This window comes from Malus sylvestris, chromosome 11, assembly GCF_916048215.2.
Source record: "Malus sylvestris chromosome 11, drMalSylv7.2, whole genome shotgun sequence".
Taxonomy (NCBI): domain Eukaryota; kingdom Viridiplantae; phylum Streptophyta; class Magnoliopsida; order Rosales; family Rosaceae; genus Malus; species Malus sylvestris.
In genome coordinates, this window is record NC_062270.1 from 9,133,953 (window position 1) to 9,199,337 (window position 65,385).

At 38.2% G+C, this 65,385-nt stretch overlaps 4 protein-coding genes across 5 annotated transcripts; 2 read left to right on the top strand and 2 right to left on the bottom strand.

Moving 5' to 3' along the window:
* Window positions 1-19,437: 19,437 nt before the first annotated feature.
* LOC126588542 (uncharacterized) lies at window positions 19,438-20,548 on the top strand. Its single transcript, XM_050253643.1, has one exon. The coding sequence runs from the start codon at window positions 19,629-19,631 to the stop codon at window positions 20,262-20,264; it is 636 nt and encodes a 211-aa protein (XP_050109600.1). The 5' UTR covers window positions 19,438-19,628; the 3' UTR covers window positions 20,265-20,548.
* Window positions 20,549-25,879: 5,331 nt separating this feature from the next.
* Window positions 25,880-28,645, top strand: LOC126588565 (uncharacterized protein At3g17950-like). Of its 2 annotated transcripts, XM_050253667.1 has the most exons (3): window positions 25,880-26,085; window positions 26,371-26,520; window positions 27,783-28,368. In XM_050253667.1, exons 1-3 carry the CDS (start codon window positions 26,065-26,067, stop codon window positions 28,251-28,253), a joined length of 642 nt encoding a protein of 213 aa, XP_050109624.1. In that variant the 5' UTR covers window positions 25,880-26,064; the 3' UTR covers window positions 28,254-28,368. The 2 variants fall into 2 exon arrangements, with proteins under 2 accessions (XP_050109624.1, XP_050109622.1); XM_050253665.1 differs by lacking the exons at window positions 25,880-26,085; window positions 26,371-26,520 and adding an exon at window positions 27,098-27,509 and having other exon boundaries at window positions 27,783-28,645.
* Window positions 28,646-30,681: 2,036 nt separating this feature from the next.
* Window positions 30,682-34,181, bottom strand: LOC126590615 (putative E3 ubiquitin-protein ligase XBAT31). Its single transcript, XM_050256085.1, has 8 exons — window positions 33,861-34,181; window positions 33,596-33,655; window positions 33,406-33,477; window positions 33,183-33,304; window positions 32,948-33,088; window positions 32,757-32,864; window positions 32,265-32,523; window positions 30,682-31,555 (listed from the first exon to the last, which is right to left on the bottom strand). The coding sequence occupies exons 1-8, from the start codon at window positions 34,038-34,040 to the stop codon at window positions 31,160-31,162; spliced, it is 1,338 nt and encodes a 445-aa protein (XP_050112042.1). The 5' UTR covers window positions 34,041-34,181; the 3' UTR covers window positions 30,682-31,159.
* A 13,928-nt stretch (window positions 34,182-48,109) lies between these two features.
* Window positions 48,110-50,747, bottom strand: LOC126590199 (uncharacterized). Its single transcript, XM_050255721.1, has 9 exons — window positions 50,698-50,747; window positions 50,205-50,325; window positions 50,005-50,049; window positions 49,663-49,759; window positions 49,110-49,193; window positions 48,936-48,976; window positions 48,733-48,798; window positions 48,568-48,627; window positions 48,110-48,214 (listed from the first exon to the last, which is right to left on the bottom strand). Exons 1-9 carry the CDS (start codon window positions 50,745-50,747, stop codon window positions 48,110-48,112), a joined length of 669 nt encoding a protein of 222 aa, XP_050111678.1.
* Window positions 50,748-65,385: the final 14,638 nt, after the last annotated feature.

A 65,385-nucleotide genomic window follows, 5' to 3' on the forward strand; every position in this document is an offset into this window, starting at 1 on the left:
TTTCAGGTCACAACTGATTGCAGAAGAAGTTACCATTGGTCAGTACTTTGACTCCTCATCCTCTTTGCCATTTAGGACTGCAATGGTTGCTGGTACACAGTCAACCAAAGGGAAAGCATTAGTTCTTGATCATGAGTCATCACATTCTCATGAAGTTGGTTCTACTTCTGCAGTCTCTAGCCAATAGTTTTCTAATCATGGTGGCATGGCAAATGCTCCAGGATTTACTAATTCCTATCAGGGTTCTCATCACTATGGGGGTTACAAAGGGAATAATTTTTGTGGCAAGGGACGTGGCAGAGTTTTTAACTATGGTCCTCGATCTTACACTCCTTCCCTAAATGGTAATCCTGGAATTCTTGGTGCCCCAAGACCTTATCAATCCACATATGCAGAGCATCCTTTCGAGGTTCCTATCTGTCAAATTTGTAACAAGAAGGGGCATGTTGCTGCTGACTATTTTCAAAGACACACATCACCCTCTAGTGTCCCAACTTAATGTCAAATTTGCTGGAAATTTGGTCATTTAGCTCTGCAATGCTATCATCGAGACAATTTTGCATATCAAGGCAAACCTCCTCCACTAAATCTCACTACCATGCATGCTCATCCTCAACCTTCTGCACCTGAGCATCAGTTCTGGCTTGCAGATACTGGAGCCACTACTCATATGACCTCTGAGTTAGCCAATCTGGAACTTGCTACTCCATATCAGGGCACAGATACTATAACCACAACAAGTGGTACATGTTTGACTATTTCTCATATTAGCACATCACGGTTACCTGTTTCCAATACCATACTTGCATTGAAGAATGTTCTCCATGTTCCACAAATTTCACAACACTTATTATCCATTTATCAGTTGTGCAAGGATAATAGGTGTAGATTTATTTGTGATGATACTTGTTTTTGGGTTCAGGACAAATCCACAGGAACAATAATACTCAAGGGGCTGTGTAGAGAGGGCTATTATCCCATTCCTTTCAACATCCCAGAGAAGCTGTCATCTGCATTACCTTATAAGCATACATCCTGTCTAGCTAAACCTGTCAACACACATTTATGGCATAAGAGACTAGGCATCCATCAAATGTCATTACCTCTGCAATTCTCCATCAGAATAAGATCCCTACATCACTTTATCCATGTCACTCCATTTGTACACCTTGCTTAGAAGGAAAATTTACAAAGCTACAATTCAATTTCCCTGTTGCTAAATCTGTACAACCTCTAGAAGTTTTACACAGTAATGTATGGGGACCTGCCCCCTTGTTATCTCATGAAGGATTTAGGTATTATGTAACCTTCATAGATGAATGTACAAGATACACATGGATTTTCCCTTTAAATAATAAATCAGAGGTTTTTACAACATTTGTGCAATTTTATGCTCATCTATGTACTCAATTCTCTGCAAAACCAAAAGTTTTACAAAGTGATGGTGGGGGTGAGTATGTTAGCACAAAGTTTCAACATTTTTTATCACATTAAGGCATGTTACATCAAAGATCTTGTCCCTACACCCCAGAACAAAACGGCTTGGCCGAAAGAAAACATAGGCATGTTGTAGAAACTGCCATTACCTTACTTCAAACTGCACATTTACCATCTAATTTATGGTTTCATACATGTGCTACAGCAACATACCTTGTTGATGCACAAAATCAGCGAAGACTTTGGTACAACAAAAAGTGTCAGGTTTGTGACCTTCGCTTGGTTGCTTCGATCACTAGTGAAGATAAGTACGTAAATGAATAGGGACAGGGAAGCAAACACAAGATGTACGTGGTTCACCTAGATCGGCTATGTCTACGGAGTAGAGGAGTTCTCATTAATTTTGAAGGGTTTACACAAATACATAGGTTCAAGCTCTCATTTTGTGAGTTTTAGTGAATAGTTTAGTACAAAATGACATTAGAGATTATTGTGGGAGAATGATCCTTATTTATAGAAGAGAGTTTCTAGTTTTGTTCTAACATTGACACGTGTCGTGTTGTGATTGGCTTCTGATGTTGACACGTGTCGAGCTGTGATTGGCTTTTGATGTCGACACGTGTCGCATTGTGATTGGCCTCCTGGTTGAAGGGAAGCTCTTCTGGGTCCTTGACGGTATAACGTTGATCGGTGCTCAGTAGTTTCGGGATTGGTCAAGTATGGTACAAACAGTGCTCCCCTAAGTTCCCGAGTGAGGGAAGCTCCTCGGTTGGGGACTTGCAAGATCCAAGCCATTGAGTAATCACGAAACTTCTAAGTACTGAAGTGTGGTATCATTTTCACGTGCCTTATCTGTCTCATATGTAGATGTGGCATCTTCTCTAGAAGTACTTTTCCTCCATCCATGGGTGGTATCTTTAACCAATGAAGATGCACAAGGTAATGTATCAATTTCACTTGAAGCTTACTTGTAGTTTCAGGCTTGGTCAAGTGCAATACAAACCCTATAGTAGGAGTCCCCCAAGTCGCCGAGCTAGGAGATCTGCCGAAAGAGGTGACAGACAAGGTAAGCAGTCAAACTTCCAAGCAAGCAACCCAGGATCGGAGGTTCGACTTCGGCTTTCGGTTGATTGTTCTCCTTCTCATTGTCTCTCATTCAGCTGCCAGGATAAGGAGAAACAAATGGAGAAGAGATGATATCATATACTTTTGCTTTTGAAGAAGTAACTTTCCACAGGCTTATTCTTGAACTGTGCTGGAGGGTTTTATGGTTCCCTTCACAGTATAAGGCCGACTCAAGAATTTGAGGGTCAAAACAAGTCCATCAAATCTAGAGTACGTTCGACCTTGATGATATGGGATACTTTTGTTGTTGACGGAATAATGAATGTGGTATGGAAATGTGTCGTGCTGTAGTGATCTGTTTCAGCTCACCGTTGAACCTTATGCTTCAATCTTTTGCATGGCAGAAGTGGTGTGCAACCTTTGCATTTAAATGGTCATTCAGAACATTCATTCATAGTGACTCATCCACGCTTGGCAGCTTCAGTGTAAAGAGCCAATATCTGATCAACTGTCATGAGGTATGTGCCGGTGGAATTCATGACCTTGACAGAAGTTGAGGATGAGTTCTCGAGAGCAATGCTAAGTAAGCAACCAGGCAAAGGTCTCAGGCAGTCAGTTCCAGATTTGAGGTTTGATTTCAGGTTCCGACTGACTGCTCTCTTTCTCTTTGTCCTGCAGGTGTGGACAAGGACGAAGACAAGGACAGGGAGAAAGCATGATATGGGATACTCTTGCTTTCGACCCTGATGATATGAGATACTCTTGTTCTTGGTGTGGCTTATTTGCTGAGGTATTATCGGGGGGAAATAAAGCTGAGTATTTCGAGAGGTTATGTTGAGGGTGCATTCTCGAATGCGAGAAAGGGTTGAGCATTTTTGCAGGTTTGCCTGTCCGTTGAGGAGGAAGGTCGATGTATATAGGGATTTCCCAATAACAAGTAGTAATGCTATTCCTTTACCCTTCTTGGTCACAGCAATGTAGTGGGAGCTGCCAGCTTCACGTGTTTTAACTTTGTCAGAGCACTTTGAAAAAGTGGTATGTGGTATCTAGAAAACTGATGTTGCGTGTGAAGATTACAGACAAGCTTTATCTAAGGAAATCTGGCTCTCGAAGTTCTGAGAGTTGTGCCTCTTCGGTTTTCGAACAAGCAATCCCGTCGGGGATCTGGTTCTCGAGATTCGGAAAGCGGTGCCGCTTCGGTTTTTGAGAAAGTAATTATGTTGAGAGTCTTTTCTTGAATGTGAGTAAAGGTTGGACGTTCTTGCTAGCCTGTCTTGCCACGGAACACGGAGGTCGACAACATATGGACTTTCCAGTTGTCAAGCAGTGGTGCTATTCCTTTACCCTTGTGGGTAATAGTAGGGTAGCTGGAACTTCGAAATTCTCGTGCCTAAACTTTGTCAGAGATCTTTGGCAAAGTTATATGTGGTACCCGATGAGTTGATGGTGCGTGTGGAGAGTGGTGATTGAACAGTAAGATTCACGTGCTTTCTACTTCACCAGAAATCTTCAACAGATTGCCCGTAATTTCCGCAAAGCTGAGTGTGCATGTGACAGGTGCTGACGAGGCTGAAAAAGCAGGTGCTTCTTCGATTTCTGAGATCGACCCTCGTGGTCTCTGAGCAGCTCAGCTTTCGAGAAAGCAAACGCCTCTTCGATTCCTGAAGTTCCGTCAAGTGCAGATTTTTATAGAGGTTGGCATTAAGTTCCACAGCACACTTGAATCTCCATCAGTAGAAGCTCCATTTTTGCACTTCTAAGATCTTGATTTGTCTGACCTCTTCCCTCTTCAACACCTTTGAAAATGTCTGGCCCCTCCGACCGTCGTTTTGACCTGAACCTTGGAGAAGAGACAACCACGCCTTCTCCAGACAACATATGGCGCCCATCCTTCATATCCCCTACTGGTCCTCTTACCGTTGGGGATTCTGTGGTGAAGAATGATATGACCGCTGCGGTGGTGGCCAGGAACCTTCTCACTCCCAACGATAATAGACTACTTTCCAAACGGTCTGATGAGTTGGCTGTTAAGGATTCTCTGGCTCTTAGTGTTCAGTGTGCAGGTTCTGTGTCTAATATGGCCCAACGCCTATTTGCTAGAACTCGCCAAGTTGAATCATTGGCTGCTGAAGTGATGAGTCTCAAACAGGAGATTAGAGGGCTCAAGCATGAGAATAAACAGTTGCACCGGCTCGCACATGACTATGCTACAAACATGAAGAGGAAGCTTGACCAGATGAAGGAATCTGATGGTCAGGTTTTACTTGATCATCAGCGGTTTGTGGGTTTGTTCCAAAGACATTTATTGCCGTCATCTTCTGGGGCTGTACCGCGTAATGAAGCTCCAAATGATCAACCTCTGATGCCTCCTCCTTCTGGGGTTCTGTCCAGTACTGAGGCTCCGAATAACCACCATCCGGTGCTTTCTCTTTCTGGGGCTCTACCGACTGCTGAGACTTCCCCTGAGCAACCTTTGTGAAGGCTCCCTCTTGTTTGTTTATTTTGATTCATGTATATGTACATATTTGTAACTTATCGGAAATATCAATAAACAAGATTTGCTTCATTTCAACGTATTGTGTTAAATACACCAAGGCCTTCTTCACTAAGTTCTTTGAATTTTTCCTTTTGTTGAAGCTTGTATGTTGAAACTTTGTGAGTGAAGCATGTAGGTTGAGGTAGTACTCCCTTAATTTCCCGAGTGAGGAAAACTTCTCGTTTGGAGACTTGAAAAATCCAAGTCACTAAGTGGTCGTGAGACTTCCGAATATCAAGGTGCAGTAGCATATGGTAGGAGTCCCCCAAGTCTCTGGTCGAGGGAGTTGACGAATGAGGCATTTCCTTTCTAATTGGTAGCCCAAAACTCCTTCTTCATATATATTTGTTATGAAAGTTGTTAGGCCCAAAGAAGAGGAGGCCTAGGCTTTTTTTTATTTTTTTTATTTTTTATTTTTTTGAATTTTCAAATTTCCGGATTTTTGAATTTTCGAATTTCCGAAAAAAAAAAAAAATATATATATATATATATATATATATATATATATATATATATTTAAAAGCTTTGTAGGTGAAGCTTTGGTGTTGAAGCTTTGTAGGTGAAGCTTTGGTGTTGAAGCTTTGTAGGTGAAGCTTTGAGGTTGAAGCTTTGTTGGGCATCATGAATTGATTTTGCTTCACACTATCTTGATGAAGAGTGTGTGAAGCTTTTATAAGTTTTGGTGTTGAAATTTTGTATTGTAGGTGAAGCTTTAGGGTTGAAGCTTGATAGGTGAAGCTTTGGTGTTGAAGCTTTATAGGTGAAGCTTTGGTGTTGAAGGGTTGAAGCTTTATAGGTGAAGCTTTTGGTGTTAAAGCTTTATAGGTGAAGCTTTGGGATTGAAGCTTTATAGGTGAAGCTTTTGTTGGCACCATAAATTAATTTTGTTTCACACTATCTTGATGAAGATAGTGCAAAGCTTTTAAGATTGATATTTGTCCTCCATTGATGAAGCTTTTGTTGGCACCATAAATTGATCTTGCTTCACACTATCTTGATGAAGATAGTGCGAAGCTTTTGAGATAGATATTTGTCCTCCATTGATGAAGCTTTTGTTGGCACCATAAATTGATTTTGCTTCACACTATCTTGATGAAGATAGTGCAAAGCTTTTGAGATTGATATTTGTCCTCCATTGTTGGCACCATAAATTGATTGTGCTTCACACTATCTTGATGAAGATAGTGCAAAGCTTTTGAGATTGATATTTGTCCTCCATTGATGAAGCTTTTGTTAGCACCATAAATTGATTTTGCTTCACACTATCTTGATGAAGATAGTGCAAAGCTTTTGAGGATTGTAGTTGTGTTCCATTGATGAAGCTTTGTTGAATTTCCCAATTTCCAATTTCCTTTTTTTTTTTTTTTTTTTTTTTGGGAAAACTAGAAATTTGAAAATGTGGGAGAGACAACGTATACAAATTTTTCTTCCATACTGTTAAGCGAGAGATTGTGATGCAAGCCACATCTTGTAGTAGTCGAAGGTTTGGATGAACCATATAAATTGAATTTGCTTCGAACAGTCTTGATCAAGAGCGTGTGAAGCTTTCTATGAGTTGTAGTGTTTGCATTGTTACAGAGGAGAAATGTCTGAAGCAGATGCAAGAGGGCTGAAGAGCTTGATCTTCGTATACCATGCACTGAAGCCATTGTTGGCTTGCAATAAGACTTTGTTGGTGACTATAGCTCTTGTTAGGCATAAGTGCTCCCCTAGTTGAGTTGTAAAGCTTGATGGTTTTTGATTATTTGTGAATGCTAGGAGTTTACATGTACAAGTTGTACCACTCATCTTCTGGTTAGTGGAATGAATGGTGGGTTGCTTTCATCACTTGGTTGGTGGTACGAATGTGAATTCTTTAATCACCTTTCATCACATTTCATCACCTGGTTGGTGACATGAAGGAGAGTACGCGTTGTACATTTCATCACCTGGTTGGTGGCATGAAGGAAAGTACGCGTTGTACATTTCATCACCTGGTTGGTAGCATGAAGATGAGTTCCTTCTTCACCTGATTGGTGATAAGGGTGACAAGTTTCCAAATAATATTAAAGTACGGGTTGTACATTTCATCACCTAGTTGGTGGTACGAAGGTGAGTTCCTTCATCACCTAGTTGGTGAGAATAAGGGCAAGGTGTCGAGGCACATTGTGGGAAATGTCGAATGACACAAAGTTTGTTGAACCCTTTCGAAGCACAGTTGGCTTATGTATGGATGTGTTGGAATGTATGATGTTTATGCATGAATGTGTTGGAATGTATGATGTTTATGTATGAATGTATTGGAATGTATGATGTTTATGTATGAATGTGTTGGAATGTATGATGTTTATGTATGAATGTGTTGGAATGTATGATGTAGATCCTTTGTATAGTCTTGTTGACACATACTTAGATTTTGTTTTGTATTGGAAACATTTGCGTTGAAGCTTCAACACTTGAGTGTTTCATTGCTCAGAATGTAAAAGAGTTTAGGGCTGAGTTGGCTAAATCACCTCTTTATTGAATTCATACCAAATGGTCTTTGTTACATAGGATGCCGAACGGCTGTAGCTTAACACTTGTACAATGTGAGTCTACTTGTAATAGTACTTCAAGTGGTCAGCATTCCATGGATGGCCAAGGGTCTTGCCGTCGGAGTTTCTGAGCTTGTAGGAGCCAGGGCGGCTGATGCCGACGACCTCAAACGGTCCGTCCTAGTTAGGACTGAGTGTTCCTTCACTCGGGACCCTATCACAGAGTAATCTTTTCTTCAGTACCCAGTCTCCCACTTTGAAAGAGCGAGGTTTGACCCTTGAGTCGTAGTAGTTGGAAATGCGCTGCTTGTAGGCGACATTCCTCAGGTGAGCCTGATTTCTGTGTTCCTTGACTAGATCCAGGTTGAGGGTGAGTTGTTTGTCGTTCTCACTCTGCATGTAATTCTGGATTCGATATGTTGCTTGCTCAAGCTCAACCGAGACAACTGCTTCTGTACCAAAAGCAAGTGAGAATGGAGTTTCTCTTGTGGAAGTCCGATATAAAGTGCGGTATGACCAAAGAACTTGGGGTACGAATTCTGGCCAACAACCTTTAGCTTTGTCCAAGCTAGTTTTCAAAGTGCGCTTGATTATTTTGTTAACGACCTTGACTTGTCCATTAGACTGGGGATGGGCTGGAGAGGCAAAACATAAGTTGATGTTGAACTTAGAGCAGAACATCTTGAACTTCTTGTTGTCGAACTGCCGCCCATTGTCCGTGACTATCGCATTGGGAATGCCGAATCTATAGAGGATGTTCTTCCATACAAAGTCTTCTATTTTTCCCTCAGTAATGGTTGCCAAGGGTTCTACTTCAGCCCACTTTATGAAGTAGTCAACTGCAACGATTGCATAGCGGACCTTGCCATTCCCTGCAGGCATTGGGCCGATCAAATCAAGTCCCCATTGGGTAAAGGGCCAAGGGCTGATTATAGGAGTGAGCGGCTCGGGAGGAGAGTGAGGGATAGTTGCGTAGCGTTGACACTTATCACATGAGCGAGATATTCTGATGGCATCTTGGTGGAGTGTTGGCCAATAGTATCCTTGGCGAAAAGTCTTGTGTGCTAGGGATCGAGACCAGCATGATCTCCGCAGACTCCTTCATGTATTTCCCGAAGGACAATTTCCGCCTCTGCAGGTGTAAGGCATCTTAGGTAGGGCAGGGTAAAACCGCGCTTGTAAAGTTGGTCATTAATGATCAGGTAGCGAGCAGACTTGTATCGAATCTGCTTAGCTTGGACTTTGTCATTTTGGAGGGTGCCATGGGCAAGGAATTTATAAATTGGGGTGATCCAACTATCTCCTTGTTGTAAATTGCACACTTCTGCGACCATGGTGCTTGGTGCTGCCAACAATTCGACATGAATTTTTCTCCCAATCTTGTCTTCCACTGCCGAGGCGAGGCGGGCCAAAGCGTCTGCATGACTGTTTGCCGCTCGAGGAACTTGGGTGATCTGGTAGTGGAAGTGCTTGAGCAAAAGTCGTGTTTGCGCAAGATATGCTGCCATGAAGCTATCCTTAGCATCAAAGTTGTTCGTGACTTGGTTGACCACTAATTGGGAGTCACTGAAGATATCAATTTGTTTAACTCCAAGATGCTTGGCCAAACGTAAGCCTGCTAGAAGGGCTTCGTATTCGGCCTCGTTGTTCGATGCCTTGAATTTGAAACGAAGAGCGTATTCTATCGCCACTTTGTCAGGGGTAGTGAGGACTAATCCTGCTCCGCAGCCCTGTTGGTTGGATGAGCCATCAACATACAGACTCCATGCTAGGGTTGTTGATTCTATCTTCTGAGCTTCCGATGGTAATGAAGCTATTGCTTCAGGTGTAGAAGCAATGTCAACAGGATATGTGAAGTCGGCGATGAAATCTGCTATTGCTTGACCCTTTTCGGCTGGTTTTGGTTGGTATGAGATGTCAAACTCACCCAATGCTATCGCCCATTTGATCATTCGCCCAGACGTGTCAGGACTCTGGAGTATCTGTCGAAGAGGGTGATTGGTAAGCACGATGATGGCGTGTGCTTGGAAATAAGGGCGAAGTTTTCGAGCAGACATGACCAATGCTAGAGCTAATTTCTCAATGTTGGAGTATCGTGTCTCCGCATCTTGTAGGGCCTTGCTAGCATAGTAGACGGGCCGTTTGACGCCACTGTCATTTCGAATAAGAACAGAACTGACTGCTGAAGCCGAAACCGATAGATAGATAATAAGAGTGTCACCAACTTCTGGTTTGGAGAGCAGAGGGGCTTTACTCATGTACTCTTTGAGGTTCCTGAATGCCTTGGCACATTCCTCCGTCCATGTAATGTACTTCTTATTTCCCTTGAGTGCTTTGAAGAAAGGAGCACATCTGTCTGTGGCCTTAGAGATGAATCTGGTTAAGGCTGCCACCTTGCCAGTAAGGCTTTGGATGTATTTTGAAGTTACTGGCTCTTTCATGTCGAGGATTGCTTTGATCTTTTCGGGGTTAGCTTCAATGCCTCGTTGGCTAATCATGAAGCCTAAGAATTTGCCAGAGCCCACGCCGAAGGCACATTTGTTGGGGTTCAACCTCATTCGATACCTCTTTAGAATGGTGAAAGTTTCAGATAGGTTGGTGACGTGTTGGTCAGCATGTTTGCTCTTGACTAACATATCATCAACGTAAACTTCCATGCTCTTCCCAATCTGTTCGGTGAACATTAAATTGACCAGTCTCTGATAAGTTGCTCCTGCATTCTTTAGACCGAAGGGCATGACTTTGTAGCAATATAGTCCCCTGTCAGTAGTGAAGGCTATGTGTTCTTGGTCTGAGGGGTTCATGAGGATTTGGTTGTATCCTAAATAAGAGTCCATGAAGTTCAAGAGCTTACACCCTGCCGTAGAGTTTATAAGTCTATCAATGAGAGGAAGGGGGAAACTATCCTTCGGGCATCCTTTGTTTAGGTCGGTGTAGTCGACACACATTCTCCACAAGACCTTTTGAAGCAGGAGACTTTCCTTGGTCGGATTTTTCTTAACAAGGACAACATTTGCTACCCATGTTGGGTAATTAACTTCACGGACGAAGCCTATGTCCTTGAGTTTTTCAACTTCTGCTTTCATCGCCTCGTATCGTTCAACATCATAAGATCTTCGCTTCTGTTTTACTGGTTTGGTCTTGGGATCAATACTCAAGTGGTGACAGACGATATCAGGAGAGATGCCCGGCATATCTTTATATGACCAAGCGAAGACCTCGGTGTTCTCTTGCAAAAAGGAGATCAGCGACAACCGAAGAGGTGGTGACAAAGTGGTGCCAATATTCACCATGCGATCTGGATGGTCTTTTGAGATAGAGACATTCTCTAACTCTTTAGCGGGTTGTGTTTGCTGGGTGAATGAGTCATCTCGAGGGTCGTCGGGTTGACTGTTACCATCATGAAGATCCGAGTTGGCTTCATCTGGACTGGTCTTTACTACCTGGTTATGTATAGAGAGGGTCTCCTTGGGGACAGGCAGGTGTTGTTGCTTAACTGAAGTGTTGTAACATGATCGAGCACTAAGTTGATCTCCCCTGATGTATCCATTGTCGAAAGGGGTTGGAAACTTCATCAACAACATATGTGTGGATACCATGGCCTTGAGATCATTGATGTCTGTGCGCCCAAAGATGACATTGTATGCCGTCGGGCAATTGACCACTAGGAAGTTAGTGGTAATAGTAGCTGTGTAGGGGCCTGTACCAATGGTGAAGGGTAAGTGTATACTCCCTAAAGGTTGCACGATATCGCCAGAGAAGCTTATCAGAGGAGAAATCGAGCTATCGAGCAAGTGTTCAGCTACATTAAGTGCCTTGAAAGCTTCAGCAAACATGATATTGACTGAAGCACCTGTGTCTATCAGGATTCGTTTCACATCAAAATTTGCTATGTGAGCCTCCATGATCAGCGGATCATTGTGAGGGTAGATGATACCTCTTTCTTCCTCAGGGTAGAAACATATTGGATCCCAGTTAGGTTTTTGATACTTGCCTCCCCTGATGTCTTCCACATGAAACACTTGATGGCCATGTCTCAAAGTTCGTTCACTGTTTTTCATGGCCCTATTGGAAGATTCAGACATGGGTGTGCCGCCGCTTATGAAGTATATCACATTCACCTGGCGTTGGTTACGGTTATCATTTGGAGGGTGAAGGAGGAACTGATCAATTTTTCCTTCACGTGCCAAAGCTTCGATATGATCACGGAAGATGATGCATTTCTCGCCGTCATGGCCATTATACTCGTGGTAGCAGCAAAACACGCATGTGTTCTTCGTGGACTTGTAATCTGGCTGCCTTGGCTTTGGCTTTGGTATCAGGTAAGCTATACTGGGGTAGATGGCCGCGCATGTAGCGTTCAAATGTGTGTATGTCTCATACCTCAGGGTAGGGCCTGTCTTGACACGCGATTGGCCCAATGCGTTGACTGCCTGGGGATGGGTGTTATTGTGACGATATACTGAGTTATCGCGATAGTGCCCCTTATTCTTTTTATTAAAATGAGATTGGTGAGGATGGAAATCTTTCCTTTTGCCTTGGGATTGATATGTCTGCTGACTTGGCGAAGCATTAAATGAGGCCGGGGGGTGTGCTGCTACCGTTTGGAAGGTTGAGGTCTTTTCATTCGGTTGGATCTGGCCTCCACTCCCTACTTGCTGATAAGGGGTGACTGTAGGGGGTTTCCCTTGATATGTCCTTGCCTCGGCAGATGCATGGTTGTAAGCTTGTGTCATCACCTCAGAGTAAGTCTTCCAAGTGTTGGCATTGATCATGTACTTGAAGAAACAGTCACGTAAGCCTGCCGTGAAGGCCTTGAGGGCGATCTTGTCATCTGCCTCAGCGCAGCGGGAATACTAATGGCTGAAGCGGCCAGCATACTTTCGTAATGACTCGTCCGGCTTTTGGCGAATAGTGTACAAGTCATCTGCGGAATGCAAGTGATCGGTCTGGAAGATGTGTTGAGAGACAAACAACTTCATCAACTCTTCAAATGAGTCTACCATCTCGGGTGAAAGACGGCAATACCAGTTTAAAGCTCCGCCAGAGAGGGTGGAGGGGAAGAAAGCACCGTTCTTCATCGGTGTGTCTCCGGTATACCATGGTGGACTCAAAGAGGTTAAGGTGTTCAATCGGGTCTTCCCTTCCAGTATAAAGTTGTAAGTCAAGCTTCTGCTTTGTCTTCGCTTGGAGGGGGTGTTGAGGATCCTTCTTGTGAGGGGGCTAGGCCTGGGTTGGTTCCAGTCAGGTATCTCGGCTTGACGTTCAACCTTCAACTTGTTTACTTCCTTTAGGAGCTGTAGGACGAGGGGGTCCTGAGTGGAGTCGTGCATCACTGAAGTTTTCTTCCGTAAGTCCCCATCGCCTCTTGGAAGTAGGAAAGTTTGATCAAGATAGCATGATTTTTCCTTGGACTCGTCACACTGACTCCTAGAGTGAGTATGTCGGAACATTTTCGAGTCCCCTGTACCTTCATGTTCTTCTGGGACTTGTTGCCCATTCCCTAGATTAACTGCTGGCCTGGGTCGTGGGAGAGGACCGAGTCTTTCAGAAACTCTTGGGTCATTGATCTTCGAGCTTATGTGGATGGGATTCTCTCGACGTTGCTTTAGGAAGTCTCGACAATCGCGATAGACGGCTTTTGATCCTTCCACTTCTTCTGTGAGGAGGTGTTTTCCTCTACTCCTTCTGCTTCGGGTTGAAGCAGCTGGGTTGAGAGAAGTCTCATGTTGATTATCACATTGATGTGTAGCTCGATCCCTATCAGGGATGTCCGTGTTGGATATCGGTGACCCTCCGTGTTGGGGGGCATTCAGATGATTGTTGACCTCAGCAGGGACGATGAGCTTGTGTGCTTGACCATGCCTAGCCTCGTGAAGCATCTCGAAAAGTTTTTCATACTGCTCCTGGAGGACCTCGTTCCTCATCACTATCTTGTTGTTCTGAGCTTCTAACTCATCGACTTTAGCTTGAAGAGTAACTCTATTTCCTTCCTGCTTTCGTTGCTTCATACTAGGTCCAATGGGGGTGTCATTCTGTGTGCTACGGCTTATTTCGCTCCCCATGTTGGAGAGAGATGTTTGGCCAAAAGAAAGTGTACGAGCGGTGGAAACCATCTTAACAAAGCTGAAGAGAGTGGGAGTAAGTGTCTTTCCCACAGACGGCACCAAATGTTGATGCACAAAATCAGCGAGGACTTTGGTACAACAGAAAGTGTCAGGTTTGTGACCTTCGCTTGGTTGCTTCGATCACTAGTGAAGATAAGTACGTAAATGAATAGGGACAGGGAAGCAAACACAAGATGTACGTGGTTCACCCAGATCGGCTACGTCTACGGAGTAGAGGAGTTCTCATTAATTGTGAAGGGTTTACACAAATACATAGGTTCAAGCTCTCATTTTGTGAGTTCTGGTGAATAGTTTAGTACAAAATGACATTAGAGATTATTGTGGGAGAATGATCCCTATTTATAGAAGAGAGTTTCTAGTTTTGTTCTAACATTGACACGTGTCGTGTTGTGATTGGCTTCTGATGTTGACACGTGTCGAGCTGTGATTGGCTTCTGATGTCGACACGTGTCGCATTGTGATTGGCCTCCTGGTTGAAGGGAAGCTCTTCTGGGTCCTTGACGGTATAATGTTGACCGGTGCTCAGTAGTTTCAGGATTGGTCAAGTATGGTACAAACATACCTGATTAACAGAATGCCCTCAGTTGTGTTACAAATGAAATCTCCGTATCAATTGTTATTTCATAAAACTCCAGATATTAGTCATTTAAAAGTTTTTGGGTGTGCCTGTTTTCCCTTACTTAAACCATACAATCATTCCAAACTGCAACCAAAAACTACAACCTGTGTCTTTCTGGGATATGCAAATCACTATAAAGGGTTCATTTGTCTAGACATGGTCACTCAAATAACATACGTCTCTAGGCATGTTCTATTTGATGAAACTTGTTTTCCATATCTTCATGCACCATCCTTACCATCTTCCCCAATGTCATCACTTACAAATTTAAATATGCATTCTCACAACATTTCACCAGCATCTATATCATTACACAATCAAGTTGTGTTCCCTGCATCTCATACTCCTTCATTCTCATATACAACCACAGATTCCTTGAACTTGCATTCATCTAATGCTTCGGAATCCTTGACTGCATCCAGAGCCTCAGAGTCCTTGGATACACTTGCATCTAGTACTTCCGATGTTATTTCTTCATCTCCACAGCCATTCAATGATAACCCTGCCTCTCTTACACAGTATCCCATTCCTGTGGATCCTGATTTAAACATGAAAATCTGCAAGTTGTGTTACATGTGCCTATGAATGTTCACCATATGCAAACACGACGTAAAAATGGTATCTTCAAGATGAACATTCTCTCTGCCTCTTTAAGCTCTTCTCAGGACTCCATCACAAAACCAAAAACCTTCAGGGCAGCTTCTCATGTTTTAGAATGGCAAGCAGCTATGAAAGAAGAAATTAGTGCTTTGCATACTCAGAAGACTTGGTCCCTGGTTCCTTTGCCACCTGATAAGAACCTAGTTGGTTGTAAATGGGTATATTAGATTAAAAGGGATGCAAATGGGTGTAGTGCTCGATATAAGGCACGGCTTGTTGCGAAAGGATACAGTCAGGAAGAAGGGATTGACTACGGTGAAACCTTTAGCCGTGTGGTGAAGCCTACTACTATAAAACTGATTCTTGCCTTAGTTGCACAGTTCAATTGGCCTCTCCGACAAATGGATGTAAAAAATGCCTTTTTACATGGCATTCTTCAAGATGAGGTGTATATGGAACAACCTTCAGGGTTTCAAAGTGCAAATCATCCTCCTCATTATGTGTGTAAGTTACAAAAATATCTATACGGGCTTAAACAAGCTCCTAGAGCTTGGAATGACAGGTTTACAAGCTTTTTACCTGGCTTAGGATTCAAAGCTTCTCAAGCTAATCCCTCATTGTTTGTTCAACATTCATCCAACGGTACTATAGTCTTGTTACTCTATGTTGATGATGTGATACTTACTGGCAGTAGCTCTGAACTTATTTCAACTGTGATTAAGGGTCTCACAGAGGAATTTGATATGAAGGACTTGGGCCAACTGAATTATTTCTTGGGGTTACAGATTAGTTATACCTCATGAGGGTTATTTGTTTCTCAAACAAAGTATATCAATGAGTTAGTTGCGAAGGTTGACTTGCAAGATTGTAAACCTTGTGCTACGCCTTGTTTACCGTATCATCGGTTACTTAAGGACGATGGCAAACCATACCATAATCCTGAGCAATACAGAAGCATAGTTGGTGCCCTTCAATATCTCACATTTACTAGACCCGATATCGCTTTCTTAGTGAATCAAGCCTGTCAGTTTATGCACAACCCTATGAAGTCTCATGTTATTACGGTTAAACGAATCATCCGATATCTCAAAGATTCATCAAGCTTTGGTATTCAGTTCACGCCAGGATCACTCCATTTATAATCCTATAGCGATGCAGATTGGGCTGGGGATCCCAATGACACCGATCTACTTCAGGATTTGTTATATTTCTTGGTTCAAATCTGATTTCTTAGTCATCCAAGAAGTAGCACACAGTTTCCAGATGTTCCACAGAGGCTGAGTATCGTGCCTTAGCCATTACAGCTGCAGAGTTGGCTTGGATTCGATAGTTGTTTTATGATTTACATGTTTCTCTTTCAAATCATCCACTGATCTATTGTGATAACATCTCAGCGATTGCACTTTCCATTAATCCAGTGTTTCATGCCAGGTCAAAACACATAGAGATCGATTATCATTTTGTATGGGAACGGGTCATTCGAGGAGATCTTCAGATACAACATGTCTCCTCTGCAGACCAATCAGCTGATATACTTACAAAAGGATTGTCAGCTCCTTTGTTTCACCAGCACTGTGGCAATCTCATGCTCAGTTCTCTTCGGCATTCAATTGAGGGGGGATATAAGTATCCAAGTGAAGATACAAGTGAAGAAAAGCTATCCAAGTGAAGAAAAGATCAAGGGTCAAGTCAAGTGACACTTGTCAATAGATTAAAGGGGTGAGCTGTTATAAGTTGTTAGAATATAGTTGGGATAAGGAGATGGAAGATTAGCAGCTAAGTAAAAGGAAGATTATATAACAACAATTGTAACCATAACTTGACAATCAAGAAATCAAAATATCTATCTTACTCTTTCTTTCTCTTTCTTTTTCTCTCTCTCTCTCTCTCTCTCTCTCTTTCTTTCTCTTCGTATACATTCTGTGTAAAGTTCTCAAGAACACATAGCATTGAAGCTTTCATAATCTTCATACCATATTCGAAAGGATTTGCTAGCCATTAGTGAGACTTGTTAGAACAAATGGTCCACATGCACCCACGCATGCATTACCAAACCTCTGTTGCAGTATATCTCCAAAGCTCTTAAATACGCGCATATATGGCACCAATTGTCACAATCTACTGAATCTTAGGATACTTCAAAAGGATTAGTCGATTACTATAAGATGACCTGTGCAATCTATGATTTAGCTGATAGCATGAGCAATCAAACTAATCTTCAAAAACTTCGAACTCATAGCATGAGCAATCAAACTAATCTTCAAAAAAATTGAAAGACCTGTTAAATTTAACAAAGAGAATGAAAAGAAGTGTATAATACAAGTAAGTGAGAGGTAGAGAGCAGGGTAACCACTAAAAAAATTGAAATTATAGGAAGAAAATACAAAGAAATCTGGTTTGAATCATTTGACAAAAAAAGTAGGGCAAAGAGGAGGGTTTCAAATAATAGTTGATTAGGTTGCTTTAGAAATAAAGTCAATTTTAAAACATCATCCCTGAGTTTCACTAATCCACAAAGACAAAACAAACAAAACTATTAGAAAATTATAAGATACGATGTCGTTCAACTCAACTTCTTCACGATGACAATTCATTTTCTTCCTCATGCCTCACGGTTCTACAACTGCAAGCTTAAGGCCGTTAGAAATTTCTTACACAATAGTCAGGATGGCACGGAACCACTTTGATCCCTTAATGACTCCGCCCATGCTCATAGGTAAAACCAAAATAAATAATTTTATAAGTTTTAAAATTTAACTTATATATATTAGAAAATTAGATTTTAATCCTTATATAGGATGAAGTATAGAAAAATGTCTTATACAAGATTAAAAATTAAATTTAGTCCCTAGACTTTTTTTTTTTGAACAAACGATATAATCTACACTAAGGGAGAGGGGGATGTGCTTAGCCTTACAATGGGCTAGCAATGGTTTAAATTCGCCTTTGACGAGGATCGAACCTAAGATCTCTCACTTACAAATCTATTAAATTAAATTTACCAGCATGTGTATTCAATGTCTCTTTTTGTTATTGATAATTTCATGGTGTTCATAAATTAAATTTTAAGAAAATATTATAAATTTTAATTCTCATTATGGTAAGTATCTTATATAAGAAAATATTTTCGTAGAGATTTTTCGGTACACTTATGTTTTTTGCATATTTTCTTATGTCTCATTAATTCATTACAATATATTTAGGAAGGAACATTTCGGTACACTAGGTTAGTATAATATTTTTAGGTACGGACATTTCGGTATACTAGTTTAGTTTAATATATTTAGGTACCGACATTTCAGTACACTAGTTTAGTATCATATATTTAGGTACGGAATTTTTGGTATACTTATGTTTTTGCATATTTTCTTATGTGCCACTAATTTACTACAATATACTTAGGTAAAAACATTTCGGTACACTAGTTTAGTAAAATATAAGTTAAATAAAATTAATGAATTAAAATGTGTATAATAGTAAATTTAAAATTTATGTAATGACATTAAATAAGATATCTATTAAATATTAAAACAAAAATATAATATGAATTTGAATTAAGTACACATTAAAGAACTAAAATCAATATCTAATCTAACATCAAATGTTTATTAAATTTTAATCTTCTTCAAGGATTAAAGTTCAAAAACATATTCCCAATGGAAAACTCAAATTGGTAGCAATACCTGTACAACGTGCATGGTGGAGCTAATTTAGCTATGCATGGTGCTGGTGTGGAGCTAATAAAACAATTGATACACACACACACATATATATATATATACACACACTGAGCCTCAAACGACATACATACAGAATACAGATAGTCAGACAGAGCCATATTAATGTAGTAATTCTTGCGGCCGGACATTTTAATATTAACCGGCTTTTCATAATAAGCATCCATCGAGAAAAAGAAATATTATCGGGAAAGTTAGGTTAGAAAAAGAAAACCCCAGAAAAAGTTCCTTTTGCATTCGAAACAAACAATCACAATCCGACAAAAAATTCTTCCAGATTACCGTGAGAAAACGAGAGAGGCCAAGAAAATTAGAACATGCACGTTAGGATGGATCATGGAACAGATCAGGGTTTGTTGGTAGTAAACCACATGCTCAGATGCATCAAAGCCCGTTGAAAAAATCAAATCAAAAGATTCTATATACCTGAAAAAGGTTATTATTTTACGTAAATTATAATACATAAATTATATTTCATTAATATACTTTAAAAGTAGATTATATCAATTATGTTATGAATTATTATAGCGTGAAATACATATAAATCGTGTTTTCCATACCTATAAACTTTTCTTGACTTATTGAGAGATAGTGACCCTACTCTCTCCCAACATAAGAGAGAGAGAGTAGAGAGGTGTATATTTGCTGCATTGGATCCTTCACCGAATTGTAGGTTTTAAAAGACTCCCAAATTTCTCTCTCTCGATATCCTTTCTCTCTCTCTCTCTCTCTCTCTCTCTCTCTCTCTTCCTCTCTTTCTGTGTGGTTGATATCTTGAGAGCTAAAATCCAAAGAAGCTGATAGAAAAGGTACATGGTTGTTTGGTGGTGATAATATTTTTGAGCAGCTATTTGATCTGTAAAATCAACTGTCTTTTAATTCAGCTTTCTAGCTCATTGATCTCTCTAGAAATCTTTGTTTTCCTGTACTTTCCCACCTTTGTTTTGTTTCATCTTTATTCCAAATCTCATTCATTACTGAAATTAAATCTTTATGTACGCCAAGAGCTACAGCTTCTCCAAGTCAATGCCATTAATAATATCCATGGGCGGTGAGACCAAAAGTAGTACTAATTCTCACTCTCAAATGTTGGTTTCTGAGAAAAATGGTACTAATAACGGTCTTAATTCCATGGAATTCAATTTCTTAGTGAGACCCGCGTTGAATTTTAATAACCATGCGTGCCAAATTGCGCGTTGTGAAGACGAAGACAAAGGAGAAGATGACGGCTTACATATCTCAGAAGAGAAGCAAGAAGATAATTTCGACATGTTTGTTTCGTCGTTGAAGGTCAAACTTCCGTCAGCAGGAGAATTTTGTAGAGTCCAGCAAGAAGGTATTGGTGGTGATGGTGATGTGGAAGATGGGTTGAAGACTCCAACATCTTTGGATCACAAAATCACAGGAAGCCTGCAATGTCCACCAGCACCAAGAAAACCCAAATCACTACCACTAAAGAAGAGAAAAGCAATAATTGGCCCCAGAATTTTACTTGATCTTTCGATTGATGAGATCGAATCGTTGTTTCCTCCTGTTGATGATGTTCTTGCAGATCTTGGTAGTAAGATTATTATGAAGAAGAAAGTTAGAGTACAAGCAAGTGATGATCATATAGCATCAGCTAACTGAGATCTCTATGCATGTGAAGTAATTTTTATATTTTATGTTTAAGCCAAATTTAATGGCATGTAATTCTTATCTATATCATTGTGATGATAGTGAATTTGTGATCATCAGTGCTAGCTCGGCACTTTTTCTTCTCCATTTTCATATATGCAGTTCAGGTTTATCGCTTGATCTCACATCATATTCTTTCCTTTTTTTGGACATTGGGAAATTTAACCCCAGATCTGAAAAATCATGCATGTGTAACTTCTGTAATTTATCAAGGATGAAGTTTTCATAGGATTCCATTATTAAGCCTCCAATAATGCTTACTTTGAATCAAGGCCTTGTATTATTTTTGTACTTTGTCATAGAGGTGATCATATGATATGTCTTTACAGTACTATAGCTTGCATCTCAGTGTTCATAGAATCTCGTTCTCTCTCTCTCTCTCTCTCTCATATTTCTGTAGAAGGATCTCTCTATCTCTATCATATTTCTGTAGAATGGATCTCTCTTTCTCTCTCATATTTCTGTAGAATAGATCTCTCTCTCTCTCTCTCTCTCTCTCTCTCTCTCTCTCATATTTCTGTAGAATGGATTGGAAGGCATTGACTATACTTTGTCTAGCAGATGCAGACATCCTTAGCCTGAGCCTGCATTGTTTTATTACCAGTTGAGGGGGGTGAGCAAACCCATGTGGTATATTCCTCCATAGATGACAGAGATGATCTTATAAAAGCTAAAAATAATAATCAAAGAGCTGGTAGGGTAGTACTTTATATCTCTCTCTAACTTCAAGGAGGCTTTTATTGGCCCCCACGCGCACCTTCTCTTTATCAATGAATGTTGGGGTCTCCCTTTTGCAGCTCTCACCATAACATTATAATACCACTTGCATAACACCGGTATCGTGATATTTTGTGTTAATAATATAACTAATATGTTAAATTATATCTCGTACTATATAAGTTGTTCTCGTCGTAATAGTATTCCTCCTTCTACTTGACAACTAATTATTTTAATATAAATTAAGGAAAACTAATTAAAATTGCTTGAAAACTTTGAGTTTTAATGATAAGGACCAAATAAAGGGTAAAGTGAATAGTACCATGTTTGACTTTTTAGTGTAAAAATGTGGTTTTTCGTTAAAGTGAACAGTACCGTGGATTTTTTGTTAAAACTCCCTATAAATTATTGTACCATGCAACCAAAATGCGAAGTAGAGATCCTCTTCAGATCTCTTTCACCAAGGCCACCCGATTAAATGATTCGGACCTTTGAAATTTCATCCAACGGCCCACTTGTTTTGACCCCTTAAAAACTATAATAATTTTTTACCGTTAAATGAAATTTCAAAAACCCGAATCACTTTATCCGATGATTTTGATGGAAGAGATCCAGGAGAATCTTTTCTCCAAAATGCAATATCTCCAACTACCAATTCCATCTAACTAATTCTTCCATTTCCATCCCAAGGCCCCAAAAGGATAATGGGCAGAATGGTAGCTGGGCAGCTAGTTTTATTGTCTGTGCGTTTTTCTGTGTTTATGGTCTCATCTTTTAACCGATTTTATATTGTACTGGTAACAGGAATTAATGTTCGATTAGTATGCATCTTTTTTTACTGTGTTGGTTTTGGATCAGATTGGGTACATATTAAATCAAAGTAGAAGGTTTATTGGAATTTGAAAATAACTGTAAACTAATCAAACTTGCTTATCGTTGATAAGGTTGAGACATATGTCATCCTTGATTCTTTTTTTTTTCTTGTTTTTTTTCTTTTCGAAAAGCGACGATATAGAATTTCTTTATCAAAAAAGGTTTAGTACAACATAAGCAAACAGGGAGAGGAGGGAGACCTCCCCTCACCAACAGTTAACAAACCATTACATTCCAAAACAAGAAGATCAGCCAGGAGATCTGGCGGTTCCTCGAAACAAGAAGATCAGCCAGGAGATCCTTGATTCTTCTTAAAAGGGGAATATTTAGAATGTACTAGTTGAGGTGATTTATGTTGAGGGTTTCCATTCTATATATTAACAGGGAATTAAACTCTGGATTTAACCAATTGTATCTTAATTTTCTCCACGTACTCTTATGACTTCGCCTAACTCTAAGAGATAGATGTTGTTTAACTTACCTTAGTACTGTAATAGACGTTTTTGGGTATAGTAATCAACATTGATCGTGTAATTAATAATATCATTCTATAGCCTCACCATTATCAAGTAACGTTGGCCTATAAATTTTGATGATTATAATATAATTTTGTTTTAAAATATTATTCTGATCACTTCCTTCAGAGAGAGCTCTCTCTCTCGCTCTCTCTCTCTCTCTCTCTGATCCCTCTCTGTTGTTTTTTGTTTCCTCATATAAAATTAAAACATATCAGTCGTGCATGCATGTATAGTGGGCAGGGTTAAGGAAGTCAGTACGTACATATATCGATGTTATATTTTTTTTCTTGGAAGTTGGAAAATATAGGAACTTTCCCATGAAGACGAAGTTAGTTAACTGATATTAACACAATGACATAAACATGCAAATCTGTCTTCTTCTATACGACCCAGATTGACTATAAGGTGTGGGAGGAGGTATCTGAATATATATACTAGTAGAAATTGAAAGCTTTAGTTAGCTAGCCACCACTACATGTCAAATTTCATAGTCAGTCGACTGTTTCTTTCCTGCACAGACACAGCACCAACATGCATGCAGTGGCCCCAATTGCAATATGATGCCATAAACGTGATAAAATGCCTGTTAGCTTGGCTAGGCAGTAAGGCCAAACGATAAATGCAGTGTGAATGACACAATGATTGGAGAACCCCCTAGAAAATAAAAATAAACACGCACCATTTTTCTCCCTTTACACATCTTTGTTTTATTTTGATCATCATTGTCTTTGTTTAATTTATTCAATTCGATGACAAAAAAAAAAGTGTGTACTAGAAGGAGAAATAGAATGTGTGGTTATCATTCCTCATGAAATTATACATGATATTAATTAATGGATAATACTTGCATCCATCTTATGAGGTGCAAACCTAATCCACCTCGTGCTATTAACGTATTCTCACTATACAAGTTTCATAATCGAAATCGTTCTTTTTCTTAATCATTCCCAAAAAATCACTTCTATAGAATTCATTCAAATCAGAGATCGTTTAGTCAGTTACATATATGTATCAAATAAATGGACTCACAACTCATCTTGAATATGTATTTTCCTTGATTACAAGGACAATATGAAGGAAATACTAAAACAAAATCGTCATTTGTCATCAACTAGTTAAGTCAATGTTGAGCGCTTTGAGATGGTTTGGAGTATAACATAGAAATAATTACAAGAAGATTCTGATTGCAGAGCGAAGACGACTCCAATATTGTTAATGATGGATTAATATGTGTTCAGACTGAACTAAAAATAATTCAAAGACATTAAGTATTACTCTCTCTCTCTCTCTCACAAGAAGAAAGCTTCTCCCGAAGCACAATCCATTGCCGTTTTCGGGCCAAGCTTCACTATTCTCTTTGTCGCAGCAAGCTTTAGCTCCTAGCTAGTATCTGTTTGACAATTCTAATGGCTGTGTAAGGTAGATTGACTTAATGGTTGTCACAGGTCTCAGCAAGAAATTGTCCGCCATGGACCAAACTCGCATAAAGCTTGATGAATATATGGGATTTCCAACCCTAAATGTGTCTTACTAGCTAAGAAAGATTGAATCTGCATGTATCAAGTATTCACCTTTCCTAACCACACGGTGTGGTGCGATTGGCAAATTGCCACCTTTAGTTGGCGGATTCCCTAGTGCCTTATCAAGTATTCAACCCAGGTCTTTTTCCATGTTTACCCTCATTGATTTTAGCTCTAGCTATTAAAACTTAAAAGCCCAAACCTTATCCGCAATTGGGCTCAACTTCTGTCCCATTAACAACTAAAATTGGGCTTGGGTTGTATGGCCTTGGATGAATGAGATCCTTGAAGGGAAGATGAGAATTGAGTGGCAATTTAAGAGCTTTGTTGATCTGCACATTTTATTCACGTGTTAATCTTTGAGATTTAATTAAATCTCAACGATTACTTGTGAAAAAAAAAATATGTGGAAAAGAATTCTTAGGCAATTCAATATTTTGCAATAATAAAAATTTAAAACATAATAATAATAATAAATATTAGTTTATATGGCAAATTAAAAAATGTGTATAAGTTCATATCACAGTTCAAAATTTTTTCCTTAAAAAAATATACTTGTCTTAGTTAGTTGTAGTTCTCACTTTTAGGAAGAAGGCAAACTAAACAGGTGTTCCAGCTCTTTTTAAAAAAGCCTTGTCCAGTAAATCACCCACACTTTACACGAGAAATCAAGTGTCATATTGCGATTATGCTCCTATTAATGATATAACAAATATAGGTTAATGTCACAAAAACTACTGAAAACAAAAGTTACGTGTTGTACCATTCCATGTATGATATAAGTCGACGACGATTTTGATATATTTCACCTCTATGATATATTAATAGAAATCAAGGTTACATGTTATAATTGAGTAAAACAGTAACACCATGCAACTATTTTCTGGGGTCTACACACTTATTTTTATTTTTCAAACACCCCTGTCAATTTTTAATCGTTGGATTAGATGAATTGAAAAAGATCAATCATAAAGAAATTAAAAAAATTATGTAAAAAGTAAAAATTAATATATAAATAACATTGTTCTTTTCTGGATACGCTAAAAATTACTTTTAACAAAAAGAGGAGCTGTGAAGCAAAGCAAGAAGTCATTTACTTCCTCCTGGTCATATTGTTGTGGGCCCTGTTGGGAAAATATTGGGCTTAGTCTCACGACAAAAGGCGTTGTGGGCCAAAAGAAAAGGACTACTCAATGGCAGTGTGACTACTTCATATTGCCATCCAATTATCCAACAAGACAAAAGTGTCTTCCTTTTTCCAATTTAATTTAATACCCTCTATTTGATCTTTACAATCTTAATGATGAGAAATTATTTTATGACCAACTACAATGCATTATTTCATCTAATTATACACTTTGAACTTTGAAAGCTTGCATGGCTACAATAAAAAAATTGAATCTTGAAAAACGAACTACTACTATTTGTAAGTGAAAAGTATCAGATTCAAACTCAATGGGTTGGGCTTGGGTTTACCATTCTCATTCATGCCATGTTCGTGTGTGCTCTTTGTAAAGTCTCTAAAGAAGATTTTGTTATTGTTTATAGGTTTGTCGCCTATTAGCAATTGTGTAATTTTCAACCGTTGATGAATATGCAACGTACCATATAAACAGTTAACATTCATCTGTTGAGCGTAAGCGACTGCACTTAGCATTACATAATGCGCCTGCGTTACAAGTTGTACAAGCAATTGAGAGAGTTGGGTGATGGAACTGTTTATAGTATAAAAATCTCTACTTGTAGGGGAAGGGTGATATCGATGTTGTATAATTTCCAGAGGGCAGCTTCTGAACCATTTTTGGAATTATGCTCTTGTTTTTCATGTTTCTTGGTACGAAATGATTCTGTTTTCTCTTTCTAGTCAAACACTCAACAGGAGTCAGAACCCAAGAAAAGCAAACAAACAGTGCTCACAAATGATTAGTCCACTTTCTCTCTCTACATTCCAGGTGTTGTTCTTAATCTCCTGTGCATAGAACTGACCTCTATATAGAGTTACCCAATATTACCACTCCAACAAGAATTCACCTCAGAAAAGGCAAAGCTGCAATGAAAATTTAAGGAAATGACACTTCCATGTACCTGAGGAGGTGACACAGTTCCTTTGGCCTGTGCAGACAAATGGCTCAGCAACAACAGCAGGTAGTCCTTTGTCTCCTCTCTCTCTACCTCCTTGGATTTTCCCCTCTGAGCTCAAAACCCACCTCTCATTTCTCTCTCTCTCTCTCTCTCTCTCTCTCTCTCTCTCTCTCTCTAGATTTCTATGGTGGGTCTGATTTATTTCTTGTTTTTTTCCTATAATTTTCTGGGTTTGTGGGTCTACTTTTTTCTTGCCACATTGTTCAGTCATGTTGATTTTTTGTCATTATTTGTTGGAGGCTTATGAATAATTGATAATTTTGGGATGGTATGATTGATGGGTGGCAGGAAGGGTGGCCACTGGGATTGCAGCCATTGCATGTGAGAGTTGGGCTGGCTGCTTCAAACCATGAATTTTCTGGGTCAGTTTCTTTCAACACCTTACTCACTGGTTCTCCAACTTCCTCCACAGATTCCTCATCAGATCTGGACACAGAGGTCAGTGTAATATTACAGACTAGTTTTGTCTTTGATGGGCTTTGTTGGAATTTTCTAGTCATACATATGACATGTGTATCTGTCTGTATATTATATCTGTATGTATTTGGTTTAGAAACGATGGGTTTATACTGTTTACTGTTGAGCATGTAGTTAGTGGCTTCTGTTTTTGTTTGTTCTACGATGCACGGATACTTCTGTTTGGTTCCGTATCCTGTATCCAATACTTGAGTGGATACTATACTTATCCGATAATCTCGGATACTCGTCCGACACGTATCTTGATCAATGGACAGGAATTTGACATGATGGATACGCGTTTTCTACATTTAGGATACACATATCCAGATTTTAGGATACATTTATACTTTCAAAAAAAGTATTGAGGAGGAGAAAATTAATAGAAGACATCTATAATTAAAAGTTGTTGAATACAAAGAGCTTCCCTCTAATTAAAACCATGAATACGACTCTCACACTTCTACTATATAAAGAGGATTAGATTTCGAACTTTTCTTCTCTAACAACTCAAATGTACTTGAATTTGAATGATGAATTATATTTTAAAATGTATCGCCATATCCGTATCCATATCCATGCTTCATAGGTTCCAGGATGTTTTGTTCATGCACAATTATGCTTGTGTGAAGGCTGTGTTTTTCTTTACTTCATGTTGTATGTAATCTTCATATGATTTGTTAATTAGGTCAAGAATTCGATTCCCTCTAACGGAAAGAAGAAACAGGGTGGTTAAGCTAAAAAAGAATCTGCATATATATGTTGAGATGGAATATACATATATATATGTACCGAGTCTTCATAACTGTTTAGACTATGCTGGACAAGACTGGTGTTGTGTGCTAGGTAACTATAGTGCCACAACCCACAAGTTGAAGAAATTACGCTGCATCATGGGAATATATCCTCTTGTGTTTACAACAGTCATCGCATATTCGGGTTGTGAAAGATTTTGGACTAGAAATTTAGAGGTTCCTACGCTTTCACTGTAGTTTTGTAGATGATACTGACACTGTGGACCTAATGTTACATTTGTTACTGTTACTAATTAACAGTATGTGTTGCTAACTGACATCATGTGTTGGCAACTTGCTGTTGCTTGATCTTAATATGAAATGTGAAGAAATATTTGAAGGAGGTCGCCAATCCGTTTTCGTGTTAAGTTCCATAATCTTTGACAGTGTCAAGTGTTTTTGTACGTGTTCTATGATTGTTAATTCACAAATGTGCTTGGTTGGTTGCAGTCCACAGGGTCTTTTTTCCATGATAGGAGCATTACGCTCGGGAGCCTTATAGGAATCAATAACATCCTAGAGCTCTCAAGAAGATCTCTAAGAGGAAGAAAAACCGATCATCAGGCCGCCAAGGACAGGAAGACGAACAACAACGACAGCAACAACACCAAATTCAGACTCTGTTTTCTCTCTTTATGCTCCAAAGACAGTACAGATGATGAGAACGTGCGCAATCATCCGCCATCTCTCGGCCACTTTCTTGCGGCTGAGAGACAAGCGGCCAATGAAAACTACAGAACAAACCCTCCAATTTACGGACCAGACGACGAGCTTGCCCTAGCTGAGCATCATCAGCCTGCTAGAGAATCAAATAACTCACTCTTTGTTGATGGTCAAGTTGCTCCTCCCCAATCTAGTCCACGGTTTGGTTCAGATCATGTCGACCAAAGAAAATCAATGTTGTTTTCATGCATGTGTTGACAACTCTCTCCTTAACCTAGCATTATGTGAATGTCTCAGTCTCTTTTGCTTTCTTATTTTGGGGTCTCATTCAGAATTTCATGTTATTGGAAGAAATAAAGAGGTCAATTGACAATTCCGTTGCATCCGAGCTTGAATTATGAAAGAAGGAACCGAGAAGAAAGTATCGGCAACAACCGAGTTTTATTATTGGGTGCTCATATCGATTTATCATGTTGCCTATGCGTCAATCGTTAGATATACATTGTACGGTAACTACCCTAGCTCCACCGTATCTTATATTTCATTTCTTCGGGAACAATCACAAACATTTTTTTAGCATGGAGAAGAAAACGCATGAAATCTGTATCTGTCTCACCTTTATGGAGCAAATTAAGCTATTTTTCACACCAGTTAGCTAGTGTTTTGGATTGATTAATCTCCCTTGATGATAAGTTACAAAAGCAAATGTTCATCATTTCAATTTATGTTCCAAAAGTATGATTACAAAGACTTATGGGGCCAAACTGTGATGGTATCCTAGGTGCTGTCCTATCAATTGACTAAAATGGCTAGGAAATATCTAGGGGAACAGGAAAATTTGTGTCCACTACCATTCAACATTTCCTAAATTTAACCCCAAACAGGATTTGTCCTGGAACATACAAGAAAGTTGTTATTAGTATTTCGAAAAATTTATTATGCACTATGTTTAGTGTTTAGTGTTTAATGCTTAACTAATTGCGGCAACACATTACTTAGTATTACGGTCTAATAATATTTCTCTTCACTTGTAAGTATGAGGTCTTAGGTTCAACTCTCGCCAAATGCGAATTTGAACCATATTATTGCTAGTTCATTGTGAGACTAAGCTCATATTCTCTCCCTTAATGTAGATAATATCGTTCAAAAAAATTGAGATAATATTGTTTGTTTAAAAAAATTACGGCAACACATAATCTCCACCCAATTACTTAACGACAAGTATACACACAAAAAAGTCCAAACCGACAGTAAGTTTGGAGCCTGCGGCATTTAAAGACATTAAGGCCTACATATAAAGATTCATCTTGATCTGCACCCAATAATTTAATGAAACATATACACAAAAATGTTGAAATATAGAACGAAATGTTTGATAAAAGTGTATTAATAAATAAATTCACGTGTTATAACAAAAGTAAATTTCGTTATACTTACAAACTTGATCGTAAGGAGAAGTGGAACCCATGAAGCAGCAAGCAAGTCAGTAGCAATGTTTCCATCAGATGAGACTTATGGCTAATTTGGAGTTGCTATGTTTTTTTTTTTCAAAACTGTTTATGCTATGGTTTGAGAATAAACAGTTGTGAAAAAAAAAGAGTGTAAATTATAGTGCTAAAAGTGCTTTTAGCAAAAAAAAAAATTAAATAAAAGGAAAAGAAATGGGGGTAGGCTTGTCAATATGAAAGTTTCATTAATTGGTGTTGTTCACCCGCCTTAAATGGAAAACGCTTTTTTGACAAGCATGTGCAGAGCTGCTTCTGTTTTCTGCTGTTTTGGACTCATAATTAAAAAAAAAAAAACTTTTCTTTATCTACCAAACACAATTAAGGCCCCAACTTTTATAAAAAGTTGCTATTAAAAAAAATTAAGCAATCCTAAACCAACTCTTACGTGAAATTTTTTATTGTGACGGAAACACGGATGGTACACCACGTGTTTTTATCGAAATGGTGGAAAGTTTTATTTTTTAAGTTATTAACTTTATAACACACATATCCCATCATTTATATAATAACATATGATATATCATCCTGTATGCTGATCACACCAAAAAATATCTAAACTCTTACACTTTCCAAGTGTCCATACATGCAAAATTTTAATGAACATCATATACTGACATAAATAAAATGGAGAAAAAAACCAGCCAAACGGACTGAAATCCAGGGCCCACATAGTTTAAGTGGGCCTGCTTATTTCTTGGCTTTTCACATACTCACAGGACAAACCTCTATTCTCTTAGTCAACATCTTGGCAGGTGATGTTTCACTGTTGACCCACCCCAACTGTCCCTGTTAGCGATCTGGCTGACTTGTCCAATTTCATAAATTAAATTTTGGTGTCATATGATCAAATATAGACACAATCACATGAAATTCAATCTCCCAATCACTTTTTATTTATTTGTTGACCGATAAGTCAGTCAGCTAAAACCACGTATTTCTAATAAAATCTAATTTAAGTCTTTTATTTTCAATATGTAAATTTGCGAAAATATCTATGGATAGATGGATATTGATTTCCCTTTGAGAAAATGATAAAATTTGTCAAAACGTAGAAATTTAAAATAAAACTTTAGGGATTGTCAAATTAGAACAAAATATAAATACTTTTATGATATTTAACGATGTGTAAGAAATATCGATGAAAATGCTAACCTTATCGAAAAAATTTCAAACATTGATTGTAAAAAAAGAAAATGACTTTTATTTGTTTGTATTTTTTGCACTACAATCCCATTTCTGTGCACAAACTACAGAAAAATAATTCAATCTTGCCACCCAAAAAATGAAAATAAAATAATATTACATTTCCGCAAGGAAAGAGAAGTGTTTGGTGGGGACCAAAAAGCACACAACATACCCTTCGACTCTTTCCAACCAGCCATTCAAGAATTTTGAATTTTCCACTAAGAAATATAATTTCTTCCTCTTTTTTTTCCCCTCTTTTTACTCTCTCAAACCACCAACTAATAAGTTCCTTGAACCTCAAGTAAACAAATTTAAGAGGACCACAACACATCTAACCCTAACCCAATTTGCCTGCAACTCCCTTTGCTTGTTTTCCAAAACTACATAACACATGGGGCTCTTATCTGTACACAGCAGCTCCTTGGATTCTTCTCTGTTTCACTTGCATGAAAGCAACGAATCTGACAAGTGTCAAGGCTTGTCAACCCATTCATTCTCGGCAATAATCCTTCCTGAGCCACGGCCGCCCATCTTCCCAAAAGAACCAAGTGCCGATAAGCTCTTGAAGCTGCTGCTGCCCTCGCTGAAGTTTCGGGACCTCCTTGCCTTTCTTAGTTTGGAGGAATTGTTATCTTCGGTGTCATGATCACCATCATCACAACTTTTGATCTTTGCAACTACCAAATGGGCAATTGGGCTTCGGCAGAATGGGCAAACTGGTGGCGTAAGGCATAATGTAGTTGGATTTGGCTTCTTGTGGCAGCAGAGAGCTAGAGTGCATTGTGCACACATTTGGTGACCGCAATTCTGGACTTCAATTGTACACACCTGCTCAAAGCATATGCAGCATTGATCTAATTCGCTTTCCTGCAATAAAACGTCTGAATTAATACTTTGGTCCCCGCGCATTAAACAATATGATAAATGTCTCTATAATTCACGACTGCTGAATATGTCTCCTTGACCTACTAAATCCGAAAACTGTAGGAAAAAATGAGGTGCATCCTACACTAGTAAAGATCTAATTCAGCAGCAAGATCAAAATTTAATGCTTCGAATGGGGACGATAGCCAAGGAAAACACATGAAGCGAAGACAAAATAGTCAGAGTGTTCCAAATGCAAGGATTCAGAAAACTATCATGGGACTCATGGTCCAGTTCACTGTAAGGAAAACAAAGCTCATGACTTCTGATTTTTGATCAGAAACACAGCTTCTGATTTTAAAGAACAAGATAATTCTTATGCCGAAAAAAAAAAAACAAAAAAAGACCAAGGTAATTCAAAACATTTAAAAATTTTCTGTCTAAGCAACCAAGTTCATTGACTCCGTCTTTCAGAAACACTAAATTAAAGGACAAGACAGCAACTTGTCAATCCAAAATTAGAACAACAGACCTCACTCATGTAATGTCTTAGACAATTAAGAAGAAAAGATATTTCATTGGGTGGTTAGATTTCAATCAAACTCTTTTTGGTTATTGAGTAGCAGTGAGAAAGTGGGTGAGACCCACCATAAGCTCCTACTTAACATAATAGACATACTTGAATATGAAGAAAGAGAGGGTGGGAAATTACCACAGATATATTGTCATCCGTCCCTGCATCAGAATGCGACGGAGATGGAAGAGAGTAAGCAGTTCCTTTCAAGATGTTCTTTTCCCTTTCCCTGTTTGCCTCCATTAAGGCCTGTTCTAGTAGAGCTTTTGCTTCCTGATTAAGCTCACTAATAAACTTTAAAGGTGCTGGCCACACAAGAGGCTCAGCTGATGAAGGATTTAGCATGGCCGCACAAGCTCTGTGTTTGTGTTTCAAAGCAACTATATATGGTATTCTCCTGCATATATAAAAGCACATAACATATAAGCTCAAATGGAGTTTCAAAAATCACATTAAGGGATATGATCATCCATTCAGGTGGTCCTAAACAAGAAAAGATTCGAGCAATTTGAAGGTGAAACAAAATGATTATACCATGAGACGATGTAAAACATAGCTCAAGAATTTAGTTTTGTATATAAATTAAGAAATGAAAGTATTACTCAATTTTAGAAAGGAATGAAATTATACCCCGATGAATCTCTTTGAACACGATCTGCACCCCATGCCAACAATCCCCGTATGCAATCCAGAGATCCCCCACTAGCCGCCAAATGAAGTGGAGTGCTCCCAGGGAAGCTGTAAAAAGAAATTCATCAATGTACAGAACAGAACTAACGCTGCTGATTAATCGGGATTAAGAATTTCAGCACAATTCTTACCCATATCTACCAGTTGAAGCAGACACAAGAGCCCCGTTGTCTAACAGAATATGTACACATTCAGGCCTACTTCGACGTGCTGCCAAATGCAACGGTGTTGCTCCTTTACCGTCTCTAATATTCACAAATCGGGCAAATCCCCTGAAATCCAATCCAACTCATGTTATCGATAAGCAAATAGCCAGAGTAATCAAGGAGGGGACCGAATCAGTGTGGAGAGTAAAAGGAGACCAACCAGGAAACAGAAACAGGACTCGAACGAGCAGTAGAAACAATAGCTTGAAGGCAACCGGAATGGCCATAGTAAGCGGCATAATGCAAGCAAGTTCTTCCGTTGAGGGAATCAAACATCAATACCTGATTAATATCCCACCATGATTTCATAGTTAGTATTTAGAAATACGAACAAAATTTTGCAAATCAAAGACAAAAACAAAAAGTTGGGATTTTACACATACATTTGCTCCTGCTTCAAGAAGCTTTTGCACGCAGGAGATCTTGCCATGCATTGCAGCCAGCATCAATGGAGTCTGAACCATTTCCAATAAACAAAACCATGAGACAATTAGAACAAGAAAAACAGAACAAAACAAAAAATATCAAAATTCCAAAATTTTCACATTCGGAGCCAAAAGTAAATAAAATTACCTGCTTGTGACGATTTAACGCATCTGGATTTACAGATCGTTTTAACAGCATAGAAAGAATCTGCGAATCAAAGTAAAAACGGAGAAACAAGATCATGAATCAAACATCTAAACCGCATAAAGATTTCCCAAAAAAAAAAAAAAGATTAACCACCAAGAATAAAAAACCCAGAAACACCCATTTGCCAAAAATCTAGAAGAACTCGAAAAAATCATTGATTTTCTGAAATCCCAATGAAGCAAAAGAGTCAATACGAAGAAACCACCTTGATCTGGCCGTTAGCGGCGGCGATATGAAGAGCAGAGTGGCGGTCGTAGACGGTGGAGTGGCGTAGGAGAGTCGGGTCTCTCTCTAACACATCTTCCACAGTGTCCAGCTCCCCAAATTGTACGGCTCTGAACAGCCCATGTACGTCACTCTCTCTGCAACTCAATCCCTGACCCATCTCTCTCTCTCTAGTTTCTCTCTCTTAAACTCAAGTAATGGAGTCAATGGGAGCACTTCATTAAGCTGTATCTTTGAGCCACCTTCACCTGAAGGCAGAAGGTGGTGGCCTCCATCTCCAACTGAATATAAAGGTTTCACATTTATGCATTTCAAGTAGAGAGAGGAGGAGAGAGAGAGCTTTGGAGAAAGGGAAGCTGACCGAGTCAGTGTTCGGGCAGTCGCTGGGATTGACTACGGGCAGTTAGATTTGATTCCGAAACAGTACGATGGGCCAACCAGCGACACCCAGTTTGATTAAATGAATCGCAGCCGTTGCAATTTTTACTCTATTTTTCCAGTCGTTGGATTGGAAATAATAAGGCTGCTATTGTTGAAATTAGGGATGTTTAATTTGATATTAGGAAAATGGTTTACCGTGTTGAAGTTTGACTGTATTTACTATTTAGTTTTGGGCAGAAGGACAACTGAATTGACGGTGTCTAACTTGGACAAGGATTGTTTCCCTCTCACTTCCAGTGCCCTTTCATATCCTTCTGTTTATAAGGTCACGGTTAAACCACGTCAACATTTTATATTACTATTTATTTTTATCTTATTATCTCTATAAAAAAAATATAAAATGTTAACGTGGCTTAACTATGATCATACAAAACAGAAAGGCACGGAAATACATGGGGGACAGACTTGTCCGTCTAACTTTGCATAATTATTTAGGCATGTACTACAATATTTTAGTATATTAAATTGGGTGTTAAGTTTTTATATGTCGTGAGTATCGAGTTCGAAACGTTTCATTTTATAAATTATTATAATAATTTAAAACTTTTTTCTCTGTTAATAATAAGATTTTTTTTAATGCAAAGATTCTTTTTCGTTTTCACATAAATAATATTGACGAAGTGGAGTAATGATTTTTCATCTCTTTTTTAATTGGATTTATCGAGTAAATGGTTTTTTTTTTTTTAAGTCAAATTAAATATGGAGCAATGTTGCATGCATCATCCTCTATAAAAAATAATAATGCTGCATGGATCTTACTTTGCATTACGTGCATGCCATTAATTTGTTGGGAAATACTATATATTGACAATATTGAAATTTGGGGTGGGCACGGGCCGAGCCGGGTTCAAAATTGAAGGGACCGGATCGAACTCGCTTGAAAATACAATAGGCCCAATATTTACCTAATATTATTTCTCACTCAAACTATGCACACAAGACTATACATGTGAACAAGGATTGTCGTTTTAAGAACTTTCGTCAAAGTTACCAAAAATGAACTCTTGCATCAAAAGCCTAAATGAAAAACAAATTAAATCCAGCCAAGTCTAGTAATGGAAGTTTGTAATAAAATAAAATATTAAAGTGATTAATTGTATAAGGTGATTGAGCTTGGCCTTAGAAGTAAGAACCACAAGAAACACCCTACACGAAACTCCACCCTACACGAAACTAACTCTCGGCAACAAAACGTGGATTAAAGATCAGTAAACACTTTGTTTAATCAACAAAATAAACTAATTTAAGTAATGGAGACTTTTCTCTTTCAAGCAGGAACCAGATTAATTCTTTAATTTGTTTTTTCTAATACTTTGAGTTTGCATGAATACCTCCTCCTTTCACACTTGCCGTCGGCAAAGGCAGAATGGTTATTTGTTTTTGTTTTTAATGAATTTTAAATACTGGGATCGGTACTTTTGTTTTACTTTCCCACCCTTTTGTCGGTGTTGATATATTTAGGGTAAATTACATTTTATCTTTAAGTTTAAGTTCAATTGTAATTTCATATTTCATCTATAAAATATTACAATGTTATATAAGACTTACCATTTGGTTACAATGTCATACATCTATTATTCAATCCATTTATTTCGCTATTAAATGATGAGTTGACAAAATAAAACTCATATTTTATATTGATGTGGAGGACAACTTCAATTTTTTTTTATTTTTTTTTTACAAAAAAACAGATAATTGACTAACGAACGTATGATATTGCAACCAATCTATAAGTTTGTGTATAACATTATAATGTTTTATATATGAGGTATAAGGTTATAATTGCACACAAACTTGAAAGTGCAAGTAATTTATGTAAAGTTCTGTGAATGGTAATGTGTGACAATTGGTTTACTTGAGAAACAAATCACTTGATTATTCAGTGATGTGCAATTCGAGTAAATTAAGAGTCCTAGTTAGGTAAGAATTGTGGAGTCTTAAATCATTGCATCTAATCTAGGAGAATAATCTAGAGTTTCAAATACAAAGATATTGCATCATGATAGAACTCAATCAAGGTGATAGGGTTGACCTTCGTAGCTGTTAATAGGCTGACTAATAAGGAACCCCAATGGTATATAAATACTAGGTTAAGTCCATGCTTCCATATGTTGAATTCCTAGAATTCTAAAACCTATTCATATAGTATAGTAATATTTTGGAGTATTGGAAGGAAAAGACAACCTTGTGAACTCATATTTTGTCATCCGGAAGAGACATGTCTTTCCTATTCTACAGATAAGTTCAATATAATTAGTTCATCTCTATTTTATATTGATTTGATTTATTCGTGATCCCAATATCTTTTATTTTTTGGTAAAACGTGATCTAAATGTCTTGTTGTTGTGATTTCATAAAATATCTTACAATTTACCCTATATTTTAATTTTTAACTACCTCAGTGAATATTATTCTTCTGTTCGATAAACTATAAATTAGTTTACATAAATTTATCTATACTATAAAAAATGAGATTTAAATTTAAATACTTAAAAAAACACATTACTCTAACTACCTTAGTTATGCTCAAATCTGTTGGCAATGAATATTATTTCCTCAAGTTAATCCCCCTTTTTTTTTTCAGACATATTGTTGGGGGCCACAATTGATATTTTGGAACTTGAATGCTTATTTGCAATGAAGCAAGGGATATTTGTCAAATAAAAGCTACTTAATCATATAATCAATAATAATTGGGTTTCCCTTTTTAATCATAATCATTAATAATTGGGTTTCTCTTTTTCTGTTATTCTTTCATTTTCTTTTTGACGCTGATGCCTTCTATAGTGGATCAGAATCTTAGGTTAAGATGGACCGTACAAGTGTAATAAGCTGGTACTTGTATTTTAAGCTAATAAAATTTGATAATACTTGATGTCTTTCAGAAGATTGTGCCTCTTTTGGTTAAGAAAACTAAAGAAGAAGAAGACGATGATTACGTCTCAATGTGCAGTGGAATCATAAGAGCACAGTTAACCAACAATGCCACATGGTTAGAGGGAGGTTTCATTTAGTAATGTTCTTTATTAGGGAGACAATCTCGTTGAATTTACAGGAAATTTTGGGTCTACCGTTAATAATTCATGTGTTATTATATGAATGAACTAATATGTCATAACATGTAATTGGATTGATAATATCACGTGGTGTTGTGATAGTCGTATTAAAAACTTTTTTTAATTGAAAATGTTTATCAAAATATAAAATATAGAACATTTAGGATTACAAATTCAGAAAAAAAAATATTTTAATTTCATATATATATATATATATATATATAAAGATTGAAAATATATGTGCAACAAATGTGTTAGCATTTAAATTTACAAAATTCTCAAATGATCACTTAAACAGGTATATCACATTCGTCCTGATTGTTTTAATTCATAAAATGAATGTCTCATTCAAGTTGAGAGGGTGTTATGTGGTCTATAACTATTTGAATAAGTTAATGTAATTCTTCTGGAACTTACATGTAAATCTTCGTATTAATATCCTCATGGAGAAACGCATAAGCACATTAATATGCTGCAATCAATCACAAAGCATTTAAGAGAAGCCATGCGTCATAAGATGTGCATTCTGACTATTTCATTAATCTCATTACGCTTCCTTTCTCACTTATAACATGATAGGGTTACCTTGTGCAGTGCATAAGTGATAGGTCCAAACACACTTTGATAAGGAATCTAATTTAACATGGATTGTCATTTGACCAATCGGTTCTATGTTGTCACTTAATCAAAGGAACACGGTTCGATATCGTTGTTTTTTCATTTATGTCAGTAGCTACCATATAAGTGAAACATCATCTATGATAATCTCATTCCAATTTCATATCTCACCCAAACAAGTAAATTGGATCAAGCAGTTCATGTCTCGGGATAATCCAGATTAATCTTATGAGATGGACTGGTTGAGATAGCGATCAAGTAGGGATTCATTTTGTGCCCATATTCTTCCTCTTGCAGGGAAGTAAATCCTACAAATTGAGTGATATGTCATGCTTCTAGCCAAGGATAGATGATTGGCTAACCACCATTTGTACCATGTTGTCCATACATGGGTGACATGCCCTATCAGGGATGACAAATCATCCTTCAGGGGCGGCACATCCATTGAGAGATGTTAGCTCGACGTTAGTTAGATACGTCTATATTTATATTATAAAACTAATTATTGAGAGAGAGAGAGAGTAGAGGAGGTGCGGCTAGAGAAGAGAGAAGGAGATAAGGGATTGGGAATTTTGTGTGTTATTCCTCATGCCTAGTACATCTATTTAATCATGATGAGCTTTAGTACTTGCCTTACAAGTTATGCAAGTTGTACAAAGAAAGAATCTTTTGGATCCTATAAAGCCATCTCCAACCGATGGTTGGCCAGATGGCTCGTTTTAGCCCTCTGGCCCTCCAAGATCCTCCAAGATATTAATATTTTAATGAACAATACATGGCCAGATTTGTCTTTGTCTCCAATCGAGGGCCAGAGAGCTCGTTTTAGCCCTGTCACAAAAAACCGTCTCAAATCGAGGGCTAGAGGGCCATAAGGTCAAACATAATTTATTATTTAAAAACTACAACTTAAAATAAAATGAAACAAATTTTGTGAAATAGAAGTTATAGGAAAAATGGAATTTAAAAAAAATATGAAACAAATTTTGTAAAATAAAAGTTATAGGAAAAAATAGAAGTTATATGAAAATTTTTGTAAATAAAAAATAATAATAAAACTGTAAAAAAAAAAAAAATCAAATGCAACGGCTACTAGCCGTTGCATTTGAATTTTTTCTTAAGAAATCCTGTCGGTTATAACCGACTGGAATACATTGATATTATTTAGTATAAATGTATTACTGTCGGTTATTAAGTAATATAATGTATTCATGTCGGCTATAACCGACAGAAATAACAAAACATTAAAAAAAAAATGGCTACCCTCGAGCTGGCTGGTTGGCTACATGCAGCCAACCCTCCAGCCCTTCAGCCCTTTCCAATTCTGTGGGGCCCTCCCAGATTCTAGAGCCCTCTTGCCTAGTCCTCGGTTAGAGACGGTTTCGGGTTATTTTCGTCCATCTGGCCATTTGGACCCTTCGATTGGAGATGACCTAAGATCCTTGTAGTTCTACTACTTCTCGTTTACACAGTCACACTAATTATAAAATACTATTCACAACAACATTTACAATTTAGGGTTTTTGTTAAAAAAAAAAAAAGATGGAAAATGCATTGATGTAACTACAAGTCTACAATTAAGCATAATGCATCTGACCCATGAATGGACTTATTCTACTTTTTAAGCATAGTGGTACATATTTTTAAAGGTCTGAATTTTGAAATTCTCATTTTCACACTATTTATAAAAATAAAAAAAAATAAAAATAAAAACTAAGAATCATGCATGGAATTATTCTACTTTTTGTATTTACCATTGCTTGAGAATTGATGTGCCCCTTTTATTAGGTGCCCTTGAGATTGCTTATTTCCTAAACCCTATATATATATATATATATATATACACCAAATCAAATTCTACCATAACCAACTGTTGATGAAAGCAATTCCCTCTTCCCATTTTGGCATGCCAAGTGCTTATATGTAACTAATTCCTCCGTCACAATACAGAAAAGATATTTTAGAAGAAGAAGGTCATTACTAAAGTTAAGGATCGAATGAAGCCCTAGTGCGTAGTGAATCCCCTCGCTCCCTATATTATTGGATATTGCAGCATCTGAGTACCGATTACTAACAAAACACTCATGCTTTTGTCCACCATGCAGAAATTAATAAGGACAATACAGAAATTTTATGGGGATGCACATATCTCATTGTTTGTGAATAATGTATATTAATCGTATTAATTTTATAAACAGCATCGTTTAGTTTCTTAATATTAGATCAGTTTCAATTCGGAAATCGTTTATGCATCCCACTACATAAAACAAGTCGGCATTAAGAACAAAATTATTGTTATGGAACGATATTTACACAATGTCCCCACCTACATTAGCAACAAAATGATTCAAAATTTAAATACAATTAAAGAAAGATCCACCCACCATCTATCCCATTATTGGTGATCACATAGAAGGGCCCCTTATTTTGATAGGGACTCGCATGCAAAGCGGATTATGTGGTCAGAAGGTTACATACAATTGCCATATATGCAATGGTTCGTGTACATAGTTGTTATTTGGTAGCCAACTTGTATTAGTATAATATATTTAGCCACAAATCGCGATTTTAATTGATTAACAAATAAAGAATCAAAGATATTTTGAAGAAGACATTTTCTTTGCTTAGAGGGTGTAGGGGAGTATTTCTTATATTCACGTCATGTACCAATCAAACATAAAGCCTTTCTTGTTTCGTCCTCTTGCTTTTCTCACCAGGCAATCCAATCCCAAGCCCCCCACTTGATCAGCAGACGTTAAAAATGTAAAGCAGTGCACCCAAATTTAGCAAAGCTTTTTGCATGGCCAACCTAATATAGAAAAAGGGCCGGCCTCAATATCATGACGTTTTGTTGAGTAATGTTAGGAAGATTATGTTTTTAGATCAAATTTGTAAATCTTGTGATGTATCATCAATAGAAAATAAGTACGTTAATCAATACTTATGTAATAGTCCAATCATCAACAACCATGTTATATGACTTACAAAATTTGATCTAAATGGATGGTCTTTCTAGCATTACCTGTTTATTTTTGCTTTTTGAATTTTACTTTAGGATAGTGCGATTTACACACTCATTTTTACCTCCCAAAAACCCTTATTAATTTTTGGTCAGTTCGTTTGATTCAACTGCCGAAAATTAAGAAGGGTATGAAAGGTCAAAATGGGTGTATGGATAACACTATGATGATGTGTCACTAATAAGAAACAAGCACGTTAATCGACACTCAATTAATAATCCAATCATCTACAACCATATCATTTGGTTTAAAAATTTTGGACTCTTTAAAATTACCCTATTTTATTAAGAGTAATGCTAGGGAGACTAAATTTAAAGACTAAATTTTGGAAACTAAATGACATAAAAGTTTATGATTGATTTATAATATAAGCGTTGATAAACGTGCTTATTCTATTGGTGACACATAATTTAGTTTAGTTTTTCTAGCATTACTCATTTTATTAATGTTAATTAAGAGCATAAACGTGTTGATGACTAACTGATCATTAATTAATTTTAAGTCTTACAATGGATTCTTCTCAAATCAGCAACTAGGAACCAATCTCATGCACATGAATGACTAACGTTAATAAACATGATTTTAACGTTGTAACTAAAAAAATTCAAATATCTACGTCAACATATGTTTGTAAACAATAACCAAGTCGTCAAGCTTTAAACTTTGAAGATAGTTTCTTCACACAATAGTTTTCCCTTATGGGTAGGCAATGCACCTGAAAGAGATCTTTAATTTTATTAAAATCTAAATTCTCTAATCGTTTTGGTATATTATTTGACGGAGAATCGTTGAATCTGTGAAACACACAATTGACAGATAAAGTTCTCTTAGTAAATTTAGATTCAGGAAATAATCAATATAATTACTGATTTACAATCTGCAATATAAGGATATTATGTTTGTAGACAATCTGACAAGGGAACATTTCTTCACATTCAAATTAAAAATACAAGGAATTCATCTTCTATTATCCATCAATCATATGTTTGGTAACTAGGATTGAACATCATATTCAAAACATATTGACGTAAAAAATGAAGGTCAACTTTCAAATTTTGTTCAGATTAAAAGAATTAGATAATTAGTCATAAGGTGTTGATATCCTATTATTATGGTTTACGAATTGGATACAGCAAAAGCACTAAACATGATAATGTTTCTTGAAGAATCACATTTCTCCCACTAAACCACCAAGAAATATATGGTACCTTTGTTTAAAATGAACTAGTGCAAACTAGCCAAAAAAATGAACGCAAACTAGCCAAAAATGATCAGTCAACATAGTGAGTTATTCATTCAATCAGTTACATTAATTTTAAACATAGAAACTATTACCTTAATTTTTATCTTATTTTTGTTAGAGAATGAAACAATTAAGGGTAGGGTCAAAGATGATATGCAAGTTGGGAAAGCTTTTGTGGTTGTAACTTGTACGCAAACGCAAAAATGATATATTTTGTAATTAGATTCCCATCATAAACATCCATGTCAAAGATTCATTGGTCTAGAATATACCAACCACTAATATTTTCTTGGCATCCAATCAAGTTACTAAATATATGTCGTGAGAAAAGCTCTAAGTTAGAATATCTAGCACTCAATCCAATTCAAGACGGACCCTCTTACATAGCTGGTCAACAAGGGACTGCTTAGATTATCAAACAAGTCCAATTCTCTTTGAGTAACATTTTGATCTAGAAGAAATTGACGCTGGACTCTTACATATTCAAATTTAATTATTTGATACGTTACGTTATTAAAGAAAAAAGAATTAAACTGATGATTTGTGAGTGTCCTTAATTAATTAAGTTACTGATACATGTAGTTTGCGTTCTTTTCACGTATATGGAATTTACTGTGATGTTCTAAAAAAAAGAAGAAGGACGAAGTGATGAGATTAGGTGGTGTTTTGGAAACGCACTAAAAGCTAAATGAAGAGTTAAAATGGATAATGTTTGTCTAATCAGTAAATATATTGATGGTTGCACGAAGGGTCCCACCGGATCTAGTGCTGTGGTGCTGGTGGTCTATATTCAAAGATGAGTGATTTAAAATTGAAATTTTGAATATAAAAGTAAATGTACATAACCAGAGCTATAAGTTTATATAATAAACTTTATTTTTAGGGGGGATAACTGGCTATTTTGGTTTGACGGCTTCTTCATGATAAACTTCATATCGAATGTGCACTTCAATGATGTGGTATTTTTTTGGCGTCCATTTGTTGTTTATGTCATAATTCTAAACAATCTATTGTTCATATTAAGTTGTCGGATATCTAGCTTTGGAGATGGTTAACATATCAATTTGGTACCTTTTTGTCTTTAGATTCTCTAGTTGCTTTTTGAGATGCCTACGTACATAAGCCATTTTCTCAGCAGTTGCACAATCTATGGATTTTTGTTGGTATTTCTACTATTTCGGCTATTTGGAAAGCTTGAAATAAGTTTATTTTTTAGGGTCACCCAATCTATTTCGTCGTCTTTGCATGTCTATCAATTCTGGGATTGTTCAAGGTGAGAAGTTTATTCATCGTTATTCTTAAGGTTTTGACACTCGTATCATTTCTTCTTTGGGGATCCAGCCTATCCGTCGCAAGGCGCCAACTATTCTTCCTGTGCTTTGGTCTTCTCCTTGGTTTCCTTGGATTAAACTTAATACAGATGGTTTGACATGCCCCGATCCCGATATTCCTCGAATACCAAGAAAGGCACGTGCTGACCGACACCCGAGGGTGATGAAAGCCATTTATTGAGTGCAGTTGCTGAAAATAAAAGATAACTAAGACTTATAAATATAAAAGAATAAAGAATAAACATTTAAGGAACGTGTTCAGAGCATACAACTAATTAAAACACTAAAGGAAATAATATAAAATAAAAGGAAAATGGGTTAGGGGGATTGGACTAGGCTCACCACGGGCCTAAGGCTCGAGTGACTTGGAACCGGCCTAAATGGCCGACGCATCGGAGAAGAACACCGGAGCTTCTACAGCTTCGGCCGACCACAAACCACAACCCTAGACTCCGATCTAGGTACCAAAACGAAGCACAAGGCGAGATGAGTGTTTTTATACCTTTCTTTCGCCGTAGAACGGCCGGAGATGGCCGGAAATTCCCTCGACACCCACGGTTCGCTGGAGATGGGTATGCCTTCACCCGAGCCAATCTCGTCCTAAAACCTCAACAATAACGCAATAAAACCCAATTAAAACTCATTCTCGTATGAATTTAGGACGAAAGAGAGGGAAAACGAGGCTTACCTAACCGAAGAAAAGAAAAATCTCACCGGAGTTCGTTTCCAGGTTTATGTCCTCGAAGCACGGGAAAGAGGGAGAGAGATAAGGGATCCGAGAGGGAGAGAATGGATAGACAGAAAGAGGAAGGTGATGGGGTCACGGGGGGGGGGGGGGGCAGAGAGAGAAATGAGAGGACCACGTGGCAGCTTAAGGAAGAAAAGGAATCCAAATTTTAGATCCTGATTAGGTATTCAAAAAGGACTAAAATGATATATTAATAACATTTTGGGGGTAATTACATAAATATATTTTTATAAATGGGGGTGGGTGTTACAATCTACCCCCCTTATAAAAATTTCATCCCCGAAATTTACAACCTTAAGCAAATAAAAACGGATACTGACTCCTCATCAGGTCTTCTGTTTCCCACGTTGCTAGCAACGTGGTTCCTCCACAGCACCTTCACTAACGGGATAACTTTGTTCCTCAACACTTTATCCTGCTGATCAAGAATAACTACTGGTTCTTCAACATAGCTAACATCCTGGCTTACTTCTAGCGGCTATAGCTGAATGATATGAGAGGGATTTGATACATATTTCCGAAGCATAGAAACATGGAAAATGTTGTGAATCAGAGACAACTCCGATGGCAACTCCAATCTATAGGCAACTGCATCAATTCTCTCTGTAATCTGATAGGGACCAACGTATCGAGGACTCAACTTTCCTCACTTACCAAAACGAACAACACCTTTCCAGGGAGACAACTTCAAGAATACATAGTCACCAATCTTATACTCACGATCCTTGGAATGTTTGTCCGCGATGCTTTTCTGTCGATCTTGTGCTGCCTTTAGGTTTCTCTTTATCAGCTAAATGTTTGCATTGGTAGTGTCCACAATCTCTGGTCCCAGCAACACTCGTTCGCCAGCCTCTGCCCAACATAACGGTGTCCGACACACTCTCCCATACAGAGTTTCATAAGGTGCCATACCAATACTCGAATGATAGCTGTTATTGTATGCAAACTCAACCAACGGTAGATAGCTATCCCAACTACCATTCCACTGGAGAACATACACTCTCAACATGTCCTCCAATGTCTGAATTGTCCTCTCAGACTAACCATCAGTCTGTGGATGATAGGCAGTACTGAACAGCAACTGAGTACCCATGGCAGTATTGTCATATCCCGGCCCGGGGTCCACCACATCCCGGGCCCGCTCCACCACTGTAGCACGATATTGTCCGCTTTGGGCCCCGACTACACCCTCACGATTTTGTTTCTAGGAACTCACACGAGAACTTCCCAGTGGGTCACCCATAATGGGATTGCTCTCGCGCGCTACTCGTTTAACTTCGGAGTTCTAATGGAACCCGAAGCCAGTGAGCACCCAAAAGGCCTCATGCTAGGTAGGGATGCGAATATACATATAAGCATCACTCCACTAGGTGATGTGGGATCTTACAATCCACCCCCCTTAGGGGCCCGACGTCATCGTTGGCACACCACGACCAGGGTTAGGCTCTGATACCAAATTGTCACATCCCAGCCCGGGGTCCACCACATCCCGGGTCCGTTCCACCACCGTAGCACGATATTGTCCGCTTTGGGCCCCGACTACGCCCTCACGGTTTTATTTCTAGGAACTCACACAAGAACTTCCCAGTGGGTCACCCATAATGGGATTGCTCTCGCGCGTTACTCGCTTAACTTCGGAGTTCCGATGGAACCCGAAGCCAGTGAGCTCCCAAAAGGCCTTATGTTAGGTAGGGATGAGAATATATATATAAGGATCACTCCCTTGGGCGATGTGGGATCTTACATGGTTTGTCCAAAGTAAATCCCGGTCAATTTCTTGGTGGCTTCTGCCAAGGTATTGGTCATCACAACTCTTTCTTTGCATAATTATCAGCAATTATTATTGGTGTAGAGTTTGTATTAGCGAGGTTGGCATTGCCCTTGGTTGGAAAATGACTATTCTAGTGTTATTTCTGCTCTTCAATCGACTAATTTTGATCCTCATTGGCCTCTTTGCACACAATAGTCTATTTGTTTAGATCGCATTCAGAAGATGACTTTCTACACTTCTCACATATATCACGAAGGAAATGTTGTTGCGGACAATTTTGCTAATATGAGCATGTCTTCTCCAACTTTAGTATAGGATGATTCCCCTCCGTTGGCGGCTCGTGCTGCTTTGTTTTTAAACTATGCTAGCTTTCCTAGCTACCGCTTCTCAAATTAATTTACATATTGGCATACAAGTTTGACTCACTTTCTTGTGTTTTTTTCTTAACCTTGTGATGTTGCTTGATCTGTTTTGCAGGTTTAGATTTTTAGGTTTGGTTTTAGAGAGGTTAAGTTTCATGTCCCTTCTCTTTTCCTTGTATCTTTATTGTTTGCGTTTCTAGAAGGGTAAGGTTTATGTCCCCCCTTATTTTTCATGTATTTTTTTTATCCATTTTCTTGTATTATGAGGGGTTAGGTTTATGTCCCCCTAACTAGGTGTAACTTCTTTTTCGTTAGCAATAAAACTCCCCTCGTATCATCGAGGTTTTATCAACAAAAAAAAATTGGCGAATCACGGTTATTCACCATTTTCAAGCTTGGAGGAGGCTAGTTAGGAATTGCACTCTACTTGTGGCCACGATCAAGCAGATTCATAGTTACAAAGTATTGAACTCAAGACTTCCCATTTTTTGCTTAGAGAGCTGTTGTTCGAACTTTTCCATTAAGCCACTTGCCATGATTATGTATAATAAACTGAAAGACAATCACACGGCGTCTAAAGCATCTCAAACTACATTCAACATTTTTTATAAAAATCACGAAAAAGGTGCAAAAAATATTGGATTATTTCTCAATATTTGTGTAATACAATGGTATTCTTTTATATATTTGCACAAAAGGAATGTAGAATTAGATTAAGCCACACAATGGATCATATCTCAATTTATGCTTGTTATCCTTGCACAAAAATCATGCTACTCTTTTATGTAAATCCAAACCCAAGCCTAAAAACAGAATCCGACGCGAAAATTTTTCAGAAGGTTACCCATTCCAGTACTTTGAAGTTCACCGGTGCACTCGAGTTGGCATTAATAGTAGCATCACATTTAATTTGTCTTCGGGCCTGGGGTGTCCCTCTTTGTAGGGCACATGCTTTAGTTTGGGGTGTACAAATATGAAGTGATCACAAACAGTATACTATTTACATTCGGGCAAAGCCCAATCTAAATGAATGTTGAGGATCAGTCTGGAGTTAGTTGATAGTTACAATCAGAGAGAACTGAGACACAAAGTGAGAAGAAGAGAAGGGGAAGTCCTTGAAAGGGTACCGAATGTCAGTACGCTGTAGCGAGGAGCCGGAGATGCTTGGTGGCCAGAAGGATTGATAAAGCTTCTTCATCCTTTCCCCTTACGTCTCCGCCTTAACAGAATAAAGGAGAGAGCTGGAACCAATTCCGGTTCGCTATATGCCTATATGTTTACTCTCATTGACCAGAATCATAATTCGGAGTTTAGTAATGAGACACTTACAAAAACAGAAGTGCATGCATAGGCTGTAAATTTACATTCATCATACGCTATGAAGGGTTGCAGTGATTGTAATGCTATTTACATTTCATCATATGGTTGACAAATCGCAGAAGTGCATGCATAGGCTGCAAAGTTACATGAGCCAAGACATGTTATAATTGGCCTATTCAACGTTCTGTCAGTTTTTGAAAACTGGTGTGGAATGCAGATAAGAAACGATAAGAGTGACTGCTTTTCAAAAAATGGTGTGGAAATCAGATACGAATGTAAGGTTTCTGGAGTAAAAGGAGTTGACATTGTCACGCTCGAAATGCTAAAGACTCCCTGGCATTCTGAAGAATGGCTTTGTCATAAGGATTCCTGAACCTAATACTTGTGAAGTTTTTCCCTGGACGGGCAAAAGATTAGGCATTGCATTCTGCATACAGGTGAAAATTACGAAGATCCAGACTTTCTGCTGCGATGTGCACTTACCTGGATGCGGTTGAACAACACGTTGGAACTCTGGATTATTTCTTCCAGTTTATCCGCAAAAGAAGAAACCAAAATGAAAATTGTTCTATTTTGAATTGGGCTAAAAGATTCTTGAATAAGAGCGGAATACGCGTAATATTTCCAGTCATTTGAATTGTAAATTGATCAGAGAGGTCAGTTGTTAATAAGCTTAGGGACATATGGTCCCTCCCTCTCAAACACACACACGAACGCATCAACCCATCATTTGTTTCTCTTATTATATGTTCAATGCTCATCGATCATCGAGGAACTTACCCACTCGTCAGTTCTGATGTTGAAGCATACACAATATATATGCCAGATGACAAACACCACCTACTCATACACAATTGGATGTTTATTAGATTTCATATGAAGCGACCTAATAGGGACAAATCGTTCAGAAAGTAGCAGAAGTCACAGAAAAGCATTAGTACAAACCTGCCGCACCAACTGGAGAATGACGAACAGAATTGTGCTAACAACTAAATTTTCAGAAAGAGTAGGCTGCAAAATCGATAAAAATAAATCAATTTAAGTTGCAGAGGCATAGATAATTTATGCTATAAGTAATTTATGTGTCTCAAAAAACCACACTTGATTTAAATTTTTTTTTTTTAAAGTTGCCGGGTGCGAGGACCTACATCCAAGCTAGGTTTACGTAACATCCCGGACTTGGCAGCAACTGAAAAAGAGTACAGGAACTCAAAAATGTAACCAACAAATTAATTTCAAAAGTCATCGAACAGGAAAACAAAAATAGTCTGTAACTTGGATAAGAATCAATCGAAATTCACAACAATATTTTGTTAGCTTACAGAGTGACGTGCATACTAAATAAGAAGCTTCAGTACTGATGAGTCCAAACAGAAGAATTAGGAAAAGGGGATGATTCCTTTGGCCTGTACAACAAGGGCATTGATATCATTAACTACTGACGACTGCAATACAACCAACGGGAATATCAGTTGCAACCATTGCAGGCCAATTTAAAAGGAAACTACATAGCTTGAACTGACTTGTATGGAGACTACTAGTAGACAAAGAATTGTTATTTACCTATACAGTTCCCAAAAGCTGGACAATGGTGATCGAGACCCTTTATGGATGCCTTGCAGCTCCTGCAATATCGTACCCTCGTACCCAAACCAGAACCCTGAGAAAGACGGAGCATGATCAGCATCAAGATTACAATACGCGTGATACTGGAGCAATGTATTTTTAGCGTATTATATTGTCAACTGTCAATCTGTAACGCGCATTCAAATAAGAATCAACAGTTCAATGGCTCAAGTTATGCATTTGACAAACATGATAACTCTTTCTAGTAAAAACCCTGAACTGAAAACTAGACAAAGAATTGTTATTTACCTATACAGTTCCCAAAAGCTCGACAATGGTGGTCGAGACCCTTTATGTATGCCTTGCAGCTCCTGCAATATCGTACCCTCGTACCCAAACCAGAACCCTGAGAAAGACAGAGCATGATCAGCATCGAGATTACAATACGTGTGATACTGGAGCAATGTATTTTTAGCGTATTATATTGTCAACTGTCAATCTGTAACGCACATTCAAACAAGAATCAATGGTTCAACGGCTCAAGTTTTGCATTTGACAAACATGATAACTCTTTCTAGTAAAAACCCAAAATCGCTCATCGTTCTAATAATCTAATAGTGAAAAAAAATGGAGAGAACTGAAACCTAGTACCTCAGTTGATTGATGACATAAACCACTTGTTAAAACCTCCAACTCCTGCACAAGTAGAAAGTTCATTAACAAAATGCATTACACTATGAAACAACTTATTAGCTACGGCATTTTTTAGTTTCGACATAAATAGTATCCTAATCCCCTCAAAATTATGTTTTGCATCAAAATAGATGGAACCCAAGTTCAAAATCTCCAACCTTTTCATGATTATCAACTTGAGAAACTGAACCTGCCACAACTTGCTCTGAAGAGGCAAACCTATTTGTTACAAAGCCAGGGTCACTTGTAATTATACTGCCAATAAGAACCCAGTTTTCACTGTTAATAGTAGTCAAATTTCAAATATTCTGAGTCCATAATGTATCACATATATTGCGGAGTTTAACGGATGGATGTGCGCTCGAGAATTTAGGCGTATCTAATGGGTTTATCTGAACCACTTAAAATGCAATGTATTACATTGACATTGATGCAAGTACTCAGTCAAGTTTAGATGGTTTTGGAGAGCAAATAAGCAAAGTGGAGCTTGAAAAAGTACCAAAAAAGGTCCATAATGATTATTATGACTCCAATATGTTTATTTCCTTAAGTCACCGAGAGTCCTAGAGATTTCATTAACTTAATTGTCAAATCAATTATTCCCTAATTTATTCTCGGCATAATTCATTGTCATTCGCAAAATGGTTTTACAGCTTTGCAGGGGATTTGTTCCAACCCACTCCAACCTTGCTCGTCGCCATTTAACTTTGGACTCCTCTTGTGTTCTTTGTAATGGCCCCGAGGAATCGGTCATCCATATTGTGAGATTTTTTTCCCTTTGCTAAATGCGCCTGGCTGTCTTCCCCTCTTGGCATGCCGATGCGTGATCTCCATCCCCCTAACCTCCTGGATTGGCTGGCTCCAATCATAACGACTTTTCCCTCAAATAAATTGGATTTGGTGTTTATGATCCCTTGGAGTTTATGAGGAGGAAATATCACTAAACCGTAGTATTAAATGGTAAAATACACGTACTTAATAAAAAGGAAGGAGATCAATTCCGGAAGGACACCGTTTCTATTTAAAATTCTCAAATAAAGGTCATTAGGTCGTTATGTCAAATAAATTCTTCTTCGTTTCAAGTCACAATTAGCAACGACGAGGATGCACGGCCATATCAAGCGGGGTTCGAAGGCAAACGTTGGGAGTACAAAATGGGATCCGGTCAAAGGAATTTTTGGCGTGCCATAAAATGCATTAGGCAATATGCACAGACTCGAAGCACATAAATGCCCTTACGAGAAATGCACTGGTCAGAGGCTTTTTTCTTCAATTCATTGGGTCCTTTTAAAATTGAAATCCAGAGCTACAGTTTTCCTCCTCTGTTCTCTACTTCTCCTGATGCTACTCTACACTACACCTGCAACCTTCAGTTTTTTTTTTTTCATTCTTAATCTCTTCTCTATGTCTATGGTTATTAATTCTTAAATTCCTGAATTTTGGGCATGTAGTAGTTTCCCCTAATATCTCAATACTACTAAAAGTTTGTTCTTTATTTCTGTTGATGCACAAAATCAGCGAGAACTTTGGTACAACAGAAAGTGTTAAGTTTGTGACATTCGCTAGATTGCTCCGGTCACTAATGTGGATAAGTAAGTAAATGGATAGGGATAGGGAAGCAAACACAAGATGTACGTGGTTCACCCAGATTGACTACGTCTACGGAGTAGAGGAGTTCTCATTAATTGTGAAGGGTTTACACAAGTACATAGGTTCAAGCTCTCCTTTAGTGAGTACTAGTGAATGATTTAGTACAAATGACATTATGAAATATTGTGAGAGAATGATCTTTATTTATAGAAGAGAGTTTATAGTTTCATTCTGATATAGACACGTGTCGTGTTGTGATTGGCTTCTGATGTTAACACGTGTCGCGCTATGATTGACTTCTGATGTTAACACGTGTCGCGCTATGATTGACTTCTGATGTCGATACATGTCGCGCTGTGATTGGCCTCCTGGTTGGAGGGAAACTCTTATGGGTCCTTGACGGTATAACGTTGACCGGTACTCAATAATTTCGGGATTGGTCAAGTATGGTACAAACAATTTCTAATTCAATTATCATTCTAACAAATATGTTTCTACCAATATATATATTACAAACACTAAGTCAAAACATCTCAATTCCGCCCATTGTTTCTGGTTCCCTCCTAATGCTAAGATTATTCAATTTTGTCTCTCACAAAAAGAGAGAACAACTCTAAGTAAAAAAAGTCTTAGTCAAAACACCTTAGTGCCGCCCATTCTATATTGACCAAGTGAGAGATATTGCTAGCACATTTAAATCAATCACCCTATCATCCGTTTCTAGATTTATCAGTGTGGATACTTTTAAAGGCTCAACACTTGGGTAGTTTCATGTGATCAATCATGAAGAGAAAGACCGTGAGCACGAGGAGCCTTTAACAAAGCGGCACGTGCGTGGCTAAGGATTCAAGTAAGTAGTCTCTTAGTCCTTTTTTCTTTGTCGCATTATTAGTTACAACCAATTAGATATATAATTAGGATAACATATTTATGCTATTTATTTATTTTCCGCGGCGTATTTAATTATTCGAATACAACTTATTCCAATAACATATCCGAAACCCAACTTTAGTTAACCAGTCTTGGATGGGGCAGATTATCAAACATACGAAAGCCTTGCTTCTGACAATTACTGAAGTTACATGTACTGGAGTTTTTAGTGAAAATTTCCTTTTATCTCACTTGTCGCACATTGGTCAAGTTGAAAACTTTCTCACGCTTTATAACATCAAGTCTCTCTTACAAAATGATTGAAGAGGTGGACCATGAGAGAAAAATTTGGCTTGATTCTGCCTTAAGTTTGGGCTTGGGGGTGTGATAATTATATATATATATATATATATATATATATATATATATATATATATATATAACAAAAATATATTTAATTGTCAAAAGATAAGTCTTGGGCTCGGGCTTTAATATTAAATTCAATAATTAAGTTATTAAATTAATTTTGTCATTTATTATTACGATTTAATGATATTTCTTGAGGTGTGTTATTCACACACTTCTTTTTACTTCTCATACACCTTTTATTAATTTATGTCTGTTGATCTTCTTCATTTCATCCGATCTGACGGTCGAAAATTAGGAGGGTGTGTGAGAAGTAAAAAGAGGTGTGTGGATATCACACCCCTATTTCTTTTCACTTGTAAGTGGGGGGTTTTAAATTTGGTTCTCGCCAAAGGTGAATTTGAATCACATTATTGTTAGCTCATTGTGAAGTTAGGCCCACCCCTTATTCTTAATGTAGATAATATCGTTTGTTAGAAGAAGAAAAAGTTAATAAATTAATTTCAAATTTAATTAATCTTGTTATTCTTAAAAGACTCAAACTTTCGGATGATGTTTGCGTGGAAAAACGTCGAGAAAAAGATGAAATTGTACATTCTTGTTGAATGAACAGTCACCTTCGAATCTTATACCTATTGCGAACAATATATGCAGATTTTAAATACACGCATATGCGTCTAATTCTACACCCAGAAAATCATTCTTAATACACTCTTATCATTCTGAGACAACCATAGACATTCACCAGAAACTAAGTTTTCCGATGCTATAATTATGGTGAAGCAGATGTCCATCGAATTATAAGCACAGAGTAGGGACAAAATTCTATATCAAGAACATTGTGGTATGCAAACATCGATCATTGTTTTACTTTTTTTATATTAATTTTATTTATTCATAATATATCAATTTACTGAATTCTGTTTATTATTTATTAGCATATTCAAATTTACTTCTATGATATAAATTTGTATCGATAAATATCCTATTTTCATTGAAGGGTAAATCGCAAAAATGGTCCCTGAGATTTGCATAACTCATCATTTTGGTCCCTGAGATTCCAAATCGATAAAAGTGGTCCCTGAGATTGTCCACCATCCATCATTTTGATCATTCTGTTAAAAACTCCGTTAAGTGTCCCGGAGCTCTTGGCTAGAAGTTTGGGCAATTTTCAAAGCTTCGTAACTCAATCGTTTCTTAACCAAATTCGACCCATAATATATCAAAATGAAGATAGGAAAGTGTAGAATAAGATTATATCTAATTCAAAGCCCAATGGTTGCCGGATATTGCCGAAAAATAGCCCCAAAGTTGACTGGTCCGAGTGAAAACTTGAAAATTTGTCAGAAACTGAGTAAACTTTAAACGTTCATAATTTATTCAATACTCAACAAAATCAAGTGATTCAAAAACAAAAATCATATTTCTCGACGAGAAGAAGAGAATTGTATCTTTTTAGACGGCTAACTCGCCGTGGTTTGGCCAGAAAACGGCTTCAAAATGGCTAACTCGAGACCAAGACAACCACTTTTGAGCCGTTTTCCGACCAAAACACAGAGAGTTAGCCGTTAAAAAAGCTATCATTCTCTTTGTTTCGTCAAGAAGTATGATTTTTGTTTTTGAATCACTTGATTTCGTTGAGTATCGAAGAAGTTATGAACGTTTAAAATTTAACCAGTTTCTGATGAGTTTTGAAGTTTTCACTCAGACCAGTAAACTTTGAGGTTATTTTCCAGAAATCTCTAGCAACCATTGGGCTTTGAAATAGGTATAAACTTATTCTACACTTTCCTATCTTCATTTTGATATATTATGGGTTGAATTTGATTAAGAAATGATTGAGTTAGGAAGCTTTGAAAATTGCCTAAACTTTCAGCCAAGAACTCCGGGACACTTAACGGAATGACCAAAATGATGGATGGTGGATAATCTCAGGGACCACTTTTATCAATTTGGAATCTCAGAGACCAAAGTGATGAATTATGTAAATCTCAAGGACCATTTTGGCGATTTACCATTCGTTGAATGTTGGCGATATTTGTGTCTGGTCTGGGGAATCCTCCTACTTTCACTGTAGACTTATATTATCCCTTTAATATGACAGTCGTATCTGCCTTCTGTAAGCCACTTTCGATCTAATGAAACCTTGATCGAATTTCACCAAAAAAAAATATAAAAAATGGAAGTACTTCTGGTCATCCGTTATGGAGGACTAGAGATCCAAGAAGGAAAGGAAAAGAATATGAGAAATGAAAGCTTTACCAACCGTCGGATTAGTTATTTATAATTTGTTCATTTGGATAGGTAACACACGTTGTCCCAAAAGCTTTTTAGTTCTTTGCAGTTGCAGCACTCAGCTAGCACATCAAATTATCAAGATATCTTTCAGACCGAAAAAGGATCCTTTTTATAGGGGTCTGAGGACCCTGTGATTATAATCGTTAATCGTACATTATGAGATCAGAAATTATTTGAAATTTAAAATATAAATAGTATCTAACAAAAATTAACCGCATGATATAAAATGAATGATCATGATTATGGAATCACTCGGATCCGATAAAAAAGGATCCGGCGCTTTCAGACCGACCTTCCTTTTCAATAATTTATTATAAACTTAATATCATATTCCAACAATCGTAATCAAAGATGATGCCGGTTGCATTGTTTTCAATTTCCAGTACATAACCATTATTTTCTTTTAATATTTTAGTGCAAATTGGCTTTATTTTATGTTTAATCAACTCGTTTGTTTACTTTAGTTTATAGTGTCGTGTAGCTACATGAATTATTTAATGTGCTTGGCACATTGCGTTGGATGCTTACAAAACATCGCTATTTTAAGACCCACTTTAGTTACACGGTCTAGTAATAACGCTTTTGTGTATTGTTACACGGTTTGCAATGAGAAAACTAAACGAGATTTCCCTGTCACGTCTTAAATTGCATACTGTTAAGTTACAACATGTCACGTTTCATTGATTTTGAATAGATATTAAGAAATTCTTCCACTCTAGTTTTTCTTATGGGACACATCCAAATTCTTATATATCAAAATCCCAATTATTATTGTACAAAAGTTCCGCAAATGCAAGTTTACAACTGCTTCGTAAAATAAAGAAGAATACTAACGAGATGTGCACATACATACCACACATGGTAAAGATTTCCGTCGGCACCCAATACTAACCCAACCTAATTAAACCCTTTCTCTCCTCTAGGTGCATATTGGACAGCTCAGATTGTTTACATGGAACAGTTGGAATTTGGAGAGTGTTGGTGTTTGCGCGTATGGCACGACATTATCATATTATGAAATAGAAACTAGGGGACTTGCTGCGTGTTTGCCATTTGGTAGATTTCCACATTATATGCCATAATTGGAAAGTTTCCAACCATATGCATTATGTCCTACATTATATGCCATAACTGGAACGTTTCCAACCATGCATGCATATCATTTTGTTTGCTTCTTTCTCAGTTTGCATATTTTCCTCTTTGGCTGATTGACCGACATGATGTGATTTTCTCAAGTGATGCATGCTTCCAAGATGATCGATCAAATTATCAAAAACTTACATGTGATACTATATGAGATTTTTAATTTTGTTTTAGGGAAAACGATATTAGTTCATCGCGATAAATTATAATTCTTATATATGATGTTCTCTTATATGTGACGTTTTGAAGAAATTACGGGGCTTCTCGAATTAAGTACAAACTTGATTAGCATGTAGAGTGAATCTAGCTAAAGCGATGGGGTGCCCCATTAGAACCACGATGGAATTTGTATGTTTAATTGATGACTTCTTAAGACTTAATCAATTATGTATTTCTAAAGTTTCATGTATTGCGTAGGTTAGAAGAATTTTGGACCCAAAAATGATCTCGGAACTACTTTCTGGAGCCTTATCTTCGTGAGTGAGAGACCTTCTCTCTGAAAGTGAGAGTTTTTTTTTTTCTCTCGGTGAGTGAGAGCAGCAACAAAACTAAGTTTTTCTTGTAGCCGCCGTCCTAATTCTAAATAGGGTTGGTGGCAGCCTTTTCTAATTCCTCGCTCCTTCTTCTTTCTTTTCTTTCTATTGATTTTCCCTGCTTTCCTTCCTGTTTTGTCTAGCCTTTCCACTCTGTTGATGCACAAAATCAGTGAGGACTTTGGTACAACAGAAAGTGTTAAGTTTGTGACCTTCGCTAGATTGTTACAGTCACTAGTGTGGATAGGTATGTAAATGGATAGAGATAGGGAAGCAAACACAAGATGTACGTGGTTCACCCAGATTGGCTACGTCTATAGAGTAGAGGAGTTCTCATTAGTTGTGAAGCGTTTACACAAGTATATAGGTTCAAGCTTTCCTTTAGTGAGTACTAGTGAATGATTTAGTACAAATGACATTAGGGATTATTGTGGGAGAATGATCTCCTTTTATAGAAGAGAGTTTCTAGCTTTGTTTTGGCATTGACACGTGTCATGCTGTGATTGACCTTTGATGTTGACACGTGTCGCCCAGTGATTGGCCTCTTGGTTGGAGGGAAACTCTTCTGGGTCCTTGACGGTATAACGTTAACCGGTGCTTGGTAGTTTCGGGATTGGTCAAGTATGGTACAAACAGTGCTCCCCTAAGTTCCCGAGTGAGGGAAGCTCCTCGGTTGGGGACTTGCAAGATCCAAGCCGTTGAGTAATCACGAAACTTCTAAGTACCGAAGTGTGGTATCGTTTTCACTTGCCTTATCTATCTCATAGGTAGATGTGACATCTTCTCTGGAAGTACTTTTCCTCCATCCAGGGGTGATATCTTTAACCGATGGAGATGCACAAGGTAATGTATCAATTTCACTTGAAGCTTACTTGTAGTTTCGGACTTGGTCAAGCGCGATACAAACCCTATAGTAGGAATCCCCTAAGTCTCTGAGCGAGGAGATCTGCCGAAAGAGATGACAGACAAGGTAAGCAATCAGAGTTCCAAGCAATCAGTCACAGATCAGAAGTTTGATTTCGAGTTCCGGCTGATTGTTCTCATTCTCCCTATCTTGCAGGCAGCAAAAAGGATAAAGAGAAGAAAAATGAGAAGAAATGATATGAAATACTTTTGCTTTTGAAGAGGTAACTTTCCACATGATTATTCTTGAATTGGGTTGGAGGGTTTTCTAGTTTCCTCCAAAGTATAAGGCCTACTCAAGAATTTGAGGATCATAACAAGTCCATCAAATCAAGAGTGCGTTCGACCTTGATGATATGGGATACTTTTACTGTTAACAAATAATAGATGAATCGGCACGTGTTCTGTTGTGCTTGTCTCCACATGCTTCCTTGTATCCTTCTCACTTGTCTTATCTGTTCCTCAGGCAGATGTGGTATCTTTTCTGGAAGCATAAGATGTTAAAGATGAATACTCGAGAGCAATGCTAGGTAAGTAATCAGGCAAGGAGTTACAGGCAGTCAGTTCCTGATTGGAAGCATGATTCCAAGTGCTGACTGATTACTCTCTTTCTCCTTGTCTTGCAGGTAAGAACAAGGGCAAAGGAAAAGACAGGGAAAAAAACATGATATGAGATACTCTTGCTTTTAACCCTGATGATATGAAATACTCTTGTTTTGGTGTGGCTTGTTTGCAGAGGTATTATCGGGGGGAAAAGAAGCTGAGTATTTCGAGATACTCTGCTGAGAGTGCCCTTTCGGATGTGAAGAAAAGTCGACATATATAGGAATTATCCCAACAGCGAGTAGTAACGATGTTCCTTTACCCTTCTCGGTCATAGCAATGTAGTAGGAGCTGCAAGATTCACGTGTTTTAACTTTGTCAGAGCATTTTGAAAAAGCAGTCTGTGGTATCTGGAAAGCTGATGTTGCTTGTGAAGATTGCAGACAAGCTTTATCCAAGAACATTTGGCTCTCGAAGTTCGGAGAGCGGTGCCTCTTCGGTTTTCGAACAAGCAATCCTGTCGGGGATCTGGCTCTCTATATTTGGAGAGCAGTGCCTCTTCGATTTTTGAGAAAGCAATCATGTCGGGAGTCTGGCTTTCGAGATTTGGAGAGGGGTGCTTCTTCGATTTTTAAGAAAGCAATCATGTTGGGAGTCTGGCTCTCGAGATTCGGAGAGCGGTGCCTCTTCGATTTTTGAGCAAGTAAACCTGTTGGGAGTCTGGCTCTCGAGATTCGGAGAGCGGTGCCTCTTCAATTTTTGAGCAAGTAATCTTGTTGGGAGTCTGACTCTCGAGATTTGGAGAGCGGTGCCTTTTCAATTTTTAAGCAAACAATCTTGTTGGGAGTGTTTTCTCAAATGTGAGTAAAGGTTGGGCATTTTTACCAGTCTGCCTTGCCACGGAGCACGGAGGTTGACACACATAGGGACTTTCCAGTTATCAAGCAGTGGTGATGTTCCTTTACCCTTGTGGGTAATAGTAGGGTAGCTGAACCTTCAAGATTTATGTGTCTAAACTTTGTCAGAGATTTTTGACAAAGTTATATGTGGTACCTGAGGAGCTGATGTTGCGTGTGGAGATTGTCGATAGATTTTACTCAGGATAATTCATTTCTCGAAGTCTGGAGAGTGATGCCTCTTCAATTTTTGTACCAACAACCCTGTTGCCCTTTCTTTTATAAGGGCATCAATTGTGTGCAAGAAGTACGTTGAGAGAGTTATTGCTTGTAGGAATTTTCCCCTTATTTTTGTACTTCAGTGATTTATTGGACCTCATTTCTCCTTCATCATTTCTGAAAATGTCTGGCCCATCCGATCGTCGTTTTGACTTGAACTTTTATGAAGAGGCAGCCATGCCTCTTCAAGACAACATATGGCGCCCATCTTTCTTATCCCCTACTGGTTTTCTTACCGTTGAGGACTCTGTGATGAAGAATGATATGACCGCTGCAGTGGTGGCTATGAACCTTCTCACTCCAAAGATAACAGACTACTTTCCAAACAATCTGATGAGTTGGCTGTTAAGGATTATTTGGCTCTCAATGTTCAGTGTGCAGGTTCTGTGTCCAATATGGCCGAACGCCTATTTGCTCGAACCCGCCAAGTTGAATCATTGGCGGCTGAAGTGATAAGTCTCAAATAGGAGATCAGAGGGCTCAAGCATGAGAATAAACAGTTGCACAGGCTCGCACATGACTATGCTACAAACATGAAGAGGAAGCTTGACCAGCTGTAGGAATCTGATGGTCAGATTTTACTTGATCATCAGAGGTTTGTGGGTTTGTTCCAAAGGCATTTATTGCCTTCGTCTTCTGAGGATGTACCTTGTAATGAAGCTTCAAATGATTAACCTTCGGTGCCTCCTCCTTCTGGGGTTCTGCCCAGTACTGAGGCTCCGAATGATCACCCTCTGGTGCCTCCTCTTTCTGGGGCTCTGCTGACTGCTGAGACTTCTCTTAAGCAACCTTTGTGAAGGCTCTATCTTGTTTGTTTATTTTGATTCATGTATATGTACATATTTGTAACTTATCAGAGATATCAATAAATAAGCTTTGCTTCATTTCAACGTATTGTGTTAAATACACCAAGGTCTCCTTCACTAAGTTCTTTGAATTTTTTCTTTTGTTCAAGCTTGTATGTTGAAGCTTTATGAGTGAAGCATGTAGGTTGAGGTAATGCTCCCTTAATTTCCTGAGTGAGGAAAACTTCTCGGTTGGAGATTTGAAAAATCCAAGTCACTGAGTAGTCGTAAAACTTCCAAGTACCGAGTTGTAGTAGCATATGGTAGGAGTCCCCCAAGTCTTCGGTTGAGGGAGTTGACGAATGAGGTGTCTTGCTAGTAGCCAAGTTTCCAAAATAACAAAATTTCACCATTTTCCTATCTAAATGGTAGCTCAAAACTCTTCTTTCATGTACATTTGTTATGAAAGTTGTTAGGCCCAAAGAAAGGGAAGCCTATGCCTTTTTTTTTTTCGATTTTCTGAATTTTCGATATATATATATATTTTAACTTTATAGGTGAAGCTTTGGTGTTGAAGCTTTATAGGTGAAGCTTTGGTGTTGAAGCTTTATAGGTGAAGCTTTTGTAGGTGAAGCTTTGTAGGTGAAGCTTTGGTGTTGAAGCTTTGTAGGTGAAGCTTTTGTAGGTGAAGCTTTGGTGTTGAAGTTTTTGTAGGTGAAGCTTTGGAGTTGAAGCTTTATAGGTGAAGCTTTTGTGTTGAAGCTTTGTAGGTGAAGCTTTGGAGTTGAAGTTTTTGTTGGGTACCATGAATTGATTTTGCTTCACATTATCTTGATCAAGAGTGTGTGAAGCTTTTGGCATTTGTAGTTACCCTCCATTTGTTGAAGCTTTTGTGGTGAAGCTTTTGTATTGAAGCTTTGTAGGTGAAGCTTTGAGATTGAAGTTTTGTTGGGTACCATGAATTGATTTTGCTTCACACTATCTTGATCAAGAGTGTGTGAAGCTTTTGAGAATTGTAGTTGGCCTCCATTTGTTGAAGTTGTTGAATTTCCCAATTTTTTTTTTTTTTTTGGGAAACTAGAAATTTGAAAATGTAGGAGAGTCAACATATACAAATTTTGCTTCCACACTGTTGAGCAAGAGATTGTGATGCAAGCCACACCTTGTAGTAGTCGAAGGTTTGGATGAACCATATAAATTGAATTTGCTTCGAACAGTCTTGATCAAGAGTGTGTGAAGCTTTCTACGAGTTGTAGTGTTTGCATTGTTACAGAGGAGAAATGTCTGAAGCAGATGCAAGAGGGCTGAAGAGCTTAATCTTCGTATACCATGCACTGAAGTCGTTGTTGGCTTGCAATAAGACTTTGTTGGTGACTATAACTCTTGTTAGGCATGAGTGATCCCCTAGTTGAGTTGTAAAGCTTGAGGGTTTTTTATTATTTGTGAATGCTAGGAGTTCACATGTACAAGTTGTACCACTCGTCTTCTGGTTGGTGGAATGAATGGTGAGTTGCTTTCATCACTTGGTTGGTGGTACGAAGGTGAGTTCCTTCATCACCTTTCATCACATTTCATCACCTGGTTGGTGGCACTAAGATGAGTTCCTTCTTCACCTGGTTAGTGGCATGAGTGTCAAGTTGCCAAATGATATTAGAGCACGGGTTGTACATTTCATCACCTAGTTGGTGGCATGAAGATGAGTTCCTTCTTCACATTTCATCACCTGGTTGGTGGCACGAAGGTGAGTTCCTTCTTCACTTGGTTGGTGATAAGAGTGGCAAGTTGCCAAATAATATTAGAGTACGGGTTGTACATTTCATCACCTAGTTGGTGGCACGAATGTGAGTTCCTTCTTCACCTGGTTGGTGATAAGAGTGGCAAGTTGCCAAATAATATTAGAGTACATGTTGTACATTTTATCACCTGGTTGGTGGCACGAAGGTGAGTTCCTTCATCACCTAGTTGGTGAGAATAAGGGTAAGGTGTCGAGACATATTGTAGCAAGTGTCGAATGACACAAAGTATGTTGAACCATTTCGGAGCACAGTTAGCTTATGTATGGATGTGTTGGAATGTATGTTGTTTATGTATGAATGTGTTGGAATGTATGATGTTTATGTTGATTGACATGAGTGATGCTTATGAATGTTTTGCTATGCATGAAGGGATTCATGCTTTCGATATGTGAACCATGTTGGTTGTAACACTTAGTATCACATACTTTGTGTCAAAGTACGCATGTTGAAGCTCTGAGTTGGAGTATAGAGGTAGGTCAGCGTAGACCAAGTGTTCCAGTGCTAGGAATGCAGAAGACTCAGAAGAAGTTGTCTGAATTCCCTCTTCTTTAAATATTTTCCGACTGGCTTATGTGACAAAAGATCTCAACGGTTGAAAGTCAAAACATTTGTAATGTGTATACCTTCTTATAATAGCATTTCCTTCAATACCTAGTCTTCCACTTTGAAAAAGTGAAGCTTGGCTAGTCATAATAGTCGACGGTACGTTCACTCCTAGTTGTCTTGATACGAACTTTTATCCCTTTTGTTATAATGGGCTTGCTGAGAGTAAAAATCCTTCATCTTACCAAAAGACAAATACGTTTGGTGACTTAGCGAGTAGCTAAATGAGGCAGAAGATGATACAATAGGTGTCTGAATGGCCAAGATCTCCTCACTTGACAGAACTTAATTTCCACTTCCCACTTGTTGATAGGGGTTAACCATATGGGGGTTCCCTTGGCATGTCATTGCTTCGACGGATGCGTGGTTGTAAGCATGTGTCATCACCTCAGAGTAAGTCTTCCAAGTGTTAGCATTGATCATGTACTTGAAGAAACAATCACGCAGGCCTGCCATTAAAGCTTTGAGGGCGGTCTTGTCATCTGCCTCAGCGCAGCGAGAATACTCATGGCTGAAGCAACCGGCATACTCTCGTAGTGACTCGTCCGGCTTCTGGCGAATAGTGTACAAGTCATCTGTAGAATGTAAGCGATCGGTCTAGAAGATGTGTTGAGAGACAAACAGTTTCCTTAGTTCCTCAAATGAGTTTACTGTCTCGGGTGGAAGACGACAATACCAGTTTAGAGCTCCGCCATAGAGGGTGGAAGGGAAGAGAAGACATCGATCTTCGTCGGTGTGCATCCGATATGCCATGGTAGACTAAAAAAGGTTAAGGTGTTCAATCGGGTCTTCCCTTCCAGTATAGAGTTGTAAACCAAGCTTTTGTTTTGTCTTCGCTTGAAGGGGGGTGTCAAGGATCCTCCTTATGAGAGAGCCAGGCCTGGGTTGGTTCTAGTCAGGTATCTCGGCCTGACGTTCGGCCTTTAACTTGTTTACTTCCTCAATGAGCTGTAGGACAAGAGGGTTTTGAGTGGAGTCATGTACCACTGGAATTTTCTTCCATAAGTCTCCATCGCCTCTTGGAAGTAGGAAAGTTTGAGTAAGAGCGTGTGGTTTTTCCTTGGACTCGCCGTACTGACTTCTAAGGCGAGTCTGTCGGAATACCTTCGAGTCCCATGTACCTTCATGTTTTTCTGGGACCTGTCGTTCATTCTCTAGATTGGCAGCTGGCCTGGGTCGTGAAAGGGGACCGAATCTTTCAGAAACCCTTGGGTCATTGATCTTCGAGCTTATATGGAGGCGATTCTTTCGACGTTGTTTTAGGAAGTCTCGACAGTCACGATAAACGACTTTCGATTCTTCTAACCCTTCTGCAATGAGGTGTCTTCTTCCACTTCTCCTGCTTCAGGTCGAAGCAGCTGGGTTGAGAGAAGTCTCATGTTGATAAATGTTTTTATGATTAGCTCACTCCTCATCAGGGATACCTATGTCGAAGGAAGGTGACCCTTCGTGTTGGGGGGCACCCAGATGATGGTTGATGTCCACAGGGGTAACAAGTTGCGTGTTTGAGTACGCCTAGTTTCGTGGAGCGTCTCGAAGAGCTTCTCATATTGTTCTTGAAGGATCTCATTCTTTATTGCTATCTTGTTGTTCTGAGCCTCCAGCTCCTCAACTTTAGCTTAAAGAATGAGCTTCTTTCGTTCCTTCTTTCGTTGATTCGCATTAGGTGCTATGTGGGTGTTGTTCTACGTGTTGCGGCTTCCTTCGCTCCCTATGTTGGAGAGGGATGCCTAGTCAAAAGAGAGTGTACGAATGGTGGAAACCAACTTGACAAAGCTGAAGAGAGTAGGAATAAGTGTGTTTCCCACAGACGGCGCCAAATGTTGATGCACAAAATCAGTGAGGACTTTGGTACAACAGAAAGTGTTAAGTTTGTGACCTTTGCTAAATTACTCTGGTCACTAATGTGAATAAGTATGTAAATGGATAGAGACAGGGAAGCAAACACAAGATGTACGTGGTTCACCCAGATTGACTACGTCCACGGAGTATAGGAGTTCTCATTAATTGTAAAGGGTTTACACAAGTACATAGGTTCAAGCTCTCCTTTAGTGAGTACTAGTGAATGATTTAGTACAAATGACATTAGGGATTATTGTGGGAGAATGATCTCCTTTTATAGAAGAGAGTTTCTAGCTTTGTTCTGGCCTTGACACGTGTCATGCTGTGATTGGCCTTTGATGTTGACACGTGTCGCCCAGTGACTGGCCTCTTGGTGTTGACACGTGTTGCGCTTTGATTGGCCTCCTGGTTTGAGGGAAACTCTTATGTGTCATTGACGGTATAACGTTAACCGGTGCTTGGTAGTTTCGGGATTGGTCAAGTATGGACTCTAATAATAATTGATCTTTCTTTACCTTTAGATCCATTCACCCACCCATCCATCTACATGTCCTTCATCTAGCTTCCACCGATTCCATTTCCGTTCCGAGCTATAATCATTTTTTATAGTGAACTGTTCAATTGGGAAGGTGTGTAGAGCTCCAATGTTCACACCAACTCAGGTGGCACACCACCTCATTTTCTTTGTCTGCCTTTTTTGGCAGTGTTGCTTGTGGTAATTCCACGAGCTTCTTTGGTTTCTCTTACTTGATGGCTGCGATCAGCGAGATGTTATCTGACAGAAGACAAAGTTCATTTTCTTTCTATATCTGAGGTGTTGGTGCCCGACGATAGTTGATGATGAAGGTTTGTGATCTTCGTGTTGTGCAGTTTGGCTAGAGGTGCAACTTGG

Bases quoted from the DNA above. Each gene is read 5' to 3' on its own strand.
- LOC126588542 (XM_050253643.1), top strand. From the start codon at position 19,629: ATGTACGCCAAGAGCTACAGCTTCTCCAAGTCAATGCCATTAATAATA.
- LOC126588565 (XM_050253665.1), top strand. From the start codon at position 27,306: ATGGAATATACATATATATATGTACCGAGTCTTCATAACTGTTTAGAC. The intron at 27,510-27,782 runs GTTCCTACGCTT...GGTTGGTTGCAG, and splicing joins TTTGGACTAGAAATTTAGAG to TCCACAGGGTCTTTTTTCCA.
- LOC126590615 (XM_050256085.1), bottom strand. From the start codon at position 34,040: ATGGGTCAGGGATTGAGTTGCAGAGAGAGTGACGTACATGGGCTGTTC. The intron at 32,524-32,756 runs GTATAATTTCAT...TTATATATGCAG, and splicing joins GTTCAAAGAGATTCATCGGG to GAGAATACCATATATAGTTG. The intron at 31,556-32,264 runs GTAATTTCCCAC...GTTTTATTGCAG, and splicing joins CGGATGACAATATATCTGTG to GAAAGCGAATTAGATCAATG.
- LOC126590199 (XM_050255721.1), bottom strand. From the start codon at position 50,747: ATGGCGACGAGCAAGGTTGGAGTGGGTTGGAACAAATCCCCTGCAAAG. The intron at 50,050-50,204 runs GTTGGAGATTTT...CTACTTGTGCAG, and splicing joins AAGTTGATAATCATGAAAAG to GAGTTGGAGGTTTTAACAAG. The intron at 49,194-49,662 runs GTAAATAACAAT...CTTGTTGTACAG, and splicing joins AGCTTTTGGGAACTGTATAG to GCCAAAGGAATCATCCCCTT.